Raw genomic sequence first — 72089 nt, forward strand, 5'->3', positions numbered from 1 at the left:
CGAAATTCTTCAGTTAAATCAAGTAGGATTCGATTAGGCAATAAGAGTAAATCATCAAGCAATTAATTCCAATTAAGCATGTAGGGTGAAACTAGTAAATAGGAAACTCAGTCATGTCAAGAACACATTCATACACAGTGAATATAAAGACCTAAGAACCCTAAAGGCCAATTTTTCACAAATAAGTCCGAGCACGCACTCGTCACCTCGCGTACACGAACTACAATCAACATAGAAGACTCAAATCCTAAGGGGAAGTCCCCCACACAAGGTTAGGCAAGATACTTATCTCAATCCGGCCAATTCAATACTCAATTTAGCTTTTCCTTTACCAATTCATCAATGCTCGGCTCAATCTAGCCAAAAATGACTTGAATACATCAAACAATGCAAGAGAAAACAATTTCAATTAACAAAACTATGATTCTTATACAATTTGCAAAAAGTCAACAAAAGTCAACTCCCCGAGCCCGCACCTTGGAACCCGAAAAAATTTACAAAAATTGAATACCCATTCCGATACGAGTTCACCCATACGAAAATCGACACCATTTGGTCCCTCAAATCATCATTTTACATTTTTGAAAGATTTCACAATTTTCCCCCAAATTATCCTTTAGATTCTCATGAATTTGATGTTAAATCTAAGATATAATCACAATATATAGTCGGAAATTGATTAGAGACACTTACCTAATGATTTGGTATGAAAATCTTCTCTCAAAATCGCCCACTCTCGGAGATAGGGTTCAAAGAAAATGAAAAATGAGCAAAAACTCGAGTTACATAGCTGAAAACAAGCTGCAGATGTCGCATTTGCGATCCAGGGTTCGCAATTACAAGAAAGGAAGGGCTGGAAAAGGTCGCATTTGCGACAAAAAGTTCGCAATTGCGAAATGGGCATCGCAATTGCGATGGATATGTTCGCAATTGCGACCATACCAGAAGCAGCAGTTTTTCCTGTCACAAAAATGAGCATAACTTCCTCATACGATGTCCAAATTCGATGATTCTTTTTGCTATGGCTCCATAATTACGATACAGATCTAATGTTTCAATAAAAACTGAATTTGGAGCTCATTTGTTTAATGTGGTACCCTTTATTCCCAAAGAAACGACATTGAAACATCAAATAAGAGCGCAATACAACCCGAAACACACCCGAGCCCCCCGGGACCCCGTCTACACACAGAAACAAGTCATATAACCTAACACGGACTCACTCGAGGTCTCAAATCATATCAAACAATTTCGAAACGCCGAATCACACCACGAATCGAGCCATGAACTTCCAAATCTTCCAACTTCGAAAACGTGTGCTGAAACGGATCAAATCAACCCGGAATGACGCCAAATTTTGCAGACAAGTCCAAAATGGCAAAAAGCAGTTGTTCCAACTCTCGGAATCACATTCCGACCCCGATATCACAAAAGTCAACTATGGGTCAAACTTCTTCATTTTCCAAACTTCAACTTTTCCAACTTTTGTCGAAACGCCTCAAATTACCCTACGGACCTCCAAATCCGAATCCGGACGCACGCCTAAGTCCAAAATCACCATACAAAGCTGTTGAGATCACCCAAAACCCATTCCAGGGCCGTTTACCCAAAAGTCCAATTCCGGTCAAATTCTCACCGTTTAAACTTCCAAAACTAGTTTCCTTCTTCCAATTTGACTCTGAATCATCCGTTAACTGAATTAAACCATGCACGCAAGTCGATACACATATTATGAAGCTGTTCAAGATGTTAGGCTACCAAACGGAGCTTAAATTCTCAAAATGACCGGCCGGGTCTTTACATGAGTTGTGTTCTTTCCGTGATTACCTCTGTCTCTATAATAGTTGTTGTTATTCTTATTATCCTGCGTTAGTTCATACTATTAGAATTTAATTATATTATTGTATTCTATACTGTTATACCTTGTATTTCATTTAACCTCAGTAGGGCCCTAACTTTCCTCGTCACTACCCGATCGAGGTTAGGCTTGGCACTTACAGAGTACCGCTGTGGTGTACTCATGCCCTTTCTGCGCATGTTTTTCATGTGCAGATCCAGGTGCTCACACTCAGTCTTATCATCCTTGAGGCGAGGCGCTTTTTGTAGAGACTTCGAGGTATATCTGCCGTGTCCGCAGACCGAGGAGTCCCTTTCTATTCTCTGTACTAGTTTAGCCCCTCCTGTATTTTCCTTGTTGATAGATATTTTTGGAGTTAGAGCTTTTTATGTATCTCTTAGCTTTTGATTCATGGGATTTCGGGTTTTGGGAATTGTTCAGTTTTTGAGATCTTGTATTGGTATATGCCTAGCGGCATCTTAAACACTTCTATATTTGTTTATCTTCAGTTTTTATTAGTTTTCCGCATTTTGTTCCTTTTTTCGCAATTGTTAGGCTTACCTAGTCGTAGAGACTAGGTGCCGTCACGACAGTTCATGGAGGGCGAACTTGGGTCGTGACAAGTTGGTATCAGAGCTCTAGGTTCATATGAGTCATGAATCACAAGCCGGTTTATTAGAGTCTCGCGGATCGGTACGAAGACGTCTGTACTTATCTACGAGAGGCTATGTAACTGTTAGGAAAGTTCCACTTCATTTGATTTCCTTGTCGTGCGAGGTTTTTGATATCACAACTCTAAACTTCTGTCTTCTATTCTCTCACAGATGGTGAGGACACGTGCTACTCGAGATGATCAGGCACCCGCGCCCCCTACTGGAGCCGTCAGAGGCTGGGGCCGGGGTAGAGGTCGAGGACGCGCACGTGGTGCAGCCAGAGCACCCCGCACGAGCTGCCACCGAGGTGCCACCAGCAGTTCCAACCGGAGTCCAGACACCTGATACGCCTACTGCTACTACTACTCCAGCACTCCAAGAGACTCTGGCATAGTTTATGACTATGTACACCACTCTAGCTCAGGCAGGGTTGCTTCCCCTTGCTGCAGCTACATCCCAGGCCGGGGGAGGAGCACAAACTCCCGCCGCCCGTACTCCTGAGCAGCGAGTGCATGTTGATCAGGTCCCAGAGATTATTCCTGTACAGCCGGTAGCCCCAGCTCAGCCCGAGGAGAGGGCAGTAGCTTCAGAGGAGGAGCAGAAGAGGCTTGAGAGGTTCAAGAAGTATCAGCCTCCTACATTCAGCGGACTAGCCTCAGATGATGCTCTTGGTTTCTAGAGGAGTGCTATCGTATCCTCCGTACCATGGGTATATCAGGATCGAGCGGGGTTTCCTTCACTACCTTCCAGCTTCGAGGTGCCACCTATCAGTGGTGGCGTGCTTATGAGTTAGACAGTTCGGATGAGGCAGCTTCCCTGACTTGGGCTTAGTTTTCAGATATGTTCACGAGAGAGTACGTTCCCCAGAGTCTCAGGGACTCTTGGCACGTAGAGTTTGAGCATTTGCGCTAGGGTACTATGACTATCTCAGAGTATGTTGTCCGTTTCACCGACTTGGCTAGACATGTACCAGCTTTGGTTTCTACTGTTCGCGAGAAGGTTCGCCAGTTTATTGAGGGGCTTATTCCCAGCATCAGGTCTAGCATGGCTCGTGAGTTGGAGATGGATATTTCTTAGCAGCAGGTGGTGAGCATTGCTAGGAGGATTGAGGGTATGCATACTAGGGATAGAGAGGAGAGGGAGGCCAAGAGGTCTCGAGAGTCAGGCCATTATTCTGATGCCCATGCCCCAGCTGCAGGTCGTCATGGTAGGGGTCATATGAGTCGCCCCGTTCATTCAGCTCTTCCAGCAGCCAGTGGTATTCCAGCCCCACCTAGGCCTCAGGAGCCTTATTATGCACCCCCAGTGTCTAGTGTACCTCCTGCGCGGGGTACTTCCAGTGGTCAATCCAGCAGACCTGGCCCGAGCCAGTCACAGCCGCCACGTCCTCCCAGAGCTTGTTTTGAGTGTGGTGATACACGCCATATGGTGAGGGATTGCCCCAGACTTAGGAGGGGTGCACCTCCACAGACTTCTCAGCCACAGCATGCCCCGCAGAGTTCTCAAGCTATGGTCCCAGCCCCAGTTGCTACGCCACCGGCCCAGCTAGCTAGAGGTGGAGGTCGGATCGGTAGAGGTCGCCCTCGAGAGGGAGGCCAGGCCAGATACTATGCTCTCCCTTCCCGTACTGAGGCTGTCGCCTCCGATTCTGTCATCACAGGTACTATCTTGGTCTGTCACAGAGATGCATCGGTTCTATTCGATCCAGGCTCCACTTATTCTTATGTGTCTTCTTATTTTGCTCCGCATTTGGGGGTATCTCGGGATTCTTTGAGTTCCCCAGTTTATGTTTCTACTCCTGTGGGAGATTCTCTTGTTGTGGACCGTGTTTATCGGTTATGTTTGGTTGTTCTTAATGGTTTTGAGACCAGAGCCGATTTATTATTGCTCAGCATGGTTGATTTTGATATTATCTTGGGCATGGACTGGTTGTCGCCCCATTATGCTATTCTTGATTGTCACGTGAAAACCCTGACGTTGGCTATGCCAGGTGTACCGCGAGTAGAGTGGTGGGGTACCTTAGATCATACTTCCAGTAGAGTTATTTCATTCCTTAAGGCTCAGCGTATGGTTGAAAAGGGGTGCGACGCGTATCTAGATTATGTGAGAGATGTCAGTATTGATACCCCTACAGTTGATTCAATCCCAGTAGTACGGGATTTCTCTTATGTGTTTCCAGCTGACCTTCCGGGCATGCCGCCTGATAGAGATATTGATTTTGCATTGATCTGTTGCCGGGCACTCAGCCCATTTCTATTCCTCCGTACCGTATGGCTCCTCCTGGGTTGAAGGAGTTGAAGGAGCAGTTACAGGAATTACTTGATAAGGGTTTCATTCGGCCCAGTGTATCACCTTGGGGTGCTCCTGTCTTATTTGTGAAGAAGAAGGATGGTTCTATGCGTATGTGTATTGATTATCGCCAGTTGAACAAGGTTGCAGTGAAGAACCATTATCCTTTGCCCCGTATTGATGACCTGTTCGATCAGTTACAGGGTGCTTGTGTGTTTTCTAAGATTGACTTGCGTTCAGGCTATCATCAGTTGAAGATTTGGGAGCCAGATATCCCGAAGACTGCCTTCAGGACTCGGTATGGTCATTACGAGTTCCTTGTTATGTCATTTGGGCTGACCAATGCCCCAACAGCCTTCATGCATTTGATGCACATTGTATTCCGGCCATATCTTGATTCATTCGTCATTGTCTTTATTGACGACATTCGGGTATATTCACGGAGTCAGGAAGATCATGAGCAGCACCTGAGGACAGTGCTCCAGAACTTTGAGAGAGAAGAACTATATGCTAAGTCTCGAAATGTGAGTTTTGGTTGGATTCCGTGGCATTCTTGGGTCACGTGGTTTCGAGTGAGGATATTCAGGTGGATCCGAAGAAAGTGAAGGCAGCGCAGAGTTGGCCCAGACCATCCTCAGCTACAGAGATCCGCAATTTTCTTGGCTTGGCGGGTTATTAACATCGATTTGTTCAGGGATTTTTATCTATTGCAGCACCTATGACCAGGCTGACCCAGAAGGGTGCTCCGTTCTAGTGGATGGAAGAGTGTGAGGAGAGCTTTCAAAAGCTCAAGACAGCTTTGACTACAGCCCCAGTTTTGATATTGCCTACCGGTTTGGGGTCTTATACTGTCTATTATGATGCCTCGAGGGTTAGCCTTGAAGCGGTATTGATGTAGGATGGTAGGGTGATTGCCTACGCGTCCAGATAGTTGAAGGTTCATGAGAAGAATTATCCTGTCTATGATCTCAAGTTAGCTGCTATTGTTCACGCCTCGAAGATCTGGCATCATTATTTGTACGGTGTGCCTTGTGAGATTTATACTGATCACCAGAGTTTGCAGCATCTGTTCAAGCAGAAGGACCTTAATTTGCGTCGGAGGAGATGGCTAGAGCTTCTGAAGGACTATGATATCACTATTTTGTATCACTCGGGCAAGGCCAATGTGGTGGCCGATGCTTTGAGCTGCCGGGCAGAGAGTTTGGGGAGTTTGGATTATTTACCAGTAGCAGAGAGGCCCATGGCGATGGATGTTCAGGCCTTAGCCAGCTAGTTTGTGAGATTGGATCTTTCGGAGCCAGTCGGGTTCTAGCTTGCGTGGTATCTCGGTCTTCCTTGTTTGATCGTATCCGGGAGCGTCAGTTTGATGGCCCTCATTTGCTTGTCCTCAAGGACAAGGTTTTACATGGCGATGCCAGGGATGTGACTATTGGTGATGACGGGGTATTGAGGATGCATGGTCGAGTTTGTGTACCCAATGTTGATGGGCTTCGAGAGTTGATTCTAGAGTAGGCCCACAGTTCGCGGTATTCCATCCATTCGGGTGCCGCGAAGATGTACCAGAATTTGAGGCAGCACAGTGGTGGAGGCAGATGAAGAAAAATATAGTTGGGTTTGTAGCTCGATGCCTCAATTGTCAGCAGGTGAAGTATGAGCACCAGAGACCGGGTGGATTGCTTCAGCAGATAGAGATCCCGGAGTGGAAGTGGGAGCGGATCACCATGGACTTCGTAGTTGGGCTCCCACGGACTTTGAGGAAGTTCGATACCATTTGGGTGATTATGGATCGGCTGACCAAGTCCGTGCATTTCATTCCTGTGAGTACTACCTATTCTTCGAAGCGGTTGGCAGAGATTTATATCTGGGAGATTGTCCGCCTGCATGGTATTCCAGTTTCCATCATTTCAGATAGAGGTACTCAGTTCACATCACGGTTTTGGAGGGCCATACAACATGAGTTGGGTACTCGGGTGGAGTTGAGTACAACATTTCACCCTCAGACGGACGGACAGTCCGAGCGCACTATTCAGATTCTTAAGGATATGCTCCGTGCGTGTGTGATTGAGTTTGGAGGGTCTTTGGATCAGTTCTTGCCATTGGGGGAGTTTGCCTACAACAACAGTTATTAGTCCAGCATTCAGATGGCACCGTATGAGGCTTTATATGGTAGGCGCTGTAGATCTCCGATGGGTTGGTTCGAGCTGGGTGAGGCTAGGTTATTGGGCACAGTCTTGGTACAGGATGCGTTGGAGAAGGTTAAGGTGGTTTAGGATAGACTTCGCACAACCCTATCCAGAAAGAAGAGTTACGCGGACCGCAAGGTTCGTGATGTTTCCTATATGGTTGGAGAGCTGGGTTCTGCTTCAGGTTTCGCCTATGAAGGGCGTTATGAGATTTGGGAAGAAAAGGAAGTTGAGTCCGAGGTTTATTGTCCCTTTTGATATATTGAGGCGTGTTGGGAGGTTGTTTATGAGCTTGCCTTACCTCTCAGCTTGGCAGGAGTTCATCCGGTATTTCACATTTTGATGCTCCGGAGGTATCACGGTGATCCATCTCACGTGTTGCATTTCAGTTCAGTCGGGTTGGACAAACATCTATATTATGTTGAGGAGCCAATGGCAATATTGGACAGGCAGGTTCGAAAGCTGAGGTCAAAGAACATTGCATCAGTGAAGGTTCAGTGGCGCGGTCAGCCGATCGAGGAGGTGACCTGGGAGACCGAGTAGGATATGCGCAGCCGTTACCCTCATCTTTTCACTACTTTAGGTATGTCTCTATGCTCGTTCGAGGACGAACGAATGTTTAAGTGTGGGAGGATGTAACGACCCGGCCGATCGTTTTAAGAATTAACGCCCCGATCCCCTATTAACTGCATTCCCCGTGTTTGTTTCTGCTATTGTGAGTTGCCGGGAGGATTTATTTGGAGTTTCAGAAAGTTTTGGGACACTTAGTCCTAAATGAGAGTTTATGTTTTAGAATTTGGACCGTAGTCAGAGTAGTGTGACGACGGCCTCGGAATGTAATTCTGTTGGTTCCGTTAGTTCCGTTGGGTGATTTCGGGTTTAGGGGCGTGTTCGGATTGTGTTTTGGAGGCCCGTAGCTTAATTAGGCTTGAAATGCCGAAATTTGAATTTTTGAAGTTTCCGGTTCGATAGTGAGATTTTGATATCGGGGTCGGAATGGAATTCCAAAAGTTGGAGTAGCTCCGTAGTGTGGAATGTGACGTGTGTGCAAAATTTCAGGTCATTCGGACGAGGTTTGATAGACTTTTTGATCGAAAGCGTAAATTGAGAGTTTTTGAAGTTCTAGGCTTGAATCCGATGCTAATTGGTTGATTCGATGTTTTTTGAGGTGTTTTGAAGATTTGTATAAGTTTGGATAGTGGTATATGACTTGTTCGTGCTTTTGGTTGAGGTCCCGGGGGCCTCGGGGTGATTTCGGATGGTTGACGGAAAGTTAGGAATTTGGAGTTGCAGCTGAAGTTTATGGCTGCTGTCATAACCGCATCTGCGGTTGAGATGCCGCAGGTGCGACTCCCGCAGATGCGGAATCAAGCCGCAGAAGCGGCCAAGAGGTGAGTCGCGAGGAGCTGCAGAAGCGGATGCCTGGACGCATCTGCGATGGCGCAGGTGCGAGTGAGCGACCCCAGGTGCGGTCCCAGGCCTTTAAGTGAAAACCGCAGATGCGGTTGGTTAGACCGCAGAAGCGGGATCGCAGAAGCGGGTAATGGACCGCAGGTGCGGAATCCATGGGTCAGAAAGTATATAAGGTTTCCTTCGCGAATTTTTGCTAAGTTCTCCATTTTTGAAGACGGGAAGTGAGCTAGGGCAGTGAATTTCAAGGGGAAGTCGGAGGTTTTCAGTCAGGTAAGCTACCTAAGCTTCAATACTTGAGTTTATGATCATTTTTCCATTGTTAAATCGTGGTATTAGTGGAAATTAAGGAAGAAAATTGAGGGATTAGGGCTTGATATTGGAGAGCTTTGAGTGGTGATTTGAGGGACCAATTGAGGTCCGATTTTTATAATTTTGGTATGCATGAACTCGTGAGAGTGAGGATTCTGAATTTGTAAGTTTTACCCGATTCCGAGACGTGGGACCGGGGGCATTTTGGTCATTTTTTCTAATTTCGCGTATTAGCTTAGAATTAATTAGTGGAATCAGTTACTTGAAGTTTTATTTACATTATGCAATTTAATTTGAATAGTTGGGCCATTTGGAGTCGAGTACTCGTGGCAAGAGCGTGGTTTCGGGTTGATTTTTGAGCCGGTTCGAGGTAAGTGGCTTGCCTAACCTTGTGTGGGGGAACTCCCCTTAGGATTTGGTATTGTTGATATTTCAAATGCCTTGTACGTGAGGTGACGAGTGCGTACTTGTGATAATTGTTGAAAATTTGGTTTTCATTAAGTAACTAAAATTGTGTTTCCTTTCCTGTTTATACTACTTGCAATTTAAGTCTGCTGTTAGCTTAGGGAAGCATGTCTAATTGACTTAATTGCTTATTTGCTCAATTGCCTTATCGGGATTATGTGCAGCATGCTAGGTTAGAAATACCTGTTTTACCTTGGTGTGAAATTTGATTGAATTGAGTATTCTTCGTATTGCTGTTGTGTATTTACTTTGGGACTACGGGACAGTATCCCGGGAGATCCCCCTGTAAGTTTACTTTGGGACTACGGATTTGAATTCCGGGAGATCCCCCTGCACTTTTACATTGGAACTACGGGACTGCACCCGGTAGATTCCCCCAGTACTGAGTATTTACATTTGGGACTACGGATCGGGATTCCGGTAGATCCCCGCGCACTATGATTTGGACTACGGGACGGTATCCCGGGAGATCCACTGGATATTTATATTTGGGACTGTAGGACGGTATCCTGGGAGATCCTTGGTTGTTATCTCTACGTTGAGTTGTGTTCTTTCCGTGATTACTTCTGTCTCTATAATAGTTGTTGTTATTCTTATTATCCTGCGTTAGTTCATACTGTTAGCATTTAATTATATTATTGCATTCTATACTGTTATACCTTGTATTTCATTTAACCTCAGTAGGGCCCTGACTTTCCTCGTCACTACCCGACCGAGGTTTGGCTTGGCACTTACTGAGTACCGCTGTGGTGTACTCATGCCCTTTCTGCATGCTTTTCATGTGCAGATCCAGGTACTCCCACTCAGTCTTATCACCCTTTAGGCGAGGCGCTTTTGTAGAGACTTCGAGGTATATCTGCCGCGTCCGCAGACCGAGGAGTCCCTTTCTATTCTCTGTACTAGTTTAGCCCCTCCTGTATTTTCCTTGTTGATAGACATTTCTGGAGTTAGAGCTTTTTATGTATCTCTTAGCTTGTGATTCATGGGATTCAGGGTTTTGGGAATTGTTCAGTTTTTGAGATGTTGTATTGGTATATGCCGAGCGGCATCTTAAACACTTCTATATTTGTTTATCTTTATTAGTTTTCCGCATTTTGTTCCTTTTTCTGCAATTGTTAGGCTTACCTAGTCGTAGAGATTAGGTGCCGTCACGACAGTTCACGGAGGGCGAACTTGGGTCGTGACATTGCTGCACATGCTATTTAGTAAGAGAGGTTCCCTTTCTTTTCTTGTCCCCGTCAATCTCTAAATATTTTCAATTCTTGATTGGATGTTATGATCTGCAATCCTTGTGGTTGAAATTTGAATACTTTGATAGGTGAAGGTTGAGATAAGTTGGTAGATAATGTTAATAATTTTGACGGAGGATCTTTGAATTCAATTAAGAATTTGAGGAAACAACTCACTGCAAAGATATATTTGGCATTATTCCTACAGTAGAAATCTGAAAATCTTTCTTAGTTAACCTCAGAAAAATAACAATGATATTTTTTGCTATCGGCTTGGCAGCATCGCTAATTAAATTTGCTGTGTGATACAAACAATCAAATGTAATTATGCTTACCGTGCATTGTGTAAGATAGAGAGTGAAATAAAAAAATTACCATAAATCATTGTTCTTCAAGCAAAGACAGGGAAATTTTCAATAGCTAGATAATCTCCAATAATATATAAAAATTAAGAACTTTACCAAATTAAATCGACATTACAAGGATAAAAATAAAATAAATCACAATACAAAAAGAGGTTAAACTCTATGTATGCAATTTGATTATATGCTTATGTAGCATCTTTCGTAAATAGAAGAAAGAGAGGAAATTTTGGAAGTGCCTTTCAATTCAAGTAGGATCAATTTTATAGGGCCTATATTTCACGTTTGTGTAGTTTAAATCGAAAAAGAATTTCAGCATTAGGTAATTTACACTTAAATCCTTAAATTATACAAATATTTAAGGACATAAAAGTCGATCAATATTTCAAGGATATTTTAGTCGTTAAACATTTAACATAAATTATTCGTGCTTTTATAATTACTAGTTTCTATGTAAGTGTGTTTCACGTATATTTTTCGCTAACGGTTAAAAGATAAGGGAAAATATATTTCTTGCTCATACTTTATATTAAAAATAAAATTTTCTATCCAACTTTAAATAATAAATATATTTCACATCACGTCTCAAATTATGTCAATTAAGCGACAATTTTTGAAAAAGGATGTTACTTTACCCGTTCGTTGATCAAGTTATTTGTAGCTTTTTTAAAATGTTTCCCAACTTTTTTCTATTAATAGTAAATAAAAGTTCAATGATTTATTACTAATTTTATAATTGAAAAAAAGGTCATGTGACATGATTTAACATTAATCTCAAATAATATTGTTCACCTTCTCAAGGGATAGTTAATATAATTAAAAAGATGCATGAAAAATTTGAGTGTGCATATTAAATGCCTTAAAAGATAGTAATTACTTCCTCCGGTCCACAATAAGTGACCAATTTGCTTTGGGCACGCCCATTAAAAAAATACTAAATTCTATACAAAAATACCTAGTATGACTAAACTACCCTTAATTAAATATTTAATGTGAGGAGTAAGAAAACCTTTTATGAGTATGTACATAAGGGTAATTTTATAAAAATAAATTAAATTTTTTCTTGATTATATAAATGGACACTTATTTTGGACCAAAATAAAAAAGCAAATTGGTCACTTATTTTGAACCGGAGGGAGTACGGAGTTAATGATTATATAAATCAAGTTTTCTTAATACGGAGGCTTGGATTACTTTGCTTGATACTCTTTCAAATTTTCTTCCTCCGATTTTATTGTCCGAGCAAAATTAGTATGACATCATTACTAATATTACAATTTCGTCCTTTAGGATAATATCTTTTAAAACCAATTTAGCTTTCAAACGGTATAAAAGTCTGTCAATATTTCGGGAATATTTTTGTCGTTCAACATTTAACGTTTTAACTTCGTGCTTTTATATATTGTCTCAATTGACTATGCCACTATAAGAAAGTATATTAGTATTGGACGATTAAGAATATAATCACACTGGCATGAATGCTCACACGAAAAAGATCCCAACGCCAATCTTTAAATGTCACGACCCGGATTTTCCATCGTCGGGATCGTGATGACGCCTAACTCTGATAATGCTAGGCAAGCAACGGATACAGTTCTAACACATTAATCATTAACCAAAACAGTAATTAACAATAATTAAAACTAAACAGATATGAAGTCCGGAAATTTTATAACAGTTAAAACACTAATACATGACTACCCCAAAGATCTGGTGTCACAATCCACGTACGTAGGGGTGTGCATTCGAATCGGTTTATCGATAAATCGAATCGATTATTTGTTATCGGTTTATCGATATCGGTTTATCGATTTATCGATTTCGATTTCGATTTCGAAATTTTCCTTATCGAGTTATCGATTTCGATTTCGATTTTGTCCTCTTCGGTTATCGGTTTATCGATAAACCGATAAGAAATACTAAAAAAATTATTTTTTTTTTTACCCTTATTCTATAATACCCTTTCCTTTACCCTAAGTCCCTAACCCTATTATTTCATCTATCATATTTAAGGAATGATCATATTTAAAGCTCAAGGGAATGAAGTTCAAATTAATGGAAAATAGGATTAGCCGTGATGATGTATTTTTTTTTATACCGTTGGAGTGTTGGTGGCATACATTATCCCTTACTTTAGCTTCGTTGCATGTGCTTGTTGAAACAATTTTTATGTTATAAACGGTGTTCGTCTTATTTTAGCTTCTTTTGGTCCATATTAGTTAGGCGTGTTTATAGCGATATACTTTTCGTGGAATCCCGCAAATTTTTTTATTGGTGTAATCGATAACCGAATCGATAAGCCCCAAAAATCGATAAATCGAATTCGAAAAAATCGAAACCTTATTGAAACGATAACGATAAGCATATGTACAAATCGATAATCGATAAGTAATTATCGATAAGGGCCAAAATCGAATCGATAAATCGAATGCACACCCTTACACGTACGTCTAACAATTTCTACAAATACTGGTTTAAAGGAAATACATCTATTTTTCGGAATGAAAGAAAACATGAACTAAGATAGAGGGAAGGGGACTCCAGGGTCTGCGAACGCCGGCAGATCTACCTTGGGTCTCTTGTGGACTGAAGGCAGCAACCCAAACTCTTATCAGTATGGTTCAGTACCGGGATCTGCACAGAAAGTGCAGAGTGCAGTATCAGTACAACCGACCCCATGTACTGGTAAGTGCCGAGCCTAACCTCGGCGAAGTAGTGACGAGGCTAGGACACCACAAATAACATAAACATGTGCAGTTAAACAATATGCTAATAGAATAACAATTAATAGAAGCTAAGCAGAAATTAACGGGAATGGGCAACATGCTATGGGGGTACCAAAATAAAGAATCACACCAGTAGAGGAATCTAAACAGCTAGTACACTTCGAACCGATAATAACAAGTAAATACAGCAAACAGAAAATGCACGGCATCACCCTTCGTGCTTTACCACGCAACCACACCAGATAATCAATAATAGAAACGTGCACGGCATCACCCTTCGTGCTTTACCACTCAGCCTCATCATATGAATAATAGAAATGTGCACGGCAACAAAACCTTCGTGCTTTATCACTCTTCCTCGCCACATAAGAAACAAAGAACAATAATAACCCGGCAAGGGCATCATAATTAAACAACTTGTTTCATCACTTAACTTCACAACATAAATCTCAACTTGAGCCAATACTCAACCAATATCCAAAAATCAGGAAAAAACATAATAAGACTTGTTTAACATGAGTAGTAACCAGTTTAAGCAGGAACAGTACGTAATAAGAAACACAGCGGTCACAAGTATAAGACTCACTCGCATGCTATGACCCGACAACAACGTATAGGTACTCATCACCTCACATATACGTCGTACTTAACAACTAAACATGTAGCAAATAAGGCAACAATACCTAATCCCTCAAGCTAAGGTTAGCCACAACACTTACCTCGATTCCACGGCCAAACTCAAGTCTCAAATACCGCTTTTCCCTTAGTTTCCACTTCCAATCCGCTCATATCTAATCATAATTAACTTAATAATATCAATTAATGCCAAAGAAACCAATTCTAATGCATAATTATAGATTTCCCAATATTTTTTCCAAAAAGTCAAAAATTGACCCCAGGCCCGCTTGGTCAAAACTCAAAGTTCGGACCAAAACCCGATTACCCATTCACCCACGAGCCCCAATATGTAATTAGTTTCAGAATCCGATCCTAAATCGAGGTCTAAATTCCCAAATTTGTAAAATTCTCAATTCTCCCAAAATCTCTAATTACTACCCTTAAAAAATAAGATTTAGGCGTAGAAATCTAATGGGTGTTGATGGAAATTGAAGAAAATGAGGTTAAGAACACAAACCTATGATTTGGTGTTGAAATCCCTCTTCAAGAATCGCCCTAGGTTGAGTTTTAATGGAAGAGGTATGAATTTTTTGAAGAAATCCCTTCTTTGGTTCTGTTTTTAAAACACTGGACAGGCCTTCTTTGCGTTCGCGAAGCATTGCGGCTACAAGGGCCTTCGCATTCGCGAAGAGTTGCTTGCATTCGCGAAGAGTTGCTCGCGTTCGCGATGGTCTTTCCCCCCTGATCATCGCGTTCGCGGGCCTTGGACCGCGTTTGCGGAGAACAACTCAGAGATTCCCCAGCCCACCTCCTTTTTAGCCTACGCGTTCGCGAGATGCCGGTCGCGTTCGCGAAGAGCAGCCCCCCAATGCTCCGCGTTTGCGACCATGGCTTCGCGTTCGCGAAGAACAATTCCCTCCCCAGCCCAGGTTGCACTTCGTGTTAACGAGAGTTGCTTCGCGTACGCGAAGCACAAGGTACCAGCATACAGAAGCAACAACATAGCATATTTTTCTAAGTTTAAAACATCCCGTAGCCTATCCGAAACTCACCCGAGCCCTCGGGGCTCCAAACCAAATATGCACACAAGTCTTAACACATCATACGAACTTGCTCGTGCGATCAAGTCGCCAAAATAACACCTAGAACTACGAATTTAGCATCAAAATCAAAGAAATTCTCAAGAACACTTAAAGTTTCTATTTTTACAATCGGACGTCCGAATCACGTCAAATCACTCCCGTTTCTCAAATTTCACAAATAAGGTATAAATATTATAACGGGCATGTACCGGGCTCTGGAACCAAAATACGGGCCCGATACCAACAAGTTCGAACATTATTCAATTTCCAAAAACCATTATATTTTCAGTTTAACAATTTTCTTCAAAAATTCATTTCTCAGACTAGGGACCTCGAAATTCAATTTCGGGCATACGCCCAAGTCTTATATTTTTCTACGGACCCTCCGGGACCGTCAAATCACGAGTCCGGGTCCGTTTCCTCAAAATGTTGACCGAAGTCAACTTAAATCAATTTTAAAAGCAAAACTTAATATTTTCTCAAATTTTCACATAAAGGCTTTCCGAAAACGCGCCCGGATTGCGCACGCAAATCGAGGAGAAAGAAAATAAGGTTTTGAAGGTCTCGGAACCCCGACTTGGATTCTAAAATACGAGATGACCTTTTGGGTCATCACATTAAATTTAACGGATGAAAAAATAGCGAAAAAGTAAAAGAAAAAGGAAAAAAAAAAAAGAGCAGAACTTTCGGGATCCAATTAGCGGACGTGGCCCCACTCACGGTGGTGTTCGTGAAGCCGGTGGGGACAGTGCTGACAGCGGCGGCGGTTGTGCCATACAACGTTACGCACGATCTCTCGTTTCGAAATACAAAATATTATGTAAATTAATATTTAAATCACAAGTATAAAAATTGAAACTTGAGACTGGTAAAATTTGCATTTAATTGGTTTAATTCATGAATAAATATTATCCTTTGTATTCTACCTAGACATTGGAACTCTTAACGAAACTTACGAACTTATGCATACAATTGTACCGGCAAATTGGCGTGTCGTTATTTCCAAAGTTTGATTGTGCTTTGTGTTTGGGAGACATTGGAGCGTGAACGGCTTTAGCGTATCAGTTCGTTTTTTGCTTTTGGATCAGCGAAATTCGCTAAATAGGTATTTCTTTTCACCTTTTTTCTTTTGTTGTTGTTGAGAAAATTAAAATGCGGAGTTTTTTGGTATTTTAGATATTTCTACATTCTCCCAGTCTAAAAACTCATCGTATTTACTTTGCATGCTTAATTCCACATTTTCTCATCAAACGTTTGATTTGGAAGAAAAAGTTGCAGGCTTTTTGGATTTTATAGTAGTAATAGTTTTTTTGGCTAAGAAGTGTTAGATAATGTGGCTATTATTTTCAATTTAAAAGCTTCTTTGTTGAGAATTTCAACATCAAGAACTAAGCTTGAGGTAAAATGGAGCAAAAATTGGAGTTGGAGGGAACTCCTTTGCATATTCAGTAGTGTGAGATGATAGACTTTGATGATGTTCCTTTTGTTAGTTCAACATTACTTTTTTTAGTGTATCCTTTGATTCCATGATTATTACTCAGCATACAAGTAGTCGAGGGAATGAAATGGCACTGAAATCAATTATTCATGAGATTAAGGGAGTAGGAGATAATGTAGATAGCAAATCAAAAAAGCAAGCTGAGAGGAAGTGTGTATTGAGCCGTGGAAGGTCATATGTGGCTCCTGAGAGGTTAACATCCTCTCAATGTATATTCGTTCAAGAAAGTCTGTGGGCGAGTTTGCCACATGAACTGCTGCTTGACATAATCCAGCGAATAGAGGCAAGTGAGATAACATGGCCTGCCCGTAGAGATGTAGTTACTTGTGCCTCTGTGTGCCGGTCCTGGAGGGAAACAACCAAGGAGGTTGTTAGGACTCCGGAGCAATGTGGGCTGCTGACTTTCCCTGCGTCGTTGAAGCAGGTAGATTGGATGTTGCATCATTTTTCTTGTTTGTTTAGCCGTTTAATAGAAATCTGATCGTGATTTCTCTTTGTCAATTCTTGTTAGCCTGGCCCTAGAGATTGTCCAATTCAATGCTTTATAAAAAGAGAAAGGGCAACATCAACTTTCCGGTTATATCTTGGCCTGAGTCCTGGTACATTATGATTCTCTCACCCTCCTTTGTGTTACTTAATTCGATTTCGTTATTTTGTTTATTCAAGTTTATTGCTTTGGATTTCTTGTTACATTTGTGGTCAACCTGGTTGCTTTCCTAATAATGTATGCACTTTGTGCTTTTTCTCCCTCCAGTTGTGATTCAGTTCCTGAACGTCTTTCTTATATCATTGATTCCAGCATAAGATACCTTATCCAACACTACTTGTTTTTTCTTCTGTCTCACTGTTATTACACCATCTTGGTGATTAAGACCATAACTTGTGAGAAATAACCTAAATAGGTCTGATGATTCAACATATTCAGCTCTTTCAGGGGATGCCAGTAAATTGCTATTGACAGCTAAGAAGGTTAGAAGGGCCACGTGCACTGACTTCTTAATATCCATGTCAAAAGATGATTTTTCCCGGGCAAGTGATTGTTATGTTGGGAAATTGAGGTTCGTATGAAGCTTCATCTTATTCTTTGTCTTAAGAAAAAAATGACAGATTGTCCTGCTACTAATCGCTTCCACTGATCAGGTCTAATTTTCTCGGGACTAAGTTTGTCATTTATGACGCTCAGCCACCATCCAACTTGTTGATCCAGTCCAGTGGTATGTTGTATAAAAAGTTTCCATCGAAGAGGGTAGAGCCGAAGCAGTTATTTCGAAATCACAATGTGGGTACCGTATCTTATGAAGTCAATGTTCTACGTACAAGGGGACCAAGAAGAATGCGGTGCACTATGCATGCGATCCCTTTCACTGCAATTCAAGAAGGTGGATCTGCTCCTACACCAGCAACTTTCGGAGAACATTCTCATTGCAATTCATCTTTAGTATCAGCAGTTTTGAATAGGGAGATCGAAGATTCGATTTGTAGTTGTTTCGATGAGCCAGCTAAAACAATTAAAAAGAGTGCAGATCCTTTGATTTTGAGGAATAAAGCTCCAAGATGGCATGAACAATTGCAATGTTGGTGTCTAAATTTTAAAGGGCGTGTTACAGTGGCCTCTGTCAAGAATTTTCAGCTGGTGGCCTCCTCCGGCACATCCCAGAGCGTCCCAATTACAGAACAAGAAAAAGTAATCCTACAATTTGGGAAGATAGGGAAAGACATTTTCACCATGGATTACCACTACCCCCTATCGGCGTTCCAAGCATTTGCAGTTTGTTTAAGTAGCTTTGACACCAAGCCTGCTTGCGAGTAGCCTCTTTTTCTTTTTCTTTTGGCTACTATTACTTGCCATTTTGTGCTTTTGTCTTCAATGTTGTATGTATATATATATATATATATATATATATATATATATATATTCTCTCCTTAGGAAGGATCTTTTATGTGCAGGCTGTAGGTTGTCTCTAGTAGGAATTTGGCTGATATGATTTTAAGTTGCATGCAAGTGTTCTTCCTGCAAAAGTGGCAATTCTGTTGTATTCTTCAGCGTGCTGAACTTATTCGAACATTAAGTCAGTTTGGAAGAAGTAATTTGCCTTTTAACTAACATATATGTCTTCTTTCTTCCCCTTGCCCTATTTTTCTCTCAAAAGCAGATTTTGGCCAAAATTTCGAAATGCACATCAAAACGAGACAGTAAAGAACAACATTTCATTACTATCACATTTCATAGATCACAGCCATCTCTATTGCAGTTGCTTTAAGCAGATATCATTGAGTATGTACACAAGGATTTTATTACCGATTACATGTATTACAACTGTAGTTTTCAAAGAATATCTATCTCGTTATCATCACTCTTCTCCATGCAGCCAACATGGCAACCATGTCGCGGAGATTTTTCAGGGTTATCTGGATCAGAATCACTTGGTTCAAGGAAAAGGCCTGTGAGGCATCTTCTTCTGATCTTTGGCTCGTATGTAAGTTTCTGGGCTGGGGTTACATTAAATTCAGCCTTGTGTGCCTCAAAGGGTCCTGTTTTCTCACTTGATCGTATAGGTTCTGAAGGCATATGAGGGAACAACATATGTATACCTGGATTTTTTGCCGCAATGGCACTGTCAAATGTAATTGAGTTGTTCAGGCCCTGCACGTTGCAGTTTAGATATGCCTCTATTTCTTGATCTTCCATGGTCCTTGCATCTTTTGGTCGTCTTCCCTCTGAATATCCTTCTGCATCTGTGGCATCGGCACTTTCATCTGGATTCAGTTTGTAGCCTCTGTGAATATGAATTGCCCCTTCTTTTCTGGATGAGTCAGAACCAAGTTGCATAGATGCTCCTCTATTATCTCCTGCAAGGGTGATCACGCTAACCGGTCCCTCTTCCAAATTTTGCTTCCCATCTCCAACTGCCATCCTATGAATAAACTTCGAGATGTTATCTTTTACCTCTTTGTTTAGGGGTATATCTTGTTCAGCGAAACCTGCAGTTTCCTTACTAGAACTATTGACAATTGTTTTGTTCTTTGGCTCAGAAGAAACTGTTTTTTTATGTTTTCCATTAGAGACCAGGTTCACCCGAATTTGGTCGTTATCAGAATTGGATTGCTTCTCTGTATATGCTTTCTTTGATTGAAACGCAGTGCCTGGCTGCTTAGTGGATGTCAGTAAACCACCAATTTTTTCTCCTGTACCATAGTTTTTATCCCTCCTCTCTTGCTCAACTTCCTTCACTTCTCTAGTTTCCTGGATGTTTGTCTCTGACTGTCTCACCATCTTAGGTTCATCAATGATTCCTGAAGAATCTGATATCTGGGATGGTTCTTGTGTAATGCTTCTAGTGGATTTCACCTCTGATAGTTCTGAAGGTTGCATTACCTTTTCAGGTGATTTAACTTTTGCTTCAGCGACTGTGTCAGATATGGTCTCTTTCTTGAGAAGCTCCATTTGTTCTGACTGTGGCCGAATTGCTGTGAACTTTGGTTCTTTTCCAGAAATTGATTTAAGTGCTTCAGTGGATTTGGAAGAAGGCTCTGAGCTATCTTGTAACTGTTTCAGTGGAGATGTTGGCTGAGCAATAATCTGATCCTTTTGTTGCATTTGAGAGGTTATACCAGATGGAAGATTTGAAGAAGTACTCTGGCTTGCAGGAGGAAGTACCTTTGAGCTTAATTGGTCCATTGAGAGGACTTGGGGATCCTTGCGTGTTGGGGAAGATATCGGGGTCATTTCTCGTGATTGAGGAGCTGAACGAGACGGGGATGGAGCTGGAGGCGGGGAAATGCGAGACTTAGTTGGCACATCAGATAGTGAGGCTGGTTGAGAACTGATCCCTTGCTGTTCTTGAGATGGTATCAAGGGTTGAGACCCAATTCTGGACGCCCGAGTTTGAGAAGGGGGTGAGGGAGCAACTCCTGGAGGGGTAGATGGTCCGCTCTGAGCTATTGTGGATATAGGGGTGGTGGTTATGGCAGTGGTAGGGGTTTGAGTTTCAGATTTCGGACTAGCTGGAGCATTTGCAGGTGTAGAGTTTGTGGTCGATGACTGGACTGGGGCTTTGCTTTCAGCTGATGGTTGAGGAGGAACTGTGGTACTTTCAGGTAAAGGGCTTGTGTTTGTGGTGGAGGGCTGGATAGGGGCTTTGCTTTCAGCTGAAGTTTGAGGAGGAATAGGGGTAGTTTCAGTTAAAGGGCTTGTACTTGTGGAGGGCTGGCTAGGTGCCTTCATTTCAGCTGAGGGCTGAGGCAGAGGCGGAGATGCTGGTATCGGGGTGGTTGTACTGGTGGGGACCTCATTACGGCCTTGAGTGCCAGCTGAAGGTTGAACTGGTGAAGAAGGCTTTGCAGATGTTGTGGTTGAGGTGGCGCTTGGTGACTGCTTGCGAGTTGGGTTTTCAGTTGTAGGACTGGAGGACGGCATAGCTGTGGGTGTACTGCTGCTGGAGGGCTGTGAAGCAGCTCGTGAACCAGTACGAGTTGTGGGAGCGCGACTTGTTGGCTGAGTAGATGGTTTGCTTGCAGGTGTTGGAGCTGGAGATGGAGTAGGTGCAGGTTGTGACCAAGGAAGACGGAAGCGGAATGTGGATCTTCGTTCCATTTTACTAGGATAAATGTTATGAAGCAAAAGAAATTTGATGTTCAATTGTCCGATGATGATATGCAGCCAGTTAGAAGCATCACTATATAAAGGTTTGCTTTTGATACCTTTGAACATTTGAAGACTTTAGAATGTCTCAGCTTGCCTTCTTACCTTCACCTTTTGCTTCTTTTCCTTTCGCCGCAGGTAACCTTTCTCTGGAATTCCTATAATGAAATTTGCCTTATGGTTGAGGTTAGCATCTAACTTTGTTTCTTCTCTGCATGGATTAGCATAATCCACTTTAAAGTATTTTTTGGCCATTGTTCGACTCTAAAATGCAAAACCATTTTTTGCACAACGTTTTTCATGATTATTCTTTCTTGGATGTAACTTGAATTTCACAGAAATTCCACAACCACACAATGCAATAACTCTTAACCGTATTCAAAAGCCAGCAATATGAAGGCAAATTATTTTATTTCCTTGTTAAAGAATATCAAGGGAAAAAGAACTAAGCTAAATGTGAAAGAAAGCAGCAACTAAAAAGCTATTTTCCTTTAAAATACTCAATTACCTCTCCAAGAAGCAAAGCATTAGAAGAAAAAATTGCATTAACAGACATGGTCTTTCCTGATTTAGTAGTTCAAGAAAAGAACACAAGAATGGAAATCATATAAACGACAAAGGGGAGAGTGCTCTTTCTTCTCTTGTGACTATCAAGTACAATATAATCAATCAGACCAAATTGCCATTCGAAGATTTCTTTTCCTCGTTTTAAGGTAAGTTCTTTCATTTCTCTGCTACTTCATGAACACTGAGAACTACTTTCACATGGCATATTCTACAGCCCGTTCCTTGTTTCAACATTCATTTTGATGAACACAACACAGGCAAACATAAAAGCATTTATTATTTCTTGAAAAAAAGACAGCTATAGCGAATAATTTGGAGTTGGACGTTCATTTATCACGTCTGTAATGTACTTACCAATTATCATTAGTATCTCTACAGTTACCAGATACAGACAAGTGACTTATAAGCATTTGATAGTTTTGTACCATAATCACAGTAACACAATGCAAGGTCTTCTGCGAATGGTTAGATCATGTCATGAGAAGCTCAAGGTTACAATTCTACAGAACCCGCAACTCAAAAGCACTAGTGAGATGAACAAAGTATTCGCAAGATTTGGATTTTATAGTAGTAATAGTTTGTTTGGATAAGAAGTGTTAGATAATGTGGCTATTATTTTCAATTTAAAAGCTTCTTTGCAGAGTCCATTATTCAAATTGTCACTCAACTATCTCAAATTATCTCCTAAAGTCATTTTTCTTTCGTTTGTAACAACAAAGTCACTAAACTATGCCTATTGCACTCAGAAGGTCACTCAACTAGATTTTTCATATTTTGGATTGCCAAATACCTATTTTACCCTCTAAATTATAAACATTTATCTTCTTTTTATTTTTTTTTAACTTTTTAATAATATAATTTTTTCCTTTTTAATTTATATTATGGACTTACCTATAGAATAAATAATATTATTTATAAATTAAAAAAATAAAAACTATTTAAGCATATATAATGCTGGAATAATAAAATAATGAGCATAGTAAAAAAAATTAATTAGAATAATTTGTTAGTAATAATAATTCTAGTATTAACAAAAAAAATTCAAAATTTATTTACACAATTCAGAATGAAAGAAAATAAAGGTTGTAAAATATATATTTCATGCACATAATATAAAAGTAATTATTTAAATAAAGGTATTTTTATAATACACATTATATATTCTTGAAAATTATGCTCAATTATATTATATATATTCCATGCACCAGGGGCGTATCTAAGGGGGGTTCCATGGGGCACGTGAACCCATGATCCCCTCCCTAAATCATGTATAGCAATGTTATATTTTTTTTATTATTTTTAAATATATGTTTGTGCACTCATGCTCAAAGTATTATATAATGTGATTGGTTATTGGGTGTATCTCTCTATGTGAGGTTGTGAGTTCAAATCTTATGTCAATCTTATTGTTTTTTCCTCTTTTTTTTTTTCTGGAACTAGACGCCCACGGGAGATGGGCATGTCTGGTGTTATTTATTGCGTATTTTAAGTACTTTTTCTTTTTATTTCTTTTTGTTTGGTTTATTCTTCAAAATTTTCACACATTGAAATTTCTGTTCTTCTTTTGTCGATATAAAATCTTATATGATTAAACAAAATATGCATATTAAAACTAGAAGTAGTGTATGATGTAGCATATAGTCAATGGGTTCAACTGATCCCAATATTTTCAACATGAAAAATAAATATAGATGTAAGAAAATTACTATTTAAAAAAAAAAATTGAACTTATAATTCCAAAAGTGTAATGGGTAGCAATCGTAAGAACTAAAAATATTGAACCCATAAATTTATATTTTGGATACACCTCTTTTTAATAGTGCACCCATCCTCTCAAAATCCTGGATACGCCTCTGCCATGCATGACTTAACATAGCATATTTTACCCTATACAGATAGTCCTCCTGCTTTCCGGTGACATAACTTTGTGTCGTCGGAAAGTTGGTAGAAACATAATAATATAATTGAGCCTAATTTTCAAGAATATATAATGTATATTATAAAAATACCTTTATTTAAATAATTATTCTTATATTACGTGCATGGAATATATATTTTACAACCTTTATTTTTTTTCATTCTGAATTGTGTAAATAAATTTTTGAATATTTGTTGTTAATACTAAAATTATTATTACGAACAAATTACTCTAATTAATTTTTTTACTATGCTCATTATTTTGTTATTCCAGCATTATAGATGCTTAAATACTTTTTATTTTTTTAATTTATAAATAATTTTTATTTATTCTATAGGTAAGTCTGTAATATAAATTAAAAAGGAAAAAATCATAATATTAAAAAGTTAAAAAAATAAAAAGAAGATAAATGTTTATAATTTAGAGGGTAAAATAGGTATTTGGCAATCCAAAATTTGGAAAATCTAGTTGAGTGACGTTCTGAGTGCAATAGGCATAGTTCAGTGACTTTGTTGTTACAAACTAAAGAAAAGTGACTTTAGGAGATAATTTGGGATAGTTGAGTAACCATTTGAGTAATTGACTCGAATTTGAACATCAAGAACTAAGCTTGAGGTAAAATGGTTGCAAAAATTGGAGTTGGAGGCAACTCTTTCGCATATTCAGTAGTGTGGTATGTAGACTTTGATGTTCCTTTTGTTAGTTCAACATTACTTGTATCCTTTGATTCCATGATTATTACTCAGCATACGAGTAGTCAAGGGAATGAAATGGCGATGAAATCAATTATTCATGAGCTTAAGGGGGTAGGAGATAATGTAGATAGCAAATCAAAAAAGCAAGCTGAGAGGAAGTGTGTATTGAGCCTTGGCAGGTCATATGTGGCTCCTGAGAGGTTAACATCCTCTCCATGTATATTCGTTCAAGAAAGGCTGAGGGCGAGTTTGCCACCTGAACTGCTGCTTGACGTAATCCAGCAAATAGAGGCAAGTGAGATAACATGGCCTGCCCGTAGAGATGTAGTTACTTGTGCCTCTGTGTGCCGGTCCTGGAGGGAAACAACCAAGGAGGTTGTTAGAACTCCGGAACGATGTGGGCTGCTGACTTTTCCTACGTCATTGAAGCAGGTAGATTGGATGTTGCATTATTTTCTTGTTTGTTTAGCTGTTTATTAGCAAACTGACCCTGATTTCACTTCTTGAATTCCTGTTAGCCTGGGCCTAGATGTTGTCCAATTCAGTGCTTTATAAAAAGTGGAAGGGCAACATCAACTTTCCGATTATATCTTGTCCTGAGTCCTGGTAAATTATGATACTCTCGCCCTCCACTTTGTTCTTGATCTATCAATTCAAGTTTATTACTCTGACTTTCTAATTATATTTGTGGTCAATCTCGTTGCTTTCCTAATAAATAGAAAATGTATGCACTTTGTACTTTTTCTCCCTCCAGTTGTGATTCAGTTCCTACATCTCTTCCTGATATCATTGATTCCAGCTCAAGATACCTTATCGAACGCTACTCTTCTGTCTCACTGTTATTACACCATCTTGATGATTCAGATGATAACTTGTGAGAAATTATCTTATATAGGTCTGATGATTTCAACATATTCAGCTCTTTCAGGGGATGCCAGTAAATTGCTACTGACGGCAAAGAAGATTAGAAGGGCCACATGCACTGACTTCTTAATATCCATGTCGAAAGATGATTTTTCCCGGGCAAGTGATTGTTATGTTGGGAAGTTAAGGTTGGTATGAAGCTTCATCTTATTCTTTGTCTTAAGAAAAAAAGGCCAGATTGTCCTCCTGCTACTAATTGCTTCCATTGATCAGGTATAATTTTCTCGGGACTAAGTTTGTCACTTATGACACTCAGCCACCATGCAATTTATTGATCCAGTCCAGTGGTGTGTTACATAAAAAGTTTGCTATGAAGAAGGTAGAGCCAAAGCAGTTATTTGGAAATCACAATGTGGGTACCATTTCTTATGAAGTCAATGTCCTACGTTCAAAGAACACGTTCAGTGCAATTCATCTTTAGTATCAGCAGTTTCAAATAGGACAGTCCAAGATTCTATTTGTAGTTGTTTCGATGAGCCAGTTGAAACAATTCAAAAGAATACAGAACCTTTAATTTTGAGGAATAAAGCTCCAAGATGGCATGAACAATTGCAATGTTGGTGTCTGAATTTTAAAGGCCGTGTTACAGTGGCCTCTGTCAAGAATTTTCAGCTGGTGGCCTCCTCCGGCACATCCCAGGGCATCCCAATCACCGAACTAACAAAAGAAATCTTGCAATTTGGGAAGATAGGGAAAGACATTTTCACCATTGATTACCACTACCCCCTATCGACGTTCCAAGCATTTGCAATCTGTTTAAGTAGCTTTGACACCAAACCTGCTTGCGAGTAGCCTCTTTTTCCTTTTTCTTTTGGCTACTATTACATGCCATTTTGTGCTTTTGTCTTGAAAATTGCGTATATATACTTTTTTTTAGCCCTCTCCTTAGGAAGGATCTTTTATGTGCAGGCATAGGAGGCATAGGTTGTTGTCTAGTAGGAATTTGGCTGATATGCTTCTAGTGCATGCAGTATTTTGCCTGCAAAAGTGGCAATTCTGTTGTATTCTTCAGCATGCTGTACTTACTCGAAAATTCTGTCAGTTCGCAAGAAGTAATTTGCCCTTTAACTAACATAGTGACGTTCTATCTTCTCCTCTCTTTTTTTCCCTTTTTATCTTCTTTCCCTATTTTTCTCTCTTAATCAGATTTTGGCTAATCAGATTTTGCCAAGCATTAGGGTAGGCTGCCTACATCACACCCCCTAGGGTTGCAGCCCTTCCCCGGATCCTGCGTGAACGCGGAATGCTTTGTGCGCCGGGCTGCCCTTTTAATCAGATTTGGCTAGTATTCACATATGCACATCAAAACGAGGAAGTAGAACAACATTTCATAACTATCATGTTTCATATATCACAGCCATCTCAAGTGCAGTTGCTTTAAACAGAGGTTATTGAGTATGTACAAAAGGATTTTAACTTTTAACAATTACATGTATTACAACTGTAGTTTTCAAAAAATCTCTATCTCGTCATCATTACTCTTCTCCATGCAGCCAACATGGCAACCAGGGTTATCTGGATCAGAATCACTTGGTTCAAGGAAAAGGCCTTTGAGGCATCTTCTTCTGATCTTTGGCTCGTATGTAAGTTTCTGGGCAGGGGTTACATTAAATTTAGCCTTGTGTGCCTCAAAGGGTCCTGTTCTCTCACTTGATCTTATAGGTTCTGAAGGCATACGAGGGAACAACATATGTATACCTGAATTTTTTGCCTCAATGGCACTGTCAAATGTAATTGAGTTGTTCATGCCCTGCACGTTGCAGTTTAGATATGCCTCTATTTCTTGACCTTCCATGGTCCTTACATCTTTTGGTCGTCTTCCCTCTGAATTTCCCTCTGCATCTGTAGTTGCATCGGCACTTTCATCTGGATAGCCTCTGCGAATGTGGATTGCCCCTTCTTTTCTGGATGAGTCAGAACCAAGTTGCATAGATGCTCCTCTATTATCACCTGCAAGTGTGATCACACTCCCCGGTCCCTCTTCCAAATTTTTCTTGCCATCTCCAATTGCCATTCTATGAATAAACTTCGAGATGTTATCTTTTACCATTTTGTTAAGGGGTATGTCTTGTTCAGTGGAAACCGCAGTTTCCTTACTGGAACTACTGGCAACTGTTTTGTTCTTTGGCTGAGATAAAACTGTTCTTGTATGTTTTCTGTTAGAGACAGGGTTCACCCGAATCTGATTATTATCAGAACTGGCTTGCTTTGATTGAAAAACAATGCCTGTCTGCTTTTTGGATGTCAGGAAACCACCAATATTTTCTCCTGTACCATAGTTTTTATCCCTCATCTCTTGCACAACTTCCTTCACTTCTCTAGTTTCCTGGATTTTTGTCTCTGACTGTGTCACCATCTTAGGTTTGCCATTGATTCCTGAAGAGTCTGATATCTGGGATGGTTCTTCGGTAATGCCTCTAGTGGATTTCACCTCTGATAGTTTTAAAGGTTGCATTATTTTTTCATGTGACCTAACTTTTGCTTCAGTGTCACATATGGTCTCCTTCTTGGGAAGCTCCATTTGTTCTGACTGTGGCCGAAGTGCTGTGAGCTTTGGTTCTTTTCCATAAATTGATGTAAGTGCTTCAGTGGATTTGGAAGAAGGTTCTGAGCTGTCTAATTGTTTCAGTGGAGATGTTGGCTGAGCAATTGTCTGATCCTTTTGTTGCATTTGAGAGGTTATACCAGATTGAAGATTTGAAGAAATACTCTGGCTTGCATGAGGAGGTACCTTTGAGGTTAATTGGTCCGTTGAGAGGACTTGGGGATCCTTGCGTGTTGGGGAGTATAGTTCAAGTGAAAGAAACGGAATGGGCTTCAAAACTGATCCCCTGGCGATACTTGACTGATCCCAGGTATCAAAGGTAAGAGTGGTTGGCACATCAGATGGTGAGGCTGGTTAAGAACTGATCCCTTGCTGTTCTTGAGATGGTATCAATGGTTGAGACTCAGTTCTGGATGCCCGAATTTGAGAAGAGGGTGAGGGAGAAACTCCTGGAGGACTAGATGGTCCGCTCTGAGCTATAGTGGATGTTGGGGTGGTGCTTATGGTAGTGGTAGTGTTGAGATATATGGAGCACATGTGAAGAGGCCCAATAGTTGATAAGTAGTTCTGGGCCCATTATGTACAGCTGGCCCATTTCATTTGTACTGATTTCTTTGGTTATTAGTATATTAGGCCCATTTTCTATTAGTAAGGGGACAAGATATACAATTGTACAGAACATTCCAGATTATTGATGAAATAAGAACTCTCTTCTTCTTCTCTTACCTCACCCGATTCAGGGTTTTCTTTCACTTCTTTTCTTTTTCAATTTCTGCAAACAATCAACTTAACATGGTATCAGAGCGGGATTTATTGGAGCGATCTCGACCTCAGCTATCGTCCGATCCTAGCCTTGAACGAAGTTTTGGAGATTTTCTCGGTGCGGTGATTCTATGGCAGTGAAAGAAAAAAAATTAGGTCTTTTCGCTCTCAGGATTTCAAATTTGATCTTCGTTATTCTTTACCTTTTCGATTTTGCAGACGATTGGTAAACTTTTCTCATTTTCCTGATTGCATGTTCGATTTGAGCTGATTTCTAGGGTTACATCTATTGTGAATTCACAACTCTACGGATATTCTTTTTGTTGAAACTTTATTGTTGAATTGATTAGTTACAATGAGTGATAATGAGAATTTGACTGAGGAGCTTCGTCGTACCACAACTAGTTCTGAAGGTTTTGCTGAATTTACTCTTGATCCTTGTCATCCTTTCTATATTCATCCATCTGACAGTCCTGGTAGTCAATTAGTCACTATTCCCTTTGATGGAACTGGTTTTGTTATTTGGCGTAGCAGTATGTTGACTTCTCTCTCAGCTAAAAACAAATTAGGTTTGGTAACTGGTAGGATACCTCAACCTTAACTTGATTCTCCTTATTACTCCTTTTGGGAACGTTGTAATAACATGGTAAAAGCTTGGATTACTAACTCCTTGAGTAGAGAAATTGCTGTGAGTGTTATGTGTTTCAATACTGCTAGTGAAGTCTGGAGACATAAATGATAGGTATGGTCAGTCAAATGGTTCCAAGTGTATCTAAATTCAAAGGGAAATTAGTAGAGCACCTCTCAAGGGACATCTGATATAGCCAGCTATTTTACCAGAATGAGAAGTCTCTGGGATGAGCTTAATTCTGCTTATGTTGGACCAACATGTTCATGTGGTGCTCTTCCTAAATTCAGTGAGGAACCAACACTTGTTCCAGTTTCTCAGTGGGTTAAATGAGTCCTATTCCACAGTCAAAAGTAGCATCTTAATGATGTCCCCTTATCCAAGCATCAGCAAAGCCTATTCCCTTTTACAACAAGATGAAAGTCAAAAGGAAACTAAGTCCATAGCCCCTGGGTTTTCAGCTGATTCAGCAGCCTCATTCTCTGCTTCATCTGGAATATCCTCCTCCACAAATAGGTCATATAATCAGAGGGTAAATTTTGAGTCCAAGAGGCCTACCTCTCATGTAATTTGCAAATATTGCAAGAAGCCTGGGCATAGTATAGACAAATGCTATAGACTTCATGGCTTCCCAGCTGATTTCAAGTCCACCAAGTCCAAGAAGTCTGCTGCATGTGTTCAAGTGGGGGATTCTTCTCCAAGGAACTTGATTGCTGCTGGCTCTAGCAACAATTCTTCAGACTCTGCTTATGGTTTCAGCAAGGAGCAATATGAACATCTCATGACTCTCTTCCAACAGGCAAATATTTCTTCTGGTTATCCTCAGTCCACTTCTCCTGGAGAAAATGTTGGTTTTGCCAACTTTGCAGGTGTGTGCAATCTCCCTGTAGATCAGTTCCCAGCAGTAAATTCTGTTATACATTCCTTGTCTGCTCAGTTAGGAAAAATTCCTTGGATTTTAGATTCAGGTGCAACAAACCATATGACCCCTTACAAACAGTTTTTACACAATATTAAACATCTAACTTCCCCTTACTTAATCACCTTGCCAAATGGATATAAAGTGAAAGTTATTTCTACTGGATCCCTGCACCTTAGGCAGGATATAACTTTACACAATGTTCTTTTGGTTCCTTCCTTTCAATTCAATTTAATTTCTGTACATCAACTTCTTTGTCAATTGAAAGGTCTAGCAATATTCAGCAGTTTCTCCTGTTTTCTACAGGGCCCTTCTCTGAAGAGGCCATTGGAAATTGGTAAAGCTGCTCATGGGCTCTATTTTCTGCTACTTGACATGGTTAACCCTTCCCTTACTTCTAATGTTTCTTGTTCTACTGTTTGTAATTTTCCTACAGCAAATGTTATTCCTAGTTTTCCCAGTTCTACTTGTAACCCATCTAGTACTATCAATAAAATGGATCTATTTTGGCATCAAAGATTAGGCCATGTACCATTTCATAAGCTGAAATCTATTCCATGTTTGTCTACTCAAGTATCTTCTAAACAATCATTTATATGTTCTATTTGTCCTATGGCTAGACAACAAAGACTACCTTTCCATAATAGTCACATTCTTTCAACTGTACCCTTCCAGTTAGTCCATATAGACATATGGGGACCCTACCACACTAACACATACAATGGTTTCAGATATTTCATCATTTTGGTAGATGATTTTACTAGAGTCACCTGGACACATTTATTATCCTCCAAAGGCAATGCTTTGTCTGTTATCAAAGCTTTCACTATGATGGTCAAAGTTCATTTCCAGTCTTCTGTTCAATCTTTTAGATCAGACAATGCTTTTGAATTAGGTAGTAGTTCAGAGGCTATATCCTTCTTTGCTGATAATGGTATCTTACACCAAGCCACTATCTCTCATACCCCACAATAAAATGGGGTGGTCGAAAGAAAACACAAACATCTTTTGGAAACTTCCAGAGCCCTTTTGTTTCAATCTAAACTCCCTACCAAGTATTGGGGTGAATGTGTATTAACTGCCACTTACATTGTCAATAGACTACCTTCATCAGTCTTGGGTAATACTACTCCTTTTGAAAAATACATGGAACCCCTCCAGCATATGACCACCTGAAGTCATTTGGTTGCCTTTGTTTTGCAACTACCCCTAAACCTGGGAGAGACAAATTCCAGCCTAGAGCTGTTGCTTGTGCTTTCCTTGGTTACCCTCTTTGGAAAAAGGGATATAAGTTGCTTAATCTCTCTACTCATTCTGTGTTTTTTTTCAGAGATGTAGTTTTCCATGAGCACATATTTCCATATTCCTCTGCCCCATCTTCTTCTGTTTTTCCTCCTCCTTCTGTTTCATTTGAAGATTCTCCTCCTTTTCTCTCTTCCACTACTCCCTTATCACCTTCTCCCGATTCTAATTCTGTCTCTCCTGATTCTGATCTTGTGCTACCTACTGCACCTCCTTCTGATTTCTCTCCTTCTTCCTCCAACCATCAGGAACCTCCTGTCATACCTGTTTCTTCCTCTACCTCTCCTCCTCCCACTAATCCTGCACCTTCTTCTTCTCCCACCTTGCCGGTTAGGCATTCTACTAAGGTTTCCAACCCTCCCTCCTACTTATCAGACTATATTTGTTCTTCTGTTCTTCCTGCCTGCCCTGTTTCTACAAATTCAAAGATTTCTACTACTGAGCTACAGTTGCAGGAACCCCACTATTATCAGCAAGCTGTCTCACATCCTGCTTGGCAAGAAGCCATGCTAAAAGAGTTCCAAGCTCTTGAAGCTAACCATACTTGGGATATTGTTCCTCTCCCTCCTCACAAGAAACCCATTCCTTGTAAGTGGGTGTACAAAATTAAAAAGAAATCTGATGGCACTGTTGTAAGATACAAAGCCAGATTAGTCATAAGGGTTGACACACAAAAGGAAGGGATAGACTACAATGAGACTTTTTCCCCAGTTGATAAATTCACTACTATTAAGTGCATGCTCTCTCTTGCTGCTAAAAAGGGGTGGACTGTTTATCAACTAGATGTCAACAATGCTTTTCTTCATGGTGATCTCCATGAAGAGGTTTATATGAGGCTGCCTCCTGGTCTAGTGGTTTCTGGTTATTCTTCCTCCTCTTCTCCACTAGTTTGCAAGCTCAAAAAGTCTCTCTATGGCCTCAAATAAGCCTCCAGACAGTGGTTCTCTAAATTGTCTGAAGCTTTGGTTTCCAGAAGTTACCTATCTAGCAAAATTGATTATTCATTGTTCACTAAGACTTCTGGGGGCTCCCTGACTGTCCTGGCAGTATATGTCGATGACATTCTATTGGCAGGAGATGATACTTCTGAATTGGATGCTCTTAAGGCTTTTCCGGATGCTATTTTCAAAATCAAAAACTTAGGCTCTGTTCACTACTTCTTGGGTTTGGAAATTATACAACAACCCCAAGGTTTCTTGATGTGTCAGCACAAATTTACATCTGATCTCTTAGAAGAGTTTCACTGTGATCATTTCACCCCTGTCAATACTCCTCTTGATCATTCCATCAAACTCTCTTCTGCTATGGGAGAGCCCCTTTCTGATCCTAGCATCTACAGACGGATTGTGGGCAAGCTTAATTTCTTGTGCCATACAAGGCCTGATATTGCATATTCAGTCCAACATCTTAGTTAGTTTCTTCAAGCTCCTCAAGTTCCTCGCATTCTAGCTGCTATACATGTTTTGAGGTATCTGATGAAAGCTCCTGATTTGGGTATTTTCCTTCCTAAGTCTACTGACTTTTCCCTCTTGGCTTATTCTGATTCTGATTGGGCCACTTGTGCCCAGACTCGGAGGTCTGTTACTGGGTATTATATTACTTTAGGGGGCTGCCCTATCTCCTGGAAAAGCAAGAAACAACCCACTATCTCTCTCTCCTCTGCTGAGGCAGAGTATCGAGCTCTACGCAAAGTGGTTGCTGAAATTTCTTGGCTTGTTCGCTTATTGGCTGATCTTGGGTTGGTTATTTCCAGTCCTGTTCCTGTGTTTTGTGATAGCCAAGCTGCTTTGCATATCGCCAAGAATCCGGTCTTCCATGAACGCACTAAACACATTGAGGTTGATTGCCACTATGTTCGGGATAGCATACAATCTGGTCTCATCACTTTACATCATGTATCTTCTTCTGCTCAACTTGCTGACATTCTCACCAAGTCCCTTCCAGGCACCACTCATCATCATCTCCTTGGCAAGCTTGGGGTGTCAACACCCTCAAGCTTGAGTGACACCCCAAGCTTGAGTGGGGGTGTTGAGATATATGGAGCACATGTGAAGAGGCCCAATAGTTGATAAGTAGTTCTGGGCCCATTATGTACAGCTGGCCCATTTCATTTGTACTGATTTCTTTGGTTATTAGTATATTAGGCCCATTTTCTATTAGTAAGGGGACAAGATATACAATTGTACGGGACATTCCAGATTATTGATGAAATAACAACTCTCTTCTTCTTCTCTTACCTCACCCGATTCAGGGTTTTCTTTCACTTCTTTTCCTTTTCAATTTCTGCAAACAATCAACTTAACAGGTAGGGGTTTGAGTTTCAGACATTTGCTGGTGTAGAGTTTGAGGTCGATGGCTGGTTAGGGGCTTTGCTTTCAGCTGAAGGTTGAGGAGGAATTGGGGTAGTTTCAATTAAAGGGCTTGTGCTTGTGGTGGAGAGCTGGATAGGGGCTTTGCTTTCAGCTGAAGGTTGAGGAGGAACTGGGGTAGTTTCAGTTAAAGGGCTTGTGCTTCTGGTAGAGGGCTGGCTAGGTGCGTTCATTTCAGCTGAGGGCTGAGGTAGAGGCGTCGGAGATGTTGGTATTGGGGTGGTTGTACTGGTAGGGGCATCATTACGGCCTTGAGTGCCAGTTGAAGGTTGAGCTGGTGAAGAAGGCTTAGCAGATGTTGCGGTTGAGGTGGCGCTTGGTGGCTGCTTGCGAGTTGGGTTTTCAGTTGTAGGACTGGAGGACGGCGTACTGCTGCAGGAGGGCTGTGAAGCAGCTCTTGAGCCAGTACGAGTTGTGGGAGCGCGACTTGTTGGATGAGTAGATGGTTTGCTTGCAGGTGTTGGAGCTGGAGATGGAGTAGGTGCAGGTTGTGACCAAGGAAGACGGAAGCGGAACGTGGATCGTCGTTCCATTTTACTAGGATAAATGTTATGAAGCAAAAGAAATTTGATGTTCAATTGTCTGATGATGATATGCAGCCAGTTAGAAGCATCACTATATAAAGGTTTGCTTTTGATACCTTTGAACATTTGAAGACTTTAGAATGTCTCAGCTTCCCTTCTTACCTTCACCTTTTGCTTCTTTTCCTCTCACCGCAGGCAACTTTTCTCTGGAATTCCTATAATGAAATTTGCCTTATGGTTGAGGTTAGAATCTAACTTCGTTTCTTCTCTGTGTGCATTAGCATAATCCACTTAAAACCATTTTTTGCACAACGTTTTTCATAATATTCTTTTTTGAATGTAACTTGGATTTCACAGAAATTCCACAACCAGACAATCAATAACTCTTAACGGTTGCAAAAGCTAGCAATATGAAGGCAAATAGTTATATTTCCCTGTTAAAGAATATCTCTGCATGAAGCAAAGGAAGAGGGAAAAAGAAGAAACTAAGCCAAATGTGAAAGAAAGCAGCAATTAAAAAGCTATGTCCCTCTAAAATAGTCGATTACCTCTCCAAGAAGGAAAGCATTAGAAGCAAAATTCACATTAACAAACATGGACTTAACTGATTTAGTCAAGAAAAGAACACAAGAATGGAAATCATATAAACGACAAAGGGGAGAGTGCTCTTCCTTCTCTTGTGACTCTATCAAGTACAGTATAATCAATTAGCTGAGACCAAATTGCCAGTTGAAGATTTCTTTTCCTCATCTTAAGGTAAGTTCTTCCATTTCTCTGCTACTTCGTGAACACTGAGAACTACTTTATGTCTCAACATTCATTTTGACGGAAACATAAAAGCACATTTATTATTTCATGAAAAAGACAGATATAGCGAATAATTTGGAGCTGGGCGTTCATTTTATCACGTTTGCAGTGCACTTACCAATAATCATTAGTATATACAAACAAGTGACCTATAAGCATTTGATCGATGGTGTAATCATTAGTATATACAAACAAGTGACCTATAAGCATTTGATCGATAGTGTTGTACCATAATCACAGAAACACAATGCAAGGTCTTCTTCGAATGGTTAGATCATGTCATGAGAAGCTCAAGGTTACAATTCTACAGAACTCGCAGCTCAAAAGCACAAGCGAGATGAACAAAATATTCGCAAGATTTGGACGTGTCATCTCCTTCCCCACGATGCAAAACAAGGAAGCCAATGCCATAATGGTATCACAGTCCACAATGCAGCAAAAAGGGTTAGAGAATACAAAAGTATCTGATGTATTACTGACAAAGGATGGAGAAGAAAGTGGTTCATGGCTTTGTTGTCGGACAAATGACACAGCTTATGATGCTATCAAACAAGTATGTTGCTAAACTTCAACATCAACATAGAATGTTAACAATGTTTATTTATGTGATAGACATACAAATAACACTGTTAATATGATGATGGTGACAAATTTGTAGATGGCAGACAATAACATCGGATCATTGGTGGTTCTAAAGCCAGGAGAGAATCAACTGATAGCTGGAATTATAACAGAAAGAGGTAATTAGCCTTCCAAGTCACATAGACGAGACTGCAAAACTTTCTATTACACAATTTGTGCAGCAATAGACATTTTGCTCAATTAGATAAAAATGTTGAACTTCTTCATCTATACTTCAAAGAGTTTCTTACCGAAAAATTATGTGATTTTTGTTTTTTTTAATGAGAGCAGACTATCTGCGGAAGGTAATTGTGCAGGATAGATCATCTAAATACACAAGAGTGGGAGATATTATGACTGAGCAGGTACCCTATATATTGTCTTCTTGGTTTATTTGGCCATCTCATTTCTGTTTTTCTGCTCAATATTCCTACCTTTGCAACAGAGCAAGCTCATAACAGTCACATCCGACACAAACATTCTTCAAGCGATGCAACTCATGAGTGGTAAATACTACAACTTGTTCAACTAATGGAAATGGATATGATTTAAGGAAAATGATCGAATGTTTTATGATTACAGAACATCACATACGACATGTTCCAGTGATAGACGGAAAGGTGGTAGGCATGATTTCTGTTGCAGATATTGTCAAAGCTGTGGTGGAGCAACAAACTGGAGAGGTGAACCAACTGAATCAATTTATTCGAGGGGATTACTACTGAAAACATATTTAGCAAAGCTACTGATATCAAAGTTGCTTGTTGATACCAAACCACTACTGGCATTTTCTGCACAAGTTTAAAAAAAACATTAACATAATTTACTTTCTTCCTCTTCTATCATATAAATAATTAAATTTGTAAGACTTAAACTTGATTTGGAGGGGTGCGCCAGGCCCGTGCAGTAGTGCAACGCATGGGCGACACGTGAGAACCCATGTAGCAAGCTACCTTAATGGACTCTCCCCCTTAAAGAATTGAGTTAATATCATGTGGGCCGATGGCCCACATATCAGATATTAAACTGATAAGAACAGATACTACACTTGATCTTAGCCAAAAGGCCGAGAAAGGTATGCTAGAACAAAATGACGGGCCTTTGATTTTATAGCGACTCTCTGCTGTCTTCTTATTAGCATCTTCCGATATGGGAGCTGCTTCAATAAGCTTAAGGTGCTAAACTATATGTATAATCAAACCAAATTTTATGAACTAATATATGTTCATATCTGAGACATATAAATGTACAATACGAAAGGTGGGATTACAAAGAAACGAAGGAACAGTGATTAAAGCAATGATGTTTATTTTTTTGGAACTTACTGCCAAACATTTTAATGAGTTTTTGATATCCACATAAGGTCAGGCTGTTAAAAGGGTGTGTATGGAAAATCTTTAGAGAGGGCTAGTGTAACTCATTATCATTAGTTTTGTGGAAATGCCTGTGATTATGCGGATTAAATGTTATCAAACGCATTTAGGAAACAAAAATGTTCCTAAAGCAAGTCATCCATACATATCATTCCTTATATTATTATTCACCCAATAGTATAAAATATCAATATTATTATTCACCGCATAAACAATCATTATGAATAATTTCAGCATAACTAGTACATGAACCAAACAACCTTAATACACATTCTTATCAAGCTTGGGCTTATTCGTTACAGCACGATTTAGGCACCAATGAAAGATCCTTATGGTTTTATGACCACCAACCTACGCATACTGCAATATAAACCGGGGCAGACCTAGCATAGTATTTGCAGGTTCGGCCGAACCTAGTAACTTAGATCTAAACCATGTATTTGTCTTATAAAATTAATTGAATATGTATAAGTTACTAATTTAGAACACAGTAACATAAACGAACTAGAATCCCGAACCCACAAGCTTCAAATCCTGGCTCCGCCTCTGATTATATAAATATCACAAACCAAGATAAGGTCATCAAAGAAAGCAATAATTTCAATAATTTTGACATCTCTTAGGAAGTTGTCTTTTATTTCTAACCACTGAATACCAGAATCCAATAATATACCACTAGAAAGCTAGAAAACATTCCTCAAAAAGACATGCTGATTCTGCATATCTTAATTTCCTCTTTGGAATTCTCCTTTTACCAGCCATTTGCTTATCAGACCTTAAAAAAGCAAAGAGAATAAGACAAGAGAATTCCATTCTGATCAAAAGTATGCAAGTGCTCAGCATATTGCTGTTATAAACGCTCTCCTTAGAAAGACAATTGTTCTAATTCACAGCTATGCGCGCGCAAGCGCCCACATTTGACTCAGAAAAGAAGAAAAACATATCCAGAATATAAATATAAGATGAGAAGATACTTCTCCTGCATCTATCTTTTTATCATTTGGAACATTTCATCATCCGAAAAGAAAAAGATAAAAAGAAAGGGAAAGAAAATGAAGTAAAACCACCTGCTTATTCTATTTGTGGCAAATTTATTTGTTGATTCAATCAGTATATATCTTTTCAACAAAATATTCTCTTTTTGGCATATCCAAATATTCCAGCATTAGTGTGCTCCTCAAGCTTTTTTAACTAGCATACGACTGAATAATTGTTAAAAGGTCTAATCTCAGCTCCTCTGATTTTTTGAGAAGTCACTGATATCATCTCTGTTAGATAAGACCTTTCTTTTGGACGAGAGAGACGTGCAAGATTTGTTTCATCTTGACTGTTAAACATACTTCCTACCAGATAATTAAAACAAATTTCTACTTCATTGCAGATTCAAACATTGATATCTCAAATAAATAAGTTTCCATAGTAAGTAGGTCTTAGTTGGCATGAACTCTCTGCGGTTTTGGAACTTGCGTATTACCTACATATGGTGTAGAAATAAGCTGAGAGCTCCCTTCTGTTTCCAGATAGTCTCCTGATATAAGTGTTGCACACACTTATAACATATATTGAACAATCTTTGTCAGGAAATTTTTTTCACTTCTTTCAAGTTTGATTACCCTTGAGAAAATTCCTAGCTTCGCCACTAGTTGCACACTTTTCCCACTAAAAATGTATGTAAAAAGAAAATCTAATTCTTCTTCTTCCCAAGTAAAAGCTTGTCATGAATGGAAAAATGAGAAATTCAAGTTAAATTGTTTCCAAATTTAGAAAGATTCTTTTCTTTTCTAAACGGAGTAATGGCAATAGTGACATCCTTTTTGAAACAAAGAGAGTGATACCAGTAAACTAGATAACTTGATAGTACTTAATTTAAGTAAATATATCTAAGAACCTTATGGTTATACTATTTTTAGATTGAAGAGACAATGAATAATAAGTTGCTTAATATTCAATCAATTATATAGAATCTTTTGACATAGAAATGGAGGATATTTTGGACATTTAAATCAAGGTATTAGAGGAAAACAGAATACTAAGAGAGTTAGGGGGAAACACATGGTTTTCAAAACCACAAGGAGGCTCCAGCCGTATTTACATGAGATACTTAAACATCAGATACTTTGTTGTATAACAACATAGATTCCTACTGCAGTATTTTGCTAGAACATTAACTACTATCAGATTTGACAAAAGGTGTCCCTTCACCTCCTCTCCCATGTTGGCAGACAGTATCTCAAATGAAAAAGGTCTCAAAGCAAGTGGTCTAAAAGGGACAATTCTCCCCTTTTTGGTAATTTTGAGAGGCTTTTTGAGAACTACTACTTTGACTCAAAAGTAATTCATCTAAGAATGACAAACGCCTCAATGTGATCCAAACTGGAAAGGCCGTTATGGCAGAAACTAACATAACAAGAAACATTAGTAAGAAGCAATGCATACCTACACCTTATCTTAAAAAACAAAAGGAGGGAATTCTGTAGATGCGGTAATAGAAATAAGCACAGGGTGACTCCATTTCTATAGAGAATAAACATAAGCAGCAGTCACTTGCCTGTTCCAACTTGCAACTCGGAATCATAATTTGATACAACTATAAGCAACCTAATACTTATAACCATTCAAATGTAAGATGATAAAACTTAAAGAACAATGAAATTGAGTTATTTTAAGCTCTTTTCACTTTGTCATAATTCGTTATCATCAAAACATAAAGATCAACAATGCTTAGGTTAATGCACGCATTGTCAACAAATGACTGGCAGATAACAATTGAAGGATGACAAATGGTTTACCAATTGACACAGAATTTAAGCAACATTTCGCAACCTAGAAGCTGGCAAAATATCTTGATAATTATTTTTCAGCTTAAATATTATAAAACAATGGCGCGTCTATCATAGCCATAGAATTGGAATTAGGGGATCTAATCTCCTCCAGCTGGGTGAATTTCTTATCTGATCCACTTGCTGATGACATTACTTTCCAAATAAAGCAAGCAAAGTCACAAATACTATTTCCTTATTCTCCTTCCACCTATTCCCATTAGCATTACTTCAATAACCATGTATTCCACCTCCCCTAAAAGAAAACGAAATATTCGCCAACTTGCCAGAAACCAAGACCACTCCTCCAGCTTATAAGGAACTAGCTAGCTTAGCATTATCTTGTCCATACCATTCACTTGAGTACTTGACTTTGCCTGAGGTAGCTCACAACCCTCTATCCCTATTAATCAATAATGGCCTCATGGACTACAAGGCAAAACAAGAAGTTTGAGGAGGCTTTGGCTTTATTTGACAAGGAAACTCCTGACCGCTGGCATAACATTGCCAGGTGTGTAGGTGGAAAATCAGCAGAGGAAGTGAGGAGGCATTATGAGTTGCTTGTGAAGGATATCATGCAAATTGAAAATGGCCAAGTACCTTTGCCCAATTACAAAGCCGTTGGAAGCAATAGCAGAGGTTATGCCAATGAACAAAGGTATAGCAAATCTCTACTCTCCACACAGCCAAACTAATCTTTTCATCTACATAAAAGTCAATGATACATTCTGTATTTTTAAGGCTAAGCATTTTGTTATATCTGCCAATCATTAATTTTCACAAAGATGATTTAAGAAACACCATCAAAATGTTATCTATTACGCTTGTTAACAAAACAAAGTATGTAAAACTTGGTAACTTTGATAATTTACATACCCTGTATAGATTCCATATGTTGTTATTCTCCTATTTCTGGTACTGCTTATTAACCACCTTTCCATTTTTAGTAACTTTAAGTCAAAGGCTAGTCACTCTCCTTGTTATACAAAAAAAAAAAAAAAATTGACCCCTATATTCTAAAGAATAAATGCTTAAAGCTTCAACTTTTTGCAAGTGGAAAGTTTAGAGATGTCTGCACATTTACCTATTAATTAAGCTTCTAAATAATGAAATATAATCCTACTTGTTTAGATCACGTGCACAAGTCCTACATCTCGATCCCCTACCACCTCATTATACAAAATACAATTGTTTCTAGTGCTGATCATACATATCATCACATGATTCAACAAATATTTTATGAGCTCCTCACATTCCTCAATAACCCTTCAGCAATCCCAATTAGTCACTTATCAAGAAGATAATTTCAGCAGCACTTACACTTGAAAGAAAACACCCTCTGTGTCAGCAGCACTAAGAATATATGCAAAAAGAGGACTAATTAAGAGTTACTTCTGATAAAGTTGGACAAATCTCTGAACTCAAATTGATAATGTTTTGCTGAATTTCAAACTTCCTTTATAAAAAATAGTAGTATTTGTTTCTCAGACAAATAAACAATGGTTATTTCCTCATCATTGATCAATTTTTTTACATGCCTATTTCTTATTGAACAGGCTTCTGAAGAACCTGAAGCTACAGTGAGAACAAATTTGCAGCCAATGCTCAATAACATCACAAGTTCTCCACTAAATGTGAAAGCATAAGTTGTGAATTCATGTATTAGTTTATGAAGAAAGCAAATGCATAATATATATAGATATAATGTCTGCTTCGATTCACTTCTATCTTAGTGTATTTTGTTCCTAAAATCAAACTAAAAATACACGATTCAAAATAAGAACAGTTTTATTACATGAATAAAACAGGAGAAGGTAGTACAAATTACCTCTTCACTGGATTTTCAACCTCATGCAACCCTATACCAATTGAAAGGTGAAGAAAAGAAAGAACAAAAATCAGCGAATTTCGGATGACAAATGGTTCAATGCGAAAAAGAAGTAAAAATTAAATGACTTAGCTCCTGAGAAGACGTTGATCAACCATCTAAACTCTGAAGATAAAGTAGCCGGAAAATGTGAGTCGATCGTCGGTTATCTGCAAATGCAGAGACGGCGACAAAAATCCCAAAATTGTGAAGTGAACCGACCCATAAAAAAAATGAACTGGAGATGCGGGGTATCGATCCCCGTACCTCTCGCATGCTAAGCGAGCGCTCTACCATCTGAGCTACATCCCCATGTTGAGATTACGCGCTAGTCAAAACAATAATTGTAACGAATTAAAACAAATATTACTAAAGAAAAAAGGCTAAAATCTAAACTTATGCCTAGACACTTAAACTTGACATTTAACTACCTTGTTAAATAAACACTTTAACTATCCTTGTGACCAAATAAATACCTCTTGTTATTATAAGCTTGTCTCGTGCACACCCCTACAATAGACATCAGATGTAGGGGTGTTCACGAAAAACTAAATCAAATCAAACTGACGGAAAAAAAAAAGTTAATAGTCTTTTGATTTGATTCTGGTCTTGAATTTTCAAAAATGACCAAATTGGTTTTATTTTGATATTGAATCAAAAAATTAATTTTAAAAAATGAATCAAACCTGCTATAAAAATACCTATTTAAAAATTATTATTACAAATATATATATATATATGTATTTTTTATATAATTTTTTTAAAATTTTATGATACATATTTATAATTTGCACTCCTAGTTTGTAGTCTAGTTCTTTGCTTTTATTGTAATATCATTTTTTGCCATTACATTCTAGTTTGATAATCTTTATTTGTCAAGTCCAAGTACCCATTTCTTATTAAAAATAATATATCTTTAATTAAGTCCTTAAAAAAAGAATTAAGCCAAACGGATTCCTAATCCTACTTGTTTTAGACCATGTGCGTAAGTCCTACAGCCTGATCCCCTACCACCTCACTATAAAGATAAGATTATATATTCGGATAAAATTTCCTCAATCACCATCTCTTGTACCAGCAATTGGCCGATTATACGATCAAGTTTTGATCTTGAGAGTCTAAATATTGAGTAAATTTTATGGGTGGTCATTCAGTTTTATGTTCATTACCCAAAAGTTATTTTCTTTGTTACTTAAAAGTTATTCAACTTCGTGTTCATTACTTAAAAGTCATTTTTTTTTTGTTACATAAAAATCATTTTACCTTGCTCTAATTATCACAAAAGTGACCTTGGCTAAATTTTATAATGCTATTACTTGAAAAGTCTATTATGCTCTTGACATTATATAGATCCTCTCATTTATTTTATACTTTCTATATTATATATTGTATAATATATTTTTACCTAGATATTTTATCTATAATTAAAATAGCTTAATATTATTTTATTTATTATTTTTATAATATATTTATACATTTAATTTTGTATTCATGTTAATTTTCAATATATATTAGTAGATTATTAAATTTGTCAGTAATATTACTTTGAACAAATCTCAAGTCAACATTATTAATTAAATATTTACAATAAAATTATAAAATCAAAGTTCACAGATTTTTTAGCCAATCTATATTCATTAATCCAATCAGCAAAATACCCACATTTAGCATACTGATACATCAAATTAATACAAAAAATAATATTAATAAATAAAGCTTTTAAAAAACTTAATATTAAACACGAATATTTTTAAAAATTTAATTTTTTTTACTAACAATAAAAAGCTATTATTTGTTAATCTGTTTTAATTATTTCAAATAAATTTTTTGTCGCTTTTATTATAACTTCATGTTTGAATATGATTAAACAAGTTCAGTGCCATGAAAAATTAAATAGACGAATATATTATAAAAATAATACCTAAAGTTATATAAAATTATTTATTATAATTAAAATACTTAGATTAAAGTACATTATATATTATATATAATACAGAAGGTATTACATACTTGAGAGATTGTATAATATTAAGGGCATAATAGATTTTTTAGGTGAAAGTTTTATAAAATATTATCAAAGTAACTATTATGATAACTAGAGCATAGTAAAATGATGTAATAAAAGAAAGAAAAGTGACTTTTAGGGGTAATGAACACAAAGTTGAATGACGTTTACGTAACAAATAAAAAAAAATAACTTTTGGGTAATGAACCTAAAGCTGAATGACCACCCATAAAATTTACTCCTAAATATTTTCATCTAAAAATAAAAATTAAGCACATTTTACATGAATAAAACAGGTGAACATAATCCAAAAATATTTCCTTGCGTGGAATTTCAACCTTGTGCAACCCGAAATCATGATGTAATCAACAGACAAGTGAAAAAAAAAAAGGAAAATTCAGGAAACTTTTTGGATGATAAATGGTACAACAACAATAACAAACCCAGTATAATCGTAAAAATTGCACGGATCGCTCTATTTGGTCGCCCCCATTTAATCTATATCCACTTTTTAAAAAAGTCTTAACTTATACCTACTTTTTAAACAACTTCACGTCTGTTTCTCATCCTCCTTCTCCTCCTTCGTTTTCTTCCGCTCCTTCTTTTTCTTCGGGTTAATTGGTTAATTGGATGTGGTACTACTGCCACAAGAAGTGAGTTCATATTTCTGTATTTAGTCCGATGGCAGAGAATAAAGTAAGGAGGGTTCTAATTTTTGAGATTATATCAAGGTGAAAGCTCCAAAACGGAAACGAGAGTGCAAAGTCAGATGGAACATAAATCACAAAATGACATTTACTATATTTTAATCTTCCACAATTGAATATTGACATTGATTTAGCCTAAATAAATTACTGGAAGATGAGAAAGTTATTCCTCTTTCTAAAACCATCTAACTTCAAAGAAAGACATAACAGAACTTCAGCTCTAAGAATGTTAAAGTTCAGCAAATATAAACAAAAATTTCAGCTCCCAGAATGTTGAAGTTCAGCAAATATAAACAAAAACTTCAGCTCCTAGAGTGTTGAAGTTAAGCAAATACAAAACAAACTTCAGCCCTAGAATGCTGAAGTTCAGCAATTACAAAACAAACTTCAGCTCCTAGAATGCTGAAGTTCAGCAATTACAAAACAAATGCTGAAGTTCAGCAATTACAAAACAAACTTCAGCTCCTAGAATGCTTAAGTTCAGCAAATACAAAACAAATTTCAGCCAAAACAGATTGTACTTTTATTGAACTGAAGTTTGTCATTGCACTATGAACTGAAGTTTGCCTGATTGCCTTTGCAAGTCAGGCCAAACTTCAGGCAAAAATATCTGAAGTTTTGCTACACTTCAGGCAAACCATTCTGAAGTTCAAACTTCAGACATAAATTCTTGCTACTTCAGGCCCGTATGTCAGAAGTTACCCGAAAAGTGGGTACGCTTGCAAATTTTTTTGCAAAGCGGGTATAAGTTAAAAGTTGACCCAAAAACTGGGTATAGATGCAAATGCCCCAGTGTAATCTCACATGTGGGTCTGGTGAGGGTAATGCATACGCAGACCTTACCACTACCTTGTGGAGGTAGAGAGTCTGTTCCGATAGACCTTCAACTCAAATGATCCAGTACGTAAACCATAATTATAAATACATATGTAGCCCCTTAAACTTGTCCTTTTTTTCCATTCACCTTGAATTGAACTCGACGAATTGCGTTTTGCCAGAGAGATTTTTTTTAGAAAGATTTTAGACACCTATACTAAAGGTGGTACCCATTGAACACTAGACCTCTAAAAAAAATGTACCTATTAGACACAATCTGCTGAGGTGGCACAATGCATGCATACCACAGCTTCTAGGAGCGTGACATAGCTCTAAATCCCAGTACAAAATATCTTTCTACCGGAATCTATGGAACCTTGCGGGGAAAATGAATTTTCGTTGATCTCTTCCCTTTTTACAGATCGATTCATCAAAATCATAAGAAAGAATAATTTTCTTCAACCATTTTAATAATTTCTCCAAATGGAAAAAAAATTCCTAGGAATAAAAATGAATAACAACGAACAATTCGTCAAAGTCAAACGAAGGAACAAACAGAAGGTAATAAAGAAAGGGAATGCTTCTTTGAAGCTCTATTGATGGTAGCCACAAATTACAAAGGCAATCCAGCAAGCATTTAGTTGCACTTGAGAAATCACTGATTTACAGTACTTCGATAACATTAGACAGTAAATGTGTGCATTTGCTTCTGTAGAAGCAGCTTGGGATGTTGTTCTAGCAGTTGCTGATGTTAATGCTAGATTCATAGTTTAATTTGATTCGATTGTTCAACTTGGGGAGATGCTACAATGTTTTTACTATTTTTTCTCTTTGGTTATTCACTGAGTATATTATTAAAGCACATTTTGTATTGACTGTGGAGGAAATGAGGGATTGACAGTAGAGGAGATGCGGGCTCTGTTGGGGAAGACGACGAGGCATTAGAAGGGCCGTGTCTCTCTCCTTTTCTTTTAAGATGTAACACGTGTTATTTGGTAATTGGTATTGCTTGCCATGTCAATGGAAAGTAACATACACCCGCTTGGCTTGGTTTAGGATTGTCAAATTGTGTTGAACAGACACATTTTATATTAAGATTAAGTGTTCAATAGGTATCACCTTTAGTATAGGTGTCTAAATGAAAAAAATGAACAAGTTTAAAGGTATTTGGCCTTTAATGAATCTAGTTCTTAACTATGATCAAGCATTTAAACTTTGACCGGAGTTAAAGTAGCCGGAAAATGTGAGTTAGCCACCACTCACCAGTTATCTGCAAATATAGAAACGGCAGAAAATTAATCAAATCTTGAAGCGAAACAACTAGGTAGGAACCAGAGCAAAAATGGAGATGCGGGTTATCGATCCCCGTACCTCTCGCATGCTAAGCGAGCGCTCTACCATCTGAGCTACATTCCCTTCGTTTATACTGTTCCGCTATTGCTTCTACTTGTAAGTAAACATCATTAATTTGTTCTACTAAAGTCTAAACTTCACACAAAAGCTAAAATATTTCATATTTGAGCTTTAAAGAGTAATAAAATTTAAATTCTGAAAGTTATTATATTGAATTTGTCTTACATTTCAGAAATTCCAAAATAAAATAAAAAAAGTGTCACATTAATTGAAGTGGAGGGACATAAAATTTTGTAATTAGTTTTGAAAAGAATGGATAGAATATTACTTAATGTCACGACCCGGATTTCCCACCCTCGGGAGTCGTGATGGTGCCTACTCGTAGAAGCTAGGCAAGCCACGAAATTAGAACTCTTTAACTCTTTTGTTTTTAATCCTTTTTACAACTTATATTAACAAGGGATAAACATTTAAATAACGGCGGAATATGAGATTAAGCGGAAGACTTAAATAAAATAAACCAAGATAATACGACAAGCAACACATGCCTCTACCCAGAAACTGGTGTCGCAACATTCACGGACTGTCTAAGAATACTACATACAGATGTCTGAAGAAAGGGAAATACTGTCTATCTCGGATACAATGAAAACATAACACATAGTAGATAGAAGAGACGCCGGGCCTGCGGATGTCTGCAGGGCTACCTCGGGATCTCTGTGGACTGAAGGCTGGCTCCCCAAGCACTACTGCTCAAAAGATGCTCCGGTATCTGCACATAGTGCAGAGTGTAGCATCAGCACAACCGACCCCATGTGCTGGTAAGTGTCTGGCCTAACCCCGGCGAGGTAGTGACGAGACTAGGACCAGACTTCAGATAAACCTGTGCAAGTATATAATATACAGCGGAAAAATAAATAGGAATAAACAGTTTAAATGGGAGAGGGAGGGGGAGGGGGTACATACTTCGGGGGACATATCAAATCCAACAGAAACTTAAAAGAAATATGAGAGGACAATCCAAAATCTACAGCAAAACAACAATAATATTGTTGCGGCGCGCAACCCGATCCACATATATATAAATGTTGCGGCGTGCAACCCTGATCCATATAATATAGTTGTTGCGACGTGCAACCCGATCCATATAATATAATTGTTGCGGCGTGCAACCCGATCCAACATATCATTGTTGCGGCGTGCAACCCGATCCATATATAATAAAAATATTGCGGCGCGCAACCCGTCCCAATATACAGTCAGCAATAATCACAATAACCGTCCCGGCAAAGGATCAACAATAAACTACACTATCCCGGCAAGGGAACTCAACAGAACAAGTATATCTGTCCCGGCAAGGGAGAATCAGCTATAACCAAACTTAGTTCAATTTCTACTAATCTCAGCTAACACCAAATACCCAATCATCAGTACTTTCCACGAAACAAACTCAATTCTGACTCAAGATCGAGATTCATCAATTTAAAGCATCTGTAGTAGCATTTAAGAACATAACAATTTGCAATTTAAGACTCACGGTCATGCTCGACACCAACGTATAGATACTCGTCACCATGCCTATACGTCGTATTCAACAAGAAACAAATAACAAGTAGGACTCAACTCCTAATCCCTCGAGCTAAGGTTAGAGCGAACACTTACCTCAAACTTTCACGGCCAACTCAAGCCTCAAACACCGCCTTTCCTTTCGAATTCGGCTCCAAGTAGATCGTATCTATACATAATCGACTTCAATTCTAATGCCAAATTATAGCTTTTTACTCATTCTTCCCAAAAATCCAAAAATCGACCCCGGGCCCGCTTGGTCAAAACACGAAGTTCGAACCAAAATCCGCTCCCCCATTCACCCACGAGCCCAATATATGATTAGTTCCAGAATTCGACCCCAAAACGAGGTCTAAATCACCAATAATCAAAAAGCCCTAACTCTACCCAAATCCCTAATTTTCTACCCTTAAATCACATGTTTAGGCCTAGAAATCTAATGGGTGTTGATAAAAAGGGAAGAAAATAAGTTAAAGATTACTTACCCAAGAATTATGGTGAAGAATTGCTTCAAAAATCGCCTAAGAGTTTTGGAGAAGAAGGGGTTTATGAATTTTTATGAAAATCCCGTAATGCTACTGTTTTGGGTCTTTTAAAATAACTGGAACACTCATCGCGTTCGCGACGGGCCCACCGCGTTCGTGATGAGTCAGGCTGTTGGGCCTTCGCGTTCGCGAAACAGGGCTCGCGTTCGTGGAGCTTTGGCTCCTCAAGCCTATGCGTTCGCGGGCCAGTGGCCGCGTTCGCGATGAACGAAAAGGTGACCCCTCGCCAGAACCATTACGCGTTCGCGACTGGAAGGACGCGTTCACGAAGGGTCTCCCCCCTCAGCTTCACGTTCGCGTCTCAACCTTCCCTTTCGCGAAGAAGAAATTGGGCACCTAGGATTTTTGCCTTACGCGTTCGCTAGAGGGATCACGCGAACGCGAAGGGAAAATTCTCTGGGCAGTGCAGCCAAAAACCTGCAATTTTTTTGAGTTCCAAAAGCCTCCCGAAACACATCCGAAACACACCCGAGCCCTCGGGGCTCCTAACCAAACATACGTACTAACTCAACAACATCATACGAACTTATCCGTGCGACCAAATCGCTAAATTAACTTCAATAACAACGAATAATCCCCAAAATCAAATAATTTTTCTCAAACTTCATCAAGTATCAACTTTAGCAATTTAGGTCCGAATCACGTCAAATGATATTCGTTTTTCACCAAATTTTAGAGAAACATCTTAAATCATATATAAGGCCTGTATCGGGCGTCGGAACCAAAATACGGGCCCGATACTAACATGTTCTAATCAAATTTCATTTCAAATTTTCTTAAACAATTTCAGAAAATAATTTCCTTTAAAAATTCATTTCTCGGGTTTGGGACCTTGGAATTCGATTCCGGGCATACCCCAAGTCCTATATTTTCCTACGGACCCTCCGGGACCGTCAAATTACGGGTCCGGGTCCGTTTATCCAAAATGTTGACCGAAGTCAAATTAATTCATTTATTAGCCAAATTTTGTCATTTTCACAGATTTTCATATTTAAGCTTTCCGGCTACGTGCCCGGACTGCGCACGCAAATCGAGGTGACTCTAAATGAGGTTTTCAAGGCCTCGGAATTACAGAATTTAATTTAAAAGTAAGTGATGACTTTTTGAGTCATCACACTTAATCCTTGATTCTTAGATTTTCTTGGACTTAGACACCTATTTTATTTTGCTATAACACCTATTTGGTTCGAACGAACTCGCATACAATAACTATTGCAATCTAATTTTTTTTGGCTCGAGAGCTGTTAGACAATAGCTGAATGAAATAACTCCCAATAAAAAGGCTTCGTATTGAGAACAATTCAAGTAGGAAACAGTAATCCGTCTTTCCCATAATCTAAGTCCCAATTTATTTTATGAGAATTAGCTTTTCCTATCTCATTTGAAAATGACAAACCTTATATTTTTAAATTTCATATATAGATTAGTTATTAGTCTGTATATTAAATATTATAAGTTAAGTTTTATTTTCTTAAAACCGATTAACACAAGTTATGTACAATTTTCGGTAAACATGGTCTTTTGTTCTTTTTACTCGCTATAAGAGAAGACAATGTTAATAGGAGAAATGTCTATGGACAAAGGTGAAATTAGGATTTAAAGATTATGTCTTCTGAACTTGACATCGAAAAGACAGTTTATTTTAGTTACTGAATTCGCAATTCAATATTTATATATATTTGATGAATTTCTTAATATCCCAAACTTATTTTGTAGCTCTGCCCCTGTCTATATATGGACTATGGCACTCAACATCATTCATAATCATAAAGACAAGATTCGATCGGGCCATATACCATTAAGGTTCAAATACAACCTTCTTCATTGTTACTCTTCCAAAAGGAAAAAAGAACCAGCAAACCATTTCCCAAAAAGGAAACATTTAAACAGCGACTGAAATCCCCAACAAGCATCATAAATTGAAATGGACATGTCACGATCCTAAACTCGGACCCGGTCGTAATGGCGCCTCTCGTGAAGACAAGGTCAGAAGCAATTAAAATAATAAATTAAGCCTTTAACAGAATAAAATCCAAAATAAGGTGAACAATACAGTTTGCCGAATAAAAACACAGCCCGACATCGGGGTGTCACCAGTCATGAGCATCTATAATAATACTACAAGTCTGAAAGGTCTACTACACTACTACATAACTGAAACAGAAGGAAATAAGATAGAGGGAGAATGCACTGGGCTGAGAAACGCCGGGCAACTATCTAGTGAATCTTCGGAATCTGCTGGACAGCTCTCAACCCTTGCAAGCAGGACCTGTAGCGCCCGAATCTGCACACAGGGGTGTAGGGAGTAAAGTGAATACTCCAACTCAGTAAGTAATAACAATAAATGAAGACTGAGCGATACAAAATCACGTTAAACACAACAATAAGCTATAAGAGGCAGAATAAAATTAGTAAATACAATAAAATAGTGAAATCTCATAAAGCATCTTTTAAGCAGTTAAACAAATAAGGAAAATCAGCTAGAAAAGGGTAAACACATAAAAACCGCCCCTCGGGCACAATAACAACAAAATCAGCCGCTGGGGCAACATCGTAGAACAATACCAGCCCCTCGGGCTATATCTCATATCACAATGCGTACCCGCGCTCACTGGGGGTGTACAGACTCCGGGAGGGGCCCCTTACGGCCCAAGCGCAATATCAAGCTATCTCGTGGCATAATCACTAGGCTCTCGGCCTCATATCAACAAGCCACCTCGTGGCGTACAATCTCAGGCCCTCGGCCTCATAATCATAATCAATATATCACCGCTACGGCGTACAGCCCGACCCAAAAGTATTCTCACAACACAGGCCCTCGTCCTTACTCAGTCAGAATCTCACAAGCCACTCGGGCAACAGTAAAACACGATGCTCAGCTCAAAATATCTTTAAAAATATCATTTAAGGTGTTAAATAGAGTAAACATGGCTGAGTTATGAAAACAGTAAAATATAGCATGACTGAGTACAAGTGTAAAGTCAAAACGGTGAGGAAATGGCAGTAAAAATCTCCTAAGAGTCCAAATAGTTGGCACGAAGACCAAATATGACATTTAGCCCAAAATATGATAACATTTAGCAATTTGCAACCAAATATGTAGTAAAACAGTCATTCGGGATGGTTTCCAATTGGTCCTTCAAATCCTCAATCAAAGGCCTAAGTTCCCAAGCCCTAGTTTTCCTCAAATTTTACCCTTAATTTCCTTAATTACAGCTCTTTCCGTGAATTAATACCATAAAAACGAGTTTTCATAATCCAAAACCTTACCTCAACGATGTTTCCTTGAATTCTCTCTTCTAAATCGCCCAAAACTCCAAAATTCGCGTTTACAAATGGTGAAACCCTCTGAAAATCGCGAAGCAAGAAATATATACATTCTGACCCAGGCTTTTCGCACATGCGGTCAATCCATCGCATCTGCGGTTTTTACTTAAACGGCCAAAATTGCATCTGCGATGCATTGCCCGCACCTGCGTTATCGCAGGTGCGCTCCCCTTACCGCTTCTGCGTTTCCAGCTGAGCCCCCTCTTGCCGCACTGCGGCTGCCTTTTCGCTTTTGCGAGAGCGCACCTGCGGTCACCTAGCCGCAGGTGCAGTTATGATAGCAATTCCAACACTTCAGCTGCCAAACCAACTTCTAAACTTCCCGTCAACCATCCGAAATCACCCCGAGGCCCCCGGGACCTCAACCAAAAGTACAAACACATCATATACCACTATCCAAACTTATACCAATCTTCAAAACACCTCAAACAACATCAAAACGTCCAAAACCCATTGAATTCAAGCCTAAGGTTCTAAAATCTTCCGATTTCCGCTTTTGATCAAAAAGTATACCAAACCACGTCCGAATGACCTGAAATTTTGCACGCACATCCGAAATGACACAACGGAGCTACTGCAACTTCTGGAATTCCATTCCGACCCCTATATCAAAATCTCACCTATCAACCGGAAAATGCCAAAATCCCATTTTTGCCAATTCAAGCCTAAATCTACTCCGAACCTCCAAAACACATTCCGATCACGCTCCTAAGTCACAAATCACCTCCCGAAGCTATCCGAACCATCAGAATTCACATCCAAGCCCTCTTACACATAAGTCAACATTCGGTTGACTTTTCCAACTTAATCTTTTTTAAAAGAGACTAAGTGTCTCAAACCTTACCAAAACCTTTCCGAACCCGAGCCAACCAACCCGATCACATATAGAACTGATAAACAAGGCATATAGAAGCAGAAATAGGGGAAACATAATGGTAACTTATGAAACGACCGGCCGGGTTGTTACAGGACAACACAAAATAAAATAGACACTGCATTTAGATTTGACAAAAATCAAAATCAAAGATTAGTTCTCTTGCAAACCTCTTGCATCCCGTGTTCAAAATCATTTGTCATTCAAATTAAATGATAGATTCAAATTCAAATTTTTTTTTGGTAAAAATGTAAATAATACCATTAACTCACAAAATAATACACCTAAAGAGCACCCAAATTCCACATCCAGGAAGGATAGGCCTCCGAAAAATCAAGTAACATCTAATTACAATGTATTCTGTGTATTAAACTAAAGCAGTATTTGGCTTTCCTAGAGTTCTGAAATCTTTCTAGTCTATCTATGTTCTCTCTTTTAATTTGTACCAGCACTATCTCTTGATTGACCCGGCCGGTCATTTTGAAAATTTAAGTCCCGTTCGGCGGCATAAGGTCTTGGTCAGCTTTGTATTGTGTGTATTGATTGGCGTGCATGGTCGAGTTCAGTTACCGGATGATTTGGAGTCAAATCGGAAGAAGGATTCTAGTTTTCGAAGCTTAAGCGGTAAGAGTTGACCGGAACTTGACTTTTATGTAAACGGCTCCAAAAGGGTTTGGATGATTTCAACAGCTTTGTATGGTAATTTTGGACTTAGGTGTTCGTCCGGATTTAGATTTGGAGGTCCGTAGGGTGATTTGAAGCATTTCGGCGAAAGTTAGAAAAGTTGAAGTTTAGAAGGTGGAGAGGTTTGACCAATTGTTGACTTTGGTGATATCGGGGTCAGAATGTGATTCCAAGAGTTGGAACAGCTCAGTTATATCATTTGGGACTTGCCTGCAAAATTTGACGTCATTCTGGGTTGATTTGATAGGTTTCAGCACGAGTTTTAGAAGTTGGAAGATTTGAAAATTCATAAGTTCGATTCTCGGTGTGATTCTTAATTTCAATGTTATTTGATGTGATTTGAGGCCTCGATTAGTTCGTGTTGTGTTACAGGACTTGTTCGTATGATTGAACGAGGTCTCGAGTGGCTTGGGTGAGTTTCAGATAGGTTTAGGTTGTGTTGCGCTTGTTTTTTATGCTTCGTCGTCGTTTATTCAAGAATAAATGGTACCAGATTAAGCAAATGAACTCCAAATTCAGTTTTTGTTGAACCATTAGATCCATATCGTAATTACAGAGCCATAGCAAAAAGAATCGTCGAATTTGTACATCGTATGAGGGAGTTATGCTCATTTTCGTATCGGGGAGACTACTGGTTTTTGGTGTGCTCGCAATTGCGAACATTTCTATCGCAATTGTGGTGCCCAGTTCGCAATTGCGAACATTTTGTCACAAATGCGGCCTTTTTCAGACCTGTTCTTGTTCGCAATTGCGAAGGCTTCTTCGCTTTTGCGAGGGTTTGCAATTGTGACATTTGCAGCTTGTTTTCAGCTGTGTAATTCGGGTTTTTGCTTCATTTTGTGATTTTTTTTAACCCTAGGTCCGAGAATGGGAGATTCTGAGAGAGGAATTTCATCTACAATTGTTGGGTAAGTTCCCTTCATCAATTTCTAAGTATACTTCATGATTTTAGTTGAGTTTTAACATCAAAATGGTGAGAATCAAAGTGAAAAATTTGGGGAAAATTGTAAAAACTTTCAAAATGAAAAATGATGATTTGAGGGACCAAATGGTATTGCAATTTGATAATTTTTGTATGGTTGAGCTCGTATTGGAATGTATGTTCAGGTTTTGTGAAGTTTGTCGGGTTTCGAGGTGCGGACCCGGGGGTCGACTTTTGGGTTGATTTTTAGTTTTTGATAAAGATTGAGGTTTTATGATTTGGAATAGTTTCTTATGAGTTTTATTTATGATTTGAAGTTATTTTGGCTAGATTTGAGCCGTCCGGAGGTTATTTCACTCGAGAAGTTCATTTTTGAGTATCGACTTATCTTCTTTGAGGCAAGTATCTTGCCTAACCTTGTGTGGGGAAACTACCCCTTAGGATTTGAGTCTTCTATGCTAATTGTATCTTGTGAAGTCCGTGTACGCAAGGTGTTGAGTACGTACTCTGGCTTATTTGTGGAAAGTTGGCCTTTTAGAGTTCTTAGGTCCTCGTATTCACTTAGTATGAAGTTATTTTGTATTGATTAAGTTTTCTTAATTACTAGTCTCACCTCTACCTGCTTTAATTGGAATTAATTGCTTCATGATCCACTCTTATTGCCTATTTGACACTTATAAAACTTAACTGAAGATTTTTACCTTTGCTATTGACATGCTATTTTTTCCTAACTGCTTATCTTTACTTGAAATTATTATTATCTCTTCTGCAATTGTTCATCCTTAATTGAGGTTAGGATTATCTTCCCGCTGCTTATCCTTAGTTAAATTTGTAGTATTTCTTTCGCGATTGCTTAACCTTAAAAGGAGTTTAGGTATCCTATATCTTAGTTGACTTATCCTTATTGGAATTATTGACTCGTGATATCTCCCTTGTTGTTGAATTGTACTTTGTGGGGCCGTTGTTACATATTATTTTCTCCCTTGTTGAGCTGTTCTTATTATGACTATCATTCTCTATTGTGGCTATTCATTGTGAACTAGTTCTTCCATTTCTTTGAGTTTAGAATTTCGGAGTTGATTCAATTGCTATACTCATGTATTATTGTCATTGTTGCTATTGTACTTGTTATTATGATGCATGAGGTTTCTGCCATGCGGTTGTTATTATGATGCACAAGGTTTCTGCCGTGCGGTTGTTATTGTAATGCACGAGGTTTCTTTCGTGCGGTTGTTATTGTGATGCACGAGATTTCTGCCGTGCGGTGTTATCAGGTTGCACAAGGTTTCTGTCGTGCTATTGTTACTATTGATATTTTCACATACGGCGTGACAAGGCGGGATATATATATGTGGGTTGCGCATGTGGCGAGACAAGATGGGAATATTATTATGCACGTGTGGCGAGACAAGGCGGGCATTTAATTTACTAATTGTACACGTGGAGAGACAAGGTGGGCTATGTCAGGGATTGATTTGTGGTGACTTGCGATGGCTTGGGGGCATTCTTGTTGTTGATATTTGTGTAGTGGTTCGCTTAACCGTGTGAGTTTTATCTTGTGAAAAATTATGGGAAAACGTTTTACGTGTTGTCCATTTTCTCTATACTTACTAGATGGCATGAACTATGTTAGAACACTTGCACAAGCATAGACGTAGTTAATCACTCTTATCTATTAATCAGATGGATCTTGATATTTTTGAGTATTGGTACACACCCTCGTCAGGTTCTATTGGCACGTGAGTCGTCTGTGCAGTTATTGTTTGTAGCGAAGGCACAAGATGCCAAGTGTTTAGGGTTCACAAATTGGAACCCGTGAATTATGAATATTTTGAGGATCGGTTCGTGGTGATTACTGGATAAAACCTGATGTGAAAGCGGTTATTTTCATCTAGTTGATATATGTCCTTCTTTTAGTTGTGTTCTCCGGGTTTAGACTGTGTGCAGCTTACCTTGTTGTGTTGTTACTTGTTATGTTCCGCTGCTTATTGTTGTTTCTATTTATTATTGCAATTACCATATTATCGTTGTCATTATGCATAACTTTATAGAGATATCGCATTCCTGTTAGTCCTACGCTTATACTTGTTCAGGTTATTTAGTCCAGTAGGTGTCTTGACTGTCCCTCGTCACTACTCCATCAAGGTTAGTCTTAATACTCGGTGGGAACCACTTGTGTACTCATACTACACTTCTGCATATTTTTGTGCAGATCCAGGTATTGTGAAGTCAGTAAATCATTAGCTAGCTGTTCAGATCTTGCGGTGGAGACTCAAGGTAAACCTGTTGCTGCGTTCGCAGGCTTCGGAGTCACCTTCTAGTTTTTTTGTATTTACACTATTTACTCCTATTTCGGAACAATTGTATTTAGAGGCTTTCTAGCAAACTCTGTAGAGATTATGACTTGTACTACCGGTTTTGGGATTGTAATACTTGTATAGAGAATTCTAAATTTGGAATTGCTAATCTTTGTTTATTTTATTATTATTTTCAAAAGTTGTTAGGCTTACCTAGTCCCTAAAACTAGGTGCCATCACGAGGCCCAACGGAAGGAAATTTTGGTCATGACAATCTCAGTATTTACAGTTTCTCCCCTAAAGATTTTTCAAGTCCTTGCTCTCCATACATGGTATATCACTGCTTCCTAGATTACTGCTATTAGTTCCTTTTGGAACTATTTCCATTGCCTCATCTTAATCCCTTCAAGAATAGCATGAACTTCTCCTTTCCTTATGGTGATCCATGTCCACTGCTAGATGGCTTCTCACACATTTCCTATCCAATCACAATCTGCAAATAAGTGCATGGGAGTCTCCATAACTTGTCTATCATAGAGGCAACATGTATCATCTGCTACTAGAATATGAAAGTGTCTCAACCATGCTTTAGTGAGCAATCTGCCCTTTACAGCTACCAAACCACAAACCTATATTTTGGTTGAGCTAGTGATGACTAGATCAACTCAGCAGTCTTCAATCTTTCATGCTAGCTCACTATTGCATTGTAGGAGCTAGTGATCGAGTATTGCTCATTTGGTGTCAATAGTACCTGCCATGTATGTACCAATCTTGCATGGTTTTCTTTAATACATTTATCTTCTTTCAATACCAATTGCAGTCTTGGGGAGGTTTATGCATCTAAATGTTGGTGTTGGTCTTTATATAGATGTCATGCACTCATTTCACCCACAATATATTTTTTTTCTCCGCTAATTGCCATAACAATTTCCCAACTAATGCAATGTTCAAGCTTCGACAATTTTTTTATTCAGCCCACCATATTTCCTTGGCCTGCACACTTTTTTCATGCAACTAATAAAATTTTCTTTGTCTCTTCTGTACCACCCCACAAATATTTCCTACATTTCCTATCCACTTCTTTAAGAATACTTTGAGGCAAGATGAAGGTAGAACCCCAGAAGCTATGGATAGAAAATAGGACTGCAAGTATGACTTGTAGTCTCCAAGGATAGGATAGCTTTTTTGAATCAACAGTGGTGATCCTATTAGTGATTTTATCCACTAATTGCTGACTTTCCAACTTGTTCCATTTCTTGAATTATAGAGGTAGACCAAGATATCTAATTGGAAAGGTGCCCTGTGTATATTGAGTTATGTCCAGCAATTGATCCCTGGTTTGGTCATCAATCCCAACCATAAAGATACTTGACTTATCCAAGTTACCAACCAGCCCAAATACATCACTAAAATGAGCTATGGCTTCCATAACTCTTTTAACAAAGCTAGAATTTGCTTTGCAAAAGATCATAAGATCATCTACAAATATTACATGTGAGAGCTTTACTTTTTTACACATAGTATAAAAGGCAAAGTCTGGAGAGCACACATGCAGTTTAAAGCCCTTGACAAGTATTCCATGACAAGGACAAACAGGAGGGGAGACATAGGGTCCCCCTGCCTAAGTCATCTTTTCCCATCAAAGTATCCATGACCTTACCCATTTACTTTGATAGTATATGTAGGAGAAGTCACACATGTCATCAGAGTATGTATAAATCTTTCAGGAAAACCATAGACCTTTAGGACTTCCTCCAAGAATTCCCAGCTTACCATGTCGTAGGTGTTGATACCCAATTTTACCATATATTTTAATACATATATATACTTTTAAAATAGTACGTATGCAATTATAAGCATGCACAAGCATTTTTTATAATTTTTCTATAATTTTAAGAGCTCCAAAATCAATTTATTTCTTCTCTTTTATTTATAAAATATCCAATAGCTATTCTTCAAATTACTTTTGTGATGATTTAGTCATCTAAATTATTTACTTATGCCAAAATAGTGTTTAAACATTTTCAGTGCATTTTTTGTAATTATATTAACATTTTTAGGCTAAATTGCACATCTTTGCAATAATAGCCCTACTAACGCATCATTACATTATTGATGCATAAATTGGTCGTTTATATTTTTAAAATGTTAAATAAGTATTTTAAATCATTTTAGTACACGAAAATATTTTCTTGGAATCCATTTATTATTTTTATAAATTATATAATTATTAAAAGTGGCTATTTAAAATCTGGCTTGTTTTATATCAATTTCAGCCCTATTCTAACCTAATACCAGCCCAATTTTTAAATTAAATATATCGAGGCCCAATACCCCACCTGCCCCAACCCAATACCCAGCCAAATCCTAGCTGTTGATCATTTTGATCAACGGTCCAGGGCCCCCATTTCCAAAAACAAACCAAAAGACCCCCCCTCCCCCCAAACCCTATCATTTCTACACCGTCCGTTGCCCTGAAACCCCTCTCCTCTATCAAACACTCTCAAATCCTAACCCTAATCTACCCACATCGCCAGTCATCTACCACCTTTCATGGTGTTTCCACACCACCGCCAGGCCCTCAATTGCCTCCCTCACAGTAATCTTGACATCTCCAGGGTACTCAAGGGACCAGGGCTAGCTGGCTTGCATCTATGGTTCCTTTCTCGCCTGTTTCAGGTCGTTCCAGTGTGATTCTGAGTAAGATCTTCATATTTCTCAGCTAAACCAATGGGTTTCTAAGCCGGTCTCTCTATTTTTGGGTCATTTTCTAGAAAACCCTAATCTCTTTTCCTGTACCTCTTAGATCTGTAACATATCTGAGGTTTTGCTGAGCTATTTTCGTGTGTTTTATGAAAAACCTTTTGATTTCTCAAAGCTTCGCTTTATTTTCCCATTAGGGTTTCTGGAACTTTCTTTTTCAAAACATATTTCTGGTCTTTTAATGTTGTTCTCTGATTCTCATATGTTTGAACGACTTTTTGTTAAAATTGCTTTTTAATCCTAATTTGTTATGTTAAAACCCCAGTTTTAACACTATGTTATAATCCCGAGTTCATTCTTGCTTGTCGATTCTGCTATGTGTGTGTTCAAAGCCCATGAATATGTTTCGGTTAGTGATTTCTATCCCAATAATGTCTTACTAGGGTTTCTGATTTGTCTCTTTCTGGCTATACTCAGTACTTGTTATTCATGGAAATTTATAACGTTACCCTTAGTATTAGTACTGTTTTGCGATTCTTTAAATCCTTGATTTCCTGGGATGATACTCTTTACTGATTTCGGCTACTTTTCATGTTTTCATAACCTTTAAAATATTTTCTTACCTTGTTACGTGATTGACTGCATTGTTGCTCGATTCTTACTGTTATTTCCTTAATTAGAACTCTATGTATCTACCCCTAATTGCTTATTTTGTACTTAGGTCTTTTGAACTCTTTCCTTATGCTTTCTTCTACTCTTATTAGACACGAACATTAGTTCACAACTCCCTCACACACTTAAAGCTTTTCTGCTCTCTTTCTTGTTACTTGCTACTATTACTGAATTAGCCGGCTGCAAGCCAAAGCTAATCATTGCACCCTATTGCTCTTCACTTTGTGTCTATTCTCCTTAACTGGTATGTTCTGATTTCAATTCAAGTCCTAAACACTATGTGTTTTTCTTGCTGTTTTAGTTTACTAGTTACCAGTCTGTTCCTGTCTATTATCTGACCTTTCAATATGTAACTAGCCTGTTTGGATCACTGTTATTTCTTTCCTAATTAAAATATGCGATCAGCATGATATGAGCTTGTCCATTCCTTGTAGTATGTACTGGCTGTACTCTATTAGATATGTTTGAATGGTTATGTGTTAGTTGGTTTCTGGTTTACACCTGTTTTGCAAAACTGATTTGTTACCCTAAGTTGTTCTGATGTTATGCCCGATCATGTCTAGTACTTCTATGTCCTCACTGTTGCTATGAAATCCTATACTATGTCATCTCTCAATCCCATAAACCCCCTAAGCACTTCTGATTCTATAACTATGTTCTAATTAGCACCTCTGAAATCCATGCCTTACTGCTTGCACTGTTAGCTACTCTTTAATTACAAAAGATTTCTGTTTGTCATATGTTCATCATGTGTATTATGTGTCCCCAAATCCCAATTCCCTTTGTATGAATCATGTGGTTAGGACTCTATTTGCTCTATGATTGATCTATTATTTGTTTGGTTACACAATTCTTGTCAAAATTGTTTTACTGCTAAACAACTCTCCTATTTTTATAAAACTACCTCACTTGAGTCCTTTTCAATACTGTGCTTCCTATCAAACCTTTTCAAAACTTTGTCAAGCACTCTCACTCCACTCTTAAGTCCCTAGGTTCTGCCCTTCCAGTGTGTGACTGCCTTGGGATCCTTGTGAGATCCCTCTGAACTCTGATGCACTGGGCTGGCCCTTCCGCACTGCACTTACTCAGTTTTGGTTATGAAGTCTGGGTGTGAGCACTGCCCGGGATCCTTGAGGTCTTTTGGGAACTCTGACACACCTGGACATAAAATTGGCTATGGCATCTTGGCATTTGAGGCTATGGATAATCTGGTATCTTCAGGATACACTTGGGCCTGCTTCAGGCTCCCTATTGTTAACTTCTTCTTTTTCTTTATTTGTTTATGTAATTTATTCAGCTGGTCTGTAATAATTATTTGTAAACAAATATTGGGGATGGCTAGTGAAACGGGAGAGGTAGCTATATAATCCTATTATATCATTGGGGTAGAAAGCATGTCATAGGCTTTAGATTATTTATATCTGCATTAGAGTCCATGTTTTTAGGATCAATACACTCATCCAACTCATGCAAAATATGCACTAGATATCATGTTCCTAGGATTTCATGTCTAATGTTTCAGCATCTCATCCGTCACTAATCCATGTTTTATGTCCATCACTTAGAAATCCTACTCCTAGGACAATAACAACATTAGCATAAAAGTTGTTACTGTTGTGCATTCAGAAGTCATATTTCAATAATTCTGCAACTCTTGTGTGCATTTAGAAATCACGCCTTATGGATGTTGTTTTTAACCATCCTGCCATTTGCGTGTGCATATTAGATACCATGTTCTAGGATCCTGTTTGCATTTTGTTTAAGACGCCTAGTTAATTACTGATTCATGAAAAGGTAATAAAAAATACTCTCACATTGTGATGTTTTATGAATAAAACTGGTAATAATCTCTGCATTCTCAGATTCGTATCAACTAGAACAGCATGCTCTTATGGTAAAACGACTTCTGAACTATAATGATTCTGGTAACTATTATGCATGATCCTACGCCTAGGCTTCTGATGACTACGCGCTAATGTCACGTGTAGCCCCTCATTGAGGAGTGATTACCGGGCATTGTGTGGGGTGATCCTGTAGGCTAACCAACTTAGGACCCCCTTTCCTAACTCCCGTTGTTTAAAGGAATTTACTTTTCTTTATATATGTGCAACTTGTTCAAGCCCTTTTCCTTGTTTCATTACTTGAATGTCAAAACACGCCTTTACTTGCAAGTACATGGTAAAACTGTTTATCTGTTTGTTTGACTATTTCACATGTATATAAGTTCGGCTGGACCCACCGTTGTGGACCGCGAGGGGTGCCTAACACTTTCCCCTCAAGGTTATTCGAGCCCTTATCGTAAATCTCTAGTAATGTAGAACTAGTCCATGAGTTAATTACTCTAGGTGCCCTAACGCAGCATAATCCGTTAGGTGGCGACTCTTCAAAAACCCGATTCCCAAAAGGAAACGAGTCGATTCCCCCATGAAAATGTCTAAACCCGGACCTTTCTCCGCGAGGAGGAAAAAAGGGGGCGCGATAGAGTGGCGACTCTGTTGGGGATTATTTAGGCTCTTGCCATAACAAAATTATTTTTCTATGAATTGGTCCAAGCCTGCTCTATCCCACATACCCTTTCCCTTATTTGAATCTAACTGCTTATTTTATGAGCATTTATGATTTCTTTATTTCCCTGAAACTAATATGTCTCTTTGTTTTCTTCTTCTTTAACCGTCTTTAAATTATTTAAATACTGCATTTATTATTTCCTTACGTGCAAATACTTGACAACATGCTGTCATTATTGAATTTACTCCACATCATACTCCACTTGTGCATATCAAAATCCTATAGCAACGCTTGATGAGTGGTTGCGCTCTTCCAATTTATTACCCTTAAATTCGGAAAGGCTTATTTGCGGCAAAACTAATCGATCAGCGGTGTAGTCGACGGTTCCGTGCCTTTCCCCCTCAAGTTGTCCGCTTGAGGGTACCAGTCTAGACCCCCATAGTAACCTTACTCTGTTCAAAATTGTGCATGCATCATGGTCGAACCTAGCCGGATTAATATGTTGTCGACATAATAATCCTTTAAGACAATCCTTATCTAAAGTTCACCGGGGTTTCCATAATCCCAACGGACACAACCACATTCTGTGCATTAATTTGGAGAACTAAATGCCAAAATGCTAATCATGAATGTATAAATAGTCGAGTCTGATGGGGGATAAGGGACTAACCCTTTTGTTTTGCAGAAAATGAGGCACGAGGTCCCCAGATTCGGTATGGTTAGCAACATTCCACCATTGCTACTGGATTGGTGGGAAGACCTTTCCTCAAGTGATGAGAAATACGTAAGAAAGTACTTGGGAAATTTACCTTCTCTACTGGAAATTGAGCCAAACAAAAGGCTGATCAAGGCTGCCACTTTATTTTGGGATAGTGAAAGGGCTGTGTTCCATTTTGGCGACATAGAGATGACACCACTCCTAGAGAAATTGGGGGACTTGCGGGATTGGCTTGGGATAGCCCTGGGTTATTGGTGCCGGAGAACCGTACTGGTAAAGGGTTCCTAAAGATGATGGGGCTGAAGAAAAATGCTGACTTAGGATGACTGAAAGAATCTTACATACCCTTCGAGTATCTGTATGAGAGGTATGGCCATAGCAAGTCCTTCTATACTTACCATGACGAGATCTCTCTCACTTCTCTGGGACACATCCACCGCAGAGTGTTCGTGTTCATTGTGTGCTTCTTGGGCCTGATAATATTCCCAATGAAAAGGGAAAGAATCCACACTAGGTTGGCCATGGTTGCAAGACTTTGATGGAAGGGATCAACGAACAGACATACACCATAGTCCCCATGATCATAGCCGACATCTACAGGGCTCTGGAGCGCTGTCAAAGAGGGTTCAATCATTTCGAGGGTTGTAACCTGTTGCTGTAATTGTGGTTATTAGAACATCTTCAAAGGGGCCAGTATCGCCAAGAATTTCTGCGAAGGGCTCGGAATGACCATATTGCCTTCCATCACCCTAAGCAGATAACCCACATTCCGGAAAGGTTTGCTCAGCCGGAAAGTACCAAAGAGTGGGTGGAATTCTTCGACAATCTGACCGAGGAGCAAGTGCAATGGATGTTTGAGTGGTTCCCAACAGATGAATTTATCATCAGGTCCAGGGACGCTCCACACTTGGTGTTGATTGGGTTGAGAGGGATATACCCTTATGTCCCTATCCGAGTTATGAGGCAAGTAGGCAGGAAACAAGTTGTATCAAGGGTTGCCAAGATGAGTCATTTCGCAGCAGACTTTCAAGACGACGACGTCCCTTACAAGTGTCAAGCCCATCACATGTGGCACTGCAAAATCATTGTGGAAAAGAACACCATTGAGCCCAACAGGTATCATGCAAGGTGCGAACCTCTTTACCCGGCGTGGTTAGAAGACAATCTAAAAGGAATGGTGAGGCCAGGAGCCGGTCGAGGAAATAGAATCATAGACGAAGAAGCTGAAGCTCAAGTCAAATACAACAGGCTGCGCAAGAGGGTCCACGACTCTGAGAATGAGCACTGGGAAATACATGAGAGGAATGTGAGACTGAATGAAGAATGGAAAGAAATGGTGATCACTTCCAACAGGAAGCTGGAATATCTGGAGCGAGGAATAGTGGAGCTGGAAGGTAAAGTCATAAAGAGGATTGAGGAATGCCAGAATGCTGAAGGAGGACATCTGTCCAGAGCCTACTTGCTGCTGGGTCTGCGCGAGCTGGGGGACCTGTACGATGGAGTCAAGAAGATCGAATCCGGGGAAGGTTCTTCTGGGACCAAATAGGCTAGATTTATTTGCTTTCCTAAAATGTAATAAGGCCAAGTGCCAAATAGTGACTTATTTGCTATTATCTTAGTGTTGTTATGGGATTCGTCTATTTTTCATATTATGAAATGAGGCATTTGTTGGCATCTAAGTTCTCCAAATCTATTTGTCGCTAGGCCTACCTCGGACACAACGAGGCTCCATAATTAGGACGCGAATTTATATTCCCGCAATATATTTATATTCCCGCAATATGTGTTCAAATACCGCAACATTTCAAAACCCCTACTAACTTGTTACCTTTTGTTTTTTTCTTTATTTAGATTATTCCCATTCCCTAAGGTTGGTTCACTCATACTGGCATCATCAGCGTATCATACCAGATCCAGAGGCCCTCCACCTCCTCCTCCTCCAAGCAATACAAAAGGCAAAGGAAAAACAAAAATGGACGACTTAAGTGGTATTCGAAAGGAGAATGCTGAGACCGCAGAAACTTCAGACGGTAGGAGTACTCCGGCACCAAATGATCTAGTCTGATTGGAACAAAAGATACTGGAACTACAAGAAGAGCTTGAGCAGGTTCGTAACTTGGCGAACTTATCACTCACCCTGAATGTCCCCGACATCAATCAACAAAACACAAAGAACCCGACACCTCCCCAAAACACACCAAACCAACATCCACAAAACCCTCCTACACTACAACCATTCACAACCCCACCTAAAAATATCAATCCCTTACCCATACCAACTGCACCACAACACCACCACCAATCAATCCAGTACCCACCAACCGCCACTTACCACACTCCCCAAAACACACCACAACCCATTCCTGACCCTCAAAACTCAACCAATGACCATCACTATACCCAAGTCCCTAGCACTCATCAGAACAACCGCATATATGTGGAAACCGTACCTGACTCTACTCAACCAACTTCTTATGCACCAGAATACTCAGAGAAGGACCAGCTCATTAAAAACATGGCTGAAGAACTCAAGAAATTGACAAATCGGGTTTAGGGTGTCGAAGGCGGCAAAGGGATAGAAGGTTTGAACTATGAAGACCTATGCATACAGCCAGATGTAGAACTACCAGAGGGGTACAAACCTCCAAAGTTCAAGATGTTTAACGATACAGGTGATCCTAGGGTTCATCTAAGGACCTATTGTGACAAGCTTGTTGGAGTCGGAAAAGATGAAAAGATCCGGATGAAACTCTTCATGAGGAGTCTTACTAGTGATGCTTTGTCCTGGTACATCAGCCAGGATCCTAAGAAATGGTCCAATTGGGTAAGTATGGCATCAGATTTCATGGACCGATTCAGGTTCAATACAGAAAATGCACCCGATATTTTCTACATCCAGAATCTTAAGAAGAAACTCACCGAGACTTTCCGCGAGTATGCTACTCGTTGGAGGTCGAAAGCAGCCAAGGTCAGGCCATCTTTGGAAGAGGAACAGATGAACAAGTTCTTCGTCAGAGCACAGGACCTGCAGTATTACGAAAGGTTGATGGTTATTGAAAACCACAAATTCTCGGATATCATCAACCTTTGGGAAAAGAATTGAGGAAGGAATCAAAAGCGAGATGGTAATGAATTTTGAGGCATTACAGGCGACGAATAAAGCATTAGAATCAGGAGGCATATCAAAGAAGAAAGACGTTGGGGCAGTAATGGTGGCTCAGGGCCCGGAATCTCCACTTACCTATCGAACACCTCCGCCCACATATCAAACACCTCCATCCACATACCAAACACCACCACCTACATATCAACCATCATCTCCCAGATATTCCCATCCAGCAACTGTCTATCATACCTATATCTCCCAACCATCTCATTTCTAGTCACCTCCGACTCGCCAAAATTATCCAAGACCAAGACCCAATTTTGACCGCAAACCACCCAGACAGTACACCGCCATTGCTGAGCCCAATGACCAGTTGTATGAGAGGTTGAAAGCCGCAGGTTACGTCACTCCTGTTCCCGCTGTGGCACTAGAGAATCCATCCCAATGGGTCAATCCTAACAAAACTTGTGCATACCTTTCCGGTATGAAGGGGCACACTACTGACGAGTGTCGAGCACTGAATGACAAGATCCAGACGCTGATTGACAACAAGGTCATACAGACAAAGGAGGCCACACCCAATGTTCGCAACAACCCTCTCCCTGATCATAAAGGTGGTGGAATACATGTGATAGAGATGAACGAAGAGTGGGATCCTGAGGGGTCGGTTGGGCTTATTCGGGAAGGTGATGACTTTAAACCCTCAGTCACCCTCACTCCTATTGTAGTACAGACTCAGTCACCAATCGAGGTTGATGTATCCACATCAGTTCCATTTGAGGTAGAGGTGGCTCCACCCGCGGCCACCCCTGTTCTGTTTGAAGTAGAAGTGGTCGCACCTTTTTAGACGCCACAACTCCTTTCAATTCAAAAGCAATACCTTGGGATTATGTTGCCGAAGCTAGGTGAAAAGGAAAGGCAAAGATGGAGGAATCTGACGCTGCACAAGGAATGACTAGGACCGGAAGAATCTATACACCTGAACACCTGGGAGGACCAAGTAAGGATTCCACTGCCAAGCAGCCTGTCATTGAAACAGGGCCAGATGACCTTTGGAGGAAAGTACAAGCAAAGGAGTATTCCGTCATTGATCATTTGAACAAAACCCCAGCTCAGATATCCATCCTGTCACTGTTGCAAAATTCAGAAGCATACTAGAACGCTTTGATGAAAGTGTTAAGCGAAGCTTATGTGCCCAATAATATCACAAGCGGAGAAATGGCTAACATTGTAGGACAAGTGTTGGAAAGTCACAAAATCACTTTCCACGAGGATGAGTTGCCACCTGAGGATCTGAATCACAACAGAGCACTACACATCACAGTGCGATGCGAAGATTACTTCATTACCAGGGTCCTGATTAATGGAGGATACAGTCTCATTATCTACCCATTAATACACTGAAGAGGTTGGGCAAAGGCCTATACGAGATACGAGAAGGGACCATGAATGTGAAGGCTTTTGATGGGTCTCAGAGAGCTACCATCGGAGAAATTAATCTCTGTCTACAAATGGGGCCTACGTGGTTCGACTTCGAGTTTCAGGTGCTGGACATATCTGCATCCTACAATTTGCTGCTAGGACGACCATGGATACACGTCGCTGGGGCTGTAGCATCAACCTTGCATCAGACAGTAAAGTTTGAATGGAACCATCAGGAGGTGATCATTCACGGGGACAGGAGTAACCCCATTTACACCAGCCAAACCATTCCGGCTATCGAAAATAGAAGGAGGCTAGGAGGGGAAACCTATCATCACATCGAATGTGTCAACGCCATTAAGAAAGACAAATGGTGGAGCAGCAAAATAGAAAGCATTCTGGCATGGTCCGGGTATGAACCCGGGAAAGGGCTTGGAAAGAATCTCCAGGGTATTACTAAACCGATACAGCCGAAGGGTCATGGCACTACTTTGGTCTAGGATACCATTACACGTGGCAAGAGTATAAAGATTGGTTGCCTCCATAGCGTGGACCATACTACCCTCTTGAGCAACCAGTGCCACGTCTGGGTCAAGCCTTTCACCAAGCTGATAAAATATGGGGAACTGCAGAAGAAGAGGCATTGGATGGGATGAAGAATCTGTTTTTGGAGGACGAAGACATGGACTGCAGTGCAATAATTGAGGAGGAGGAGGAGGAAGAAGGCCTCACTATTCAGGCTGTGGAGAAGGGAGCTGTTCTCAAAAAACTGGACCGCCACACCATCCCAGGCCCGCCGAGTCCCTGGGTAGCTAGGCAGATTTTATTTCTATAGCCATTCTAGGCATTTAAAATTTTCAGTAACTTTGTTTTAAAGACTTGCTTGTTTCAAAATAAATGCTCGATTCATCGAGCTGTACTTGTCTGGATGTTTTTCAGTTTTAATCAAATACATTACTCTTTATTATTCACATTTTTCTTTATACAGTGTCATTATTACCTTTCCTGATGAACCGGTGACTGTGACATGTAATGAGGCAACACAATATGAGGTCAGTGATTCAAATGAAGAAGATGAAATACCCGAGGAAGTTGTCAGAAAGGTGGAAAACTTTGAGAATAAGCCTAAGTCCAATCTGGACAAAATCGAAGCAGTAAACTTGGGGGACGCCGAGACCGTCAAAGAGACTCGCATCAGCATTCACTTATCACCAACAGAAAAGGAAGAGTACATCCGTTTCTTGAGGGAGTACGAGGATATTTTCGCATAGTCATATGATGACATGACAGGTTTGAGCACGTCCATAATGGCTCACAAGTTACCTACCAATCCAATATGCCCGCCGGTGAAGCAGAAACTCTGAAAGTTCAAATCAGACATGAGCCTGAAAATCAAGGAGCAGGTTACCAAGCAGATCAAAGCCAAAGCTCTCAGGGTGGTTGAGTACCCAACCTGGTTAGCCAACGTTGTGCCAGTTCCGAAGAAAGATGGGAAAGTCAGAGTATGTGTTGACTATCGGGATTTAAACAAAGCAAGTCCCAAGGATGACTTTCCACTTCCAAACATACACATCCTGATCGATAATTGCGCCAAGCATGAACTCCAATCTTTTGTAGATTGCTTTGTGGGTTATCACCAGATCTGGATGGACGAAGAAGATGCGGAGAAAACAACTTTTATCACACCATGGGGAGTATACTGCTACAAGATGATGCCGTTCGCTCTAAAGAATGCTGGGGCTACCTATATGAGAGCCATGACAACCATCTTCCATGATATGATACACAAAAAGATAGAGGTGTATGTGGACGACGTCATTATCAAATCCAAGAGGGCCGCAACCATATAGCAGACTTGAGAAAATTCTTCGACAGACTAAGGAGGTAAAACTTGAAACTAAAGCCCGCCAAGTGTGCGTTCGGGGTTCCCGCAGGAAAGTTATTGGGATTCATTGTCAGCCGTCGAGGGATCGAGCTAGATCCGTCTAAAGTCAAGGCTATTCAGGAGTTACCGCCGCCTAGGAGCAAAAAGGACGTGATGAGCTTCCTATGGCGTCTCAATTATATCAGTTGCTTCATAGCACAATCCACAGTCATATGTGAACCCATCTTCAAGATGCTGAGGAAAGATGCCGAGACAAGCTGGACCGAGGATTGTCAGAAAGCTTTTGACAAAATAAAGGAGTACCTGCCACACCACCGATCTTGGTCCCGCCAGAGCCGGGACGACCTTTGCTACTCTATCTATCTGTATTGGAAGGAGCCTTCGTATGCGTTCTAGGATAACATGATGAGAAAGGGAGAAAGGAGCAAGCCATATACTACTTGAGTAAGAAGTTCACATCTTACGAAGCATGATACTCTCTGCTGGAATGCACATGCTGTGCTTTGACCTGGACAGCCCAGAAATTGAGGCATTACTTCTGTGCCTATACCACATACCTCATATCCAGGATGGATCCGTTGAAGTATATATTTCAGAAACTATGTCGACCGGGAAATTGGCCAAATGTCAGATACTGTTGAGTGAGTTCGATATCGTCTACGTAGCTCAAAAGGCGGTCAAAGGACAAGCATTGGCAGATCATCTTGCTGAGAATCCAGTGGGAGGAGAATACGAACCCTTGAAAAGGTATTTTCCTAATGAAGAGGTGTCATTCATAGGAGAAGACATTACTGAAGCATATGACGGTTGGAAGATGTTCTTTGATGGAGCTGCAAACTTCAAAGGGGTAGGCATTGGAGCAGTTTTGGTTCAGAAACAGGTCAACATTATCCGGTATCTACTAAACTCAGATTTCCTTGCACTAACAACATGGCGAAGTATGAAGTTTGCATACTAGGACTCAACATGGCAGTCGACATGAACATTCTGGAGCTGCTAGTAATTGGGCATTCAGATTTGCTCGTGCACCAGGTACAAGGAGAGTGGGCCACCAAGAATTCCAAGATATTTCCATATCTGCACCATGTGCAAGAATTGAGAAAGAGGTTCACCAAGATAGAGTTCCGGCATGTACCCAGAATTCAGAATGAGTTTGCCGATGCATTGGCCACTTTGTCTTCTATGATACAACATCCAGATAAGAATTATATTGATCCCATTCCGGTGAGGATCCATAATCAACCGGCTTATTGCGCCCACGTCGAGGAAGAGACAGACGGAGAGCCTTGGTTCCATGACATCAAGGAGTATTTGGCCAAAGGAGAATATCCGGAGCATGCAAACCACACTCAGAAACGCACACTTCAGAGATTGTCCAATCACTTCTTCCACAGCGGAGGAAACTTGTACAGAAGAACTCCTGATTTGGGGTTGCTAAGATGTGTCGACGCAAAAGAAGCTTCTAAGCTACTTGAGGAGATATATGCTGGGACCTGCGGCCCGCATATGAATGGTTTTGTCTTGGCCAAGAAGATATTCAGGGCCGGTTACTTTTGGATGACCATGGAGACCTACTGCGTCCAGTATGTCCGCAAATGCTACAAATGTCAAGTGCATGCTGACATGATAAAAGTGCCGTCGAATGAGCTCAACGCAACAAGCTCGCCCTGGGCATTCACCGCCTGGGGAATGGATGTCATTGGTCTGATTGAACCCACTGCTTCAAACGGACATAGGTTTATTCTGGTATCCATTGATTACTTCACGAAATGGGTAGAGGCTGCATCTTACAAAGCTGTAACCAACAAAGTCGTCATAGACTTTGTCAAAGACCGTATTGTTTACCGATTCGAAGTTCCTGAGTCTATTGTTACCGATAACGCCGCCAGCCTCAACAGTGATCTGATGAAAGCCATGTGCAAAAATTTCAAAATCAAGCATAAGAATTCCACAACCTATAGACCTCAGATGAATGGAGCCGTAGAAGCCACCAACAAAAACATCAAAAAGATACTAAGGAAGATGGTAGAAAA

The 72089-nt window shown here is 39.5% G+C and overlaps 5 protein-coding genes, 1 non-coding gene and 1 pseudogene across 8 annotated transcripts; 4 read left to right on the top strand and 3 right to left on the bottom strand.

Annotated features, from left to right (window-relative positions):
• Nucleotides 16279–18809, top strand: LOC109224862 (tubby-like F-box protein 6). Of its 2 annotated transcripts, none has more exons than XM_019389420.1 (4): nucleotides 16279–17088; nucleotides 17176–17263; nucleotides 17599–17722; nucleotides 17805–18809. In XM_019389420.1, the coding sequence occupies exons 1-4, from the start codon at nucleotides 16693–16695 to the stop codon at nucleotides 18472–18474; spliced, it is 1278 nt and encodes a 425-aa protein (XP_019244965.1). In that variant the 5' UTR covers nucleotides 16279–16692; the 3' UTR covers nucleotides 18475–18809. The 2 variants fall into 2 exon arrangements, with proteins under 2 accessions (XP_019244965.1, XP_019244964.1); XM_019389419.1 differs by having other exon boundaries at nucleotides 16280–17088; nucleotides 17590–17722.
• Nucleotides 24302–26504, top strand: LOC109224863 (annotated as a pseudogene).
• On the bottom strand, nucleotides 26861–28081 carry LOC109225046. Its single transcript, XM_019389639.1, has one exon. It carries the CDS (start codon nucleotides 28079–28081, stop codon nucleotides 26861–26863), a length of 1221 nt encoding a protein of 406 aa, XP_019245184.1.
• LOC109224865 (vegetative cell wall protein gp1-like) lies at nucleotides 33881–34554 on the bottom strand. The gene has a single exon (XM_019389423.1). It carries the CDS (start codon nucleotides 34466–34468, stop codon nucleotides 33887–33889), a length of 582 nt encoding a protein of 193 aa, XP_019244968.1. The 5' UTR covers nucleotides 34469–34554; the 3' UTR covers nucleotides 33881–33886.
• LOC109224864 (CBS domain-containing protein CBSX3, mitochondrial-like) lies at nucleotides 34917–36939 on the top strand. Of its 2 annotated transcripts, none has more exons than XM_019389421.1 (6): nucleotides 34917–35215; nucleotides 35507–35819; nucleotides 35925–36006; nucleotides 36179–36252; nucleotides 36333–36393; nucleotides 36470–36939. In XM_019389421.1, the coding sequence occupies exons 2-6, from the start codon at nucleotides 35514–35516 to the stop codon at nucleotides 36610–36612; spliced, it is 666 nt and encodes a 221-aa protein (XP_019244966.1). In that variant the 5' UTR covers nucleotides 34917–35215; nucleotides 35507–35513; the 3' UTR covers nucleotides 36613–36939. The 2 variants fall into 2 exon arrangements, with proteins under 2 accessions (XP_019244966.1, XP_019244967.1); XM_019389422.1 differs by having other exon boundaries at nucleotides 34921–35215; nucleotides 35577–35819.
• Nucleotides 38049–41796, top strand: LOC109224867 (protein RADIALIS-like 3). Its single transcript, XM_019389424.1, has 2 exons — nucleotides 38049–40737; nucleotides 41636–41796. Exons 1-2 carry the CDS (start codon nucleotides 40496–40498, stop codon nucleotides 41661–41663), a joined length of 270 nt encoding a protein of 89 aa, XP_019244969.1. The 5' UTR covers nucleotides 38049–40495; the 3' UTR covers nucleotides 41664–41796.
• Nucleotides 42186–42258, bottom strand: TRNAA-AGC. The gene has a single exon. It is a non-coding gene; the product is annotated as a tRNA-Ala (tRNA).

Source organism: Nicotiana attenuata, chromosome 4, assembly GCF_001879085.1.
Source record: "Nicotiana attenuata strain UT chromosome 4, NIATTr2, whole genome shotgun sequence".
Taxonomy (NCBI): Eukaryota; Viridiplantae; Streptophyta; class Magnoliopsida; order Solanales; family Solanaceae; genus Nicotiana; species Nicotiana attenuata.

What these genes read in the sequence shown, in the direction of transcription:
- LOC109224862 (XM_019389419.1), top strand. Translation starts at nt 16,693, where the DNA reads ATGATTATTACTCAGCATACAAGTAGTCGAGGGAATGAAATGGCACTG. An exon ending in ATATCTTGGCCTGAGTCCTG is followed by an intron (nt 17,264 to 17,589) that starts GTACATTATGAT and finishes CAACATATTCAG; the next exon opens with CTCTTTCAGGGGATGCCAGT. An exon ending in TGTTATGTTGGGAAATTGAG is followed by an intron (nt 17,723 to 17,804) that starts GTTCGTATGAAG and finishes TCCACTGATCAG; the next exon opens with GTCTAATTTTCTCGGGACTA.
- LOC109225046 (XM_019389639.1), bottom strand. Translation starts at nt 28,081, where the DNA reads ATGCAACAAAAGGATCAGACAATTGCTCAGCCAACATCTCCACTGAAA.
- LOC109224865 (XM_019389423.1), bottom strand. Translation starts at nt 34,468, where the DNA reads ATGGAACGACGATCCACGTTCCGCTTCCGTCTTCCTTGGTCACAACCT.
- LOC109224864 (XM_019389421.1), top strand. Translation starts at nt 35,514, where the DNA reads ATGCAAGGTCTTCTTCGAATGGTTAGATCATGTCATGAGAAGCTCAAG. An exon ending in TGGAATTATAACAGAAAGAG is followed by an intron (nt 36,007 to 36,178) that starts GTAATTAGCCTT and finishes TAATGAGAGCAG; the next exon opens with ACTATCTGCGGAAGGTAATT. An exon ending in AGCGATGCAACTCATGAGTG is followed by an intron (nt 36,394 to 36,469) that starts GTAAATACTACA and finishes TTATGATTACAG; the next exon opens with AACATCACATACGACATGTT.
- LOC109224867 (XM_019389424.1), top strand. Translation starts at nt 40,496, where the DNA reads ATGGCCTCATGGACTACAAGGCAAAACAAGAAGTTTGAGGAGGCTTTG. An exon ending in GGTTATGCCAATGAACAAAG is followed by an intron (nt 40,738 to 41,635) that starts GTATAGCAAATC and finishes CTTATTGAACAG; the next exon opens with GCTTCTGAAGAACCTGAAGC.